This window comes from Carassius auratus, chromosome 24 (genome assembly GCF_003368295.1).
Source record: "Carassius auratus strain Wakin chromosome 24, ASM336829v1, whole genome shotgun sequence".
NCBI lineage: Eukaryota > Metazoa > Chordata > Actinopteri > Cypriniformes > Cyprinidae > Carassius > Carassius auratus.
In genome coordinates, this window is record NC_039266.1 from 6353500 (window position 1) to 6425588 (window position 72089).

The 72089-nt window shown below is 37.9% G+C and overlaps 1 protein-coding gene across 3 annotated transcripts; it reads right to left on the reverse strand.

The window, feature by feature from the left end:
• Positions 1-30408: 30408 nt before the first annotated feature.
• tfap2a (transcription factor AP-2 alpha) lies at positions 30409-41853 on the reverse strand. Of its 3 annotated transcripts, none has more exons than XM_026200819.1 (7): positions 41709-41853; positions 37424-37843; positions 36412-36463; positions 34760-34988; positions 33953-34071; positions 32462-32603; positions 30409-31951 (listed from the first exon to the last, which is right to left on the reverse strand). In XM_026200819.1, the coding sequence occupies exons 1-7, from the start codon at positions 41769-41771 to the stop codon at positions 31663-31665; spliced, it is 1314 nt and encodes a 437-aa protein (XP_026056604.1). In that variant the 5' UTR covers positions 41772-41853; the 3' UTR covers positions 30409-31662. The 3 variants fall into 3 exon arrangements, with proteins under 3 accessions (XP_026056604.1, XP_026056605.1, XP_026056606.1); XM_026200820.1 differs by lacking the exon at positions 41709-41853 and adding an exon at positions 39976-40122; XM_026200821.1 differs by lacking the exon at positions 41709-41853 and adding an exon at positions 38392-38942.
• Positions 41854-72089: the final 30236 nt, after the last annotated feature.

Here is a 72089-nt window from a genome sequence, read left to right on the forward strand (position 1 = left end):
GAACATCTTGCGTGCATCACCCTTGTTACATAAAAGTCTTCCTTATTTTAATCAGAAACATGGCAGCATTTTGATTGAGAGTAATTTTTGTCTACTGTTTTCTGGTGTTCATTTCCTGAGATGCACAGGAAACATTTAGATGCTGATAGATGGATGTAGAGAGCTAGACTCAAGGAAGAAAGAGTTTGTGTAGTTTAGGCGGAGAATGCACTGAAACTGATGTTGTGCGGAAGTGTGCGTGAGTGTGTGTGTGTGTACATTTACATTAATTTGCATGAGTGTGGTGCAAAACACAATTATCAATATGAGAGCATCAGTTTCCTGTGTCGTGGCTATACACTGATACTTACTTTTTGCACATTGTCTTCCTGTTCTACACTTGAGATAAATTAAAGCTGGTTCCTGTCATCAGAGAGCTTTCAGACCAAACTGCAGCAGGTCACTGTGAACAAGGGTCATGGCGTTAATGAAGTCAGTTCTCCGGCATGGTGCACTTTTGTGCTGTAGCTCTTCAATAACCTTCTCTAACCTGAGGCCATGCTGTCACATCAATTATATATACATATATATATATATATATATATATATATATATATATATATATATATATATATATATATATATATATACATACATACATACAGACACACACACACACACACACACACACCCACACCCACACATAATACACTACATATATATAGTATGTAGTGTATGTAGTGTTAATGTGCTTTCTTCACCTGTTTGGGGTATTCTATTTTCCTGTGGGATTAGGATGATGTTTTCCAGTGTGGATTAATACCTGAGCAGAGGGAATGCAAAAGGTTAAAAATGTCTTTGAAGTGCGGCCGTGTCAATAACACCTGGGGCCAGACACAGATGAGCAGTGCTGCTTTTGTTATTCACAGTCATGGGCCCTTAATTGCAGCCTGACAAAAAGGCAAGGGCTGAGGTAACATTTAAACATTTACAAAAGACTAAAGACAGGAGGGAGGGGTAACCTCTCTTTTTAACATAATGGACAGAGATACTCCACCACAGTCTTCAGAAAAAGTATTTATTTTCATTCAACCCTCCACCTCAATAGAGGAAGATAAACTTCATTAAAAAATTGTTTGATATATTAGAAAAGAGTATGTGGAACCAATTACAGTTTGCTCGAATTAATATTTAGAGATTATAAATATTATAATTTGAAATAATTTGAAAATATTTATTTTTACAGTTAGCTTCCTGCTTGCCATAAGTGTCATAGGGATGGGGTCACTTTACGGGACATGGACTGAAAATGTAGTTTGTCAAAAAATTAAACAAAGTGTAAAATAACACACGTCCCTCTCGCAATATATTGCTTTACAGATCAGAAATATTCACACGATCATGCAGCACGTATCAGAGGATCTGCACTCCGAGCTGTTAACTCTCACACTCACTGATCTATATATATAGCTGAGCCGCGCTCTTGCCCACCTCTTCCAACTGAGCCAGGTATTTCTAAACGGAACAATCACACTAGCGAAACGGACCAGGCTTTGGGGGTCAAACATGCTCCGAAACGGTTAAGAGTAATTATTCTCCCGCATCCCGCACACACGAGTCTCTGCCCTCCCATCAAGTGTTGTCCTGCGCCGCACTCTGCTCTGATGGGTCCCGCAATCTTGCAGGTCTAATAGGAAGGTGCCTGTTATAATATTATGATCAAAGCTCTGGACTCTGAGCATAACTAGTTTTTCTATAACAAACTATAAAATATTTTCTATAGAAACGTTACTGTACTGGCAGTGAAAAATGGCTTGTTTTATATTTAATTTAATTACACTGTTATAAGTTGAGATATATGCTACAATAGATATTTTAACTGGTACTATGTAAAAGGAACAACTGTAAAATGCACATTATTTTTTTAAAGTGTTTGCAAACGTAATGTTATTACACTTTTGTTCATATAGCAGTAGGCCTATATATGGGGAAGGGAGGAGTGTCTATATCTCTATATATATAAGCTATCTCGTATATCCTATATGCTATCCCTTATATCGATAAATTATTCATCCCATAGATAGATAGATGGATGTATAGATAGATCGATAGATAGATAGATAGATAGATAGATAGATAGATAGATAGATAGATAGATAGATAGATAGATAGATAGATAGATAGATAGATAGATAGATAGATAGATAGATAGATAGACGGACAACAGAAAACATAGCTAGGCAAACGAGTATTAACTCCATCATCGAATCACACACACACACACAAACATGCATTAGATTAATCTTCAAAGAAAACTTTCTTTAAAAACCTGAAAACTAATGATGCAATGGCTATATTATGTTTGAATGTGTTTGTGGAATAAATGTGAGCTGAGAACAGAGAAAGGTGAGTATTGTGTGTCATTAGTATCATTATTTTTCAGTCAAAATTGAGTTTTAGTTACCCATAAGGAGTAACCATAAGGAGGTGAAACAGTGAAGATCGGATAGCAGGGGTTTCCCACATCAGATCACTTACAGATTCAGACCCTAGGGACACACACACACACACAGAGATGGTGAGAGACAGAGAGACAGAGATAGAGAGAGCTGTGTTAGAGTGTAAACCATCAGAAGTGTTTTGTTTTGTTTATGAATTTTGTCAGAAAGGTAGGAAACTGAAGTAAGGGTGTTACAAGAGCCATTCACATTGACAAAATCATCAGTTTTGTCATGTAGGTTTGACAAGTCTTCATGGCTTCTGACAATGAAAAGAAACATTGTTTTGTATATACAGTTATCAGTGGGTGGGTGTGCATAAGCACAACATCACAACACAATACTGAATTTCTTTTTTTTTTTTTTTTTTTACTTTGTTTACAATGTCTTTTCTGCACAAATTAACAAAATTACATTCACAAATTGTATTTTTGACCACTCAAATATTTAGAAATAAATAGGAATGACTCTCTTGACCTTTGAACTTGTATCTATAAACTACTAAAATAGTTTTTCATGAACTACTAATAAATAGTAACTTTGTCAAGTAATTAATGAAAGAGCAGCAATTTAAGCCACTACAGCACATGGTTAGTTGTCATTCATCATAATTTTATTGTCCCTAACACAGTACTTTAATTCCAGTTAACCTCTCTACAGCAGGAGCCTCACTCAAGGGCACTAGAGTGTTTAGGACTTTTTTTAATGTCTCTGACTCGTTTTTGCCTTGTGTGCTGCTAACACAGAGATTTGACTACTACAAGAATACATAGCACTCTAAATTACATCTAGACATATTTGACTTTGATTTTATGAGTGTTTATACCAACTCTGCAGTATTCCATAGAGGTCATTGTCACTCTGTGGGTTTTATGTGTAAGACATAATATTCCACTTATCCTATTTTAGGAGCCGTTTACACGACAACGTTTTCAGACAAAAAAAAAAAAAAAACGTTTGAGTGTTTGTTTACATGAAAACAGCGTTTTGAGGACTGAATATGGGAATCTTTGAAAACAGTGACATCATGCATGTGCATAGTACGTGTAGGTATGTAGACGTGCAATACGTATAAATTTCAAAGGCAAGCACGATCAAACATACACAACAATGGCTGAGTATATGGTACTGTTGTTGCTGATCAAGAGTTTGCTAACGCTTCTTCAGCAAAGTGTGGATTTGCATCAATATTACAACCAACAGTGGAGACACATCATACAATCAAATAATTGTCACTTCCCTACAGGTAGTGTAGTGGCAAACTTAATACAGTGTTTCTGACCATTTTCGCAGAATCATTTTGAAAATGTATACGTGACATTTTTTGAAATGCAAGGGAAAAACATTTCCATTTATTACATTGTCATGTAACTGTAGCCTTAATCTCTAGTGTTACCCTCAATGAAACTCCCGCCAACCTGTTCACTCCATTCCATCTCTTTAAGAGGGTAACTCTTCGAAGGAGTTCATCTTAGACTACGTTCACGCTGTCAGTTTTTGGGATTGACAACAGCATTTTCTTTACAGGTGTGAGTCTCGAAATGTCTCGTTCACAGAGCATTTTACAGTTGTGTTTAGAATACTGTCTGTATGAACATTCAATGGGAGCCAAGCATGTAGGCCCATTCCTTACTAGTAGCGACAGTGACCAAAGTAAAATTAAAGACGTCCATAAAACTGAAAGCCTTATCATATTTCGACACAACAAAAGTCCTATCGTGCCGTAAGTTCTTCCATCAAATCTTCATTAACCGACAGCTGCCTTTAAATTTGGGTGGAGAGTGCAGTATATGAGTATGACGGGAGCTGCTCCGGTAGAAAACTAATGGGATCTGAAAGTTTCAGATGACAGACACAAAGCTCACTTTTCCATCACTGTAACTTACTGAAAACACATACGAAAACACGTAACACGTGGTAGACGTGTGTTTGTGCTGCAAAGCAGCTCCCTCTCGCACTGTATGATGTGACAAACAACTAGTTGTCCAGTCCTGCTGTGTTCATACAGGGCGTGTGTTCTGAGAATGTGTTTGTACTGTACTGTGTGTGAACATAACCATATTAAGGACTCAAATACAGGACTGACAACCATATTCTGCTGCTGTGTGTGAAAGTGGCTTTATAAAACATGTCAAGAACATGCCCAAGTCATATTCACCACCAAAATCAAGAAATATGATTTTGCTTTAATAAAATGGTGTTTAATTTTAAATGCACAATAAGTAAGTTTTTTTTTCTTTATTAAAATATCTAAGATGCACTAGAAAAGTGCTATATATTTTGCTTACTTGTGTACTTACATTATCTTAAATGTACCGAAGAATGTTTAAATCCAGAGAAATAAGCAAATTTAATTTAACTAGTGACATGGACCATGTCCATATTGTCATTGTGTCGCCTTGCCAGTGACATCATACACCGTCGATTTCCGGCTTTGTTTTGTAGGAAACATGGAAACACCAAAGACACTTTAATATATTATGCACTTTATTAGACGAGTGACGACCGCACAGAGTAGCATTAAAATAGAACTTTCGAATGTATCTAGTATGATAAAACAGCACTGTCACAAAGCTGTCACTTACTTCAGTTTATCACAATCTCACGATTTTGTGATATGAAGCTCTCAGAACTGCAAATAATATCTTATTTACATTGTGTCTATGTGTGGCGTTTAACATTCAGTGAATTCTGACTGTGTCACCCTGTATCTATTTATATATTTCTAAATTAATATCTCAATACAGTATATTATTATATCTTATATTAACTATTTGCACACATATGCAATAGCCAGTGTTCCGCTCCTCCCGACCATAGATGCAGGTTTACAAGCCACTTTTTTTTTTTTGCATTTTTCAGTCAATTTCTTGACTTTCCCCCCCACCTTTATGAACAACCCATTTTCGTACACAATAAAAGCTCTTTGTGGTTTCTTGGTTTAGCCGATTCGAGCATCCATAAACAATGCAAAGCACAGGCATTTGAGTTTCTGCTAGTGTTTTATGGAGAAAAATCACTTCAGCCCTCCAGCTGCATTTCACGCGTCATCAGAATCATGTGATTGCAAACAGCCTATCGCAGTTTTCTTCCACATGCACGAGTGTTATGAGCCAGAGCGCATTCACTCTTTTTCTACACATGATATATGAAGGCAAATAGACATGATTATGATGATATATTTTTTGTATGTGTTTTGTATGCAGCTCATGGTATTTTTTTTTTTTTTTACAATAGAGGATGTTTATGACAAATATTAGCAGTGTGTGTGTCTTCTTAAAATCAACTATAGATCACAACAGGAAGTTATTACAAACACTCAATGATGGTTTAAAGTATGTAAATAATTACATACAATTTCAGTTTTAGCTTGATGCTACTTCTAATTATATTTTAGGATGTAGTCTATTCTTGTAAGCATTATAGATTGTTTATGGTGTAGAACCTTGTTTATCTTAAATGAATGCTGTATATTGATCAGCGTATGATGTTAAAACCATTTACGATATGCATATCTAAGGAAAAATGCATTGTTGGTCTGTGCCACCTAGCTTGCAGGTCTGAATTAGCAGAAGGCGAATAGTTGTTTCGCGCTTGGTGTGAAAGCACCGTTTGTCAGCGATTCGCATCACGCTCAGTGTGGAAAGGCCTTAACATTTGTTTTTTTGGTTGATTTCTTTTTTGTGTATGTATATATATATATATATATATATATATATATATATATATATATATATATATATATATATATATATATATATATATATATATATATATATTTTTTTTTATGAGCTAATTATCATTAAAGGGCAATGGATTTTACACAGCTGTGGAGTTTTACAAATACACCATTTACATATGCTATACAATTACATGCACAAACGATTCTACCTAAAGCAGGTGTACATTAATAGTATGCTAAATAAACAAGCAAAAGCAGGTGCAGTCAGTGGTAAACCAAGACTTTTTCCAGTTAAGACCAAATATGAGCAATAGTGAACTATTGAATCTTTCTCTGTCTGTGTGATGCTGGACAGATACAGATATTATGAAATTGCCTGCACAATGATTTAAACAGATCACCATCCATGCATGACCTCACCTCATTTCATACACACACACTCAAACTATTCACCTTAATATCATATTCCATACATTTCCAGCAGATTGCAGCTCTCCTATTGGCTGCAGAAAGAAGTATGGTCCATGATGTCAGGGTGCTGTCTGGTCATAAGTTAAGAGCCTTGACTATTGTCTCTGCGAAGGTGTAACCTGAGAGAATCTTTGAATGGGCAAATATGATCTACTCTTTGAATGGGCAAATATGATCTACTCTTGCATTAACTCTTTATTCAGTGAATCTTTTCTCAAAAACATGTCTTTGATCTGTATGCAGAAATAGAGAGAAAAAAAACTTGAAATAAAATAGGGAATGTTTTTGTTTAAAATCTTAGCAGAAAATGGATGTAGTTGTTTAAATTTCAAACATGCTGTTTGTTAATAAAGATATGAAGATAGCACCTATTTGAAAATTTGCTTTGACATTTTCGAAGATGTGAGCTCCAGGGCATCAGCGCTCATTCAGTGCTCACAAACCCACCGAGATAAACCTTACCTTGACCAGTTATTCTGTAACTGCCTCTGATGTCTCAGTGGTTAAACATGAGCTATAATTCATCGTTAACATATCTAACAGGCAGTCTTTGGTTTTATGAATCTATTATTTGTTCTGGAGCAAACAGTTTTGGCTGAGGGGCAAAGTTTCATTATTTGAGATTTTTACATAACTTTAATGTTTCATCAGAGCACTGCCTTTATATTCTTAACTGAATCGCAACTTTTATAGTGGTTGTTTCTGTTTATTAAATATTATTTCTCACTAAATAATATTTTATATAAATAATAGTAGAATGTCACACTCATATCCATGCCATGCAATATTGCTCCACATAAAATTTATAAATAAACATAAAAATTTAGCAGATGTTTAAATGAAAATGGTTAAAATGTTAAAACAATTCACAAACAATTAATTGAAAATATAATCTTGCACCACATTCTCTTATCGAATAAATAATGTGAATCAATTCATGATTGTATACATTCTGTCATTAGAAACTGGAGTGATGGAGATTCCTAAAATGACCCATATATCAAATTACCAATTTTTTTGCCGATAGTATCCCTTCACCATGGTAGTACTACAGTACTTTTTGCATAAGATAGAGAGGTGGATGCATTGTAGTCTGGATAAATGCCAAACTGCAGATTAATATGTAGATGCTGATGATTGTGCAAAGGGTTGGGTCAGTTCTGACTGTTGTGCTTATTGGCTTTACCTGTCTGATAGCATCAGATGCTCTGGTCTGCACGCTCACACCCTCAGGCTTCACACTGTTTATTTAAACTTAATCGTTTCAAAGCATCTTTGCTTTCACCGGTACTGAAAGATAGAGCCAGTGAAGAGAAGAAAGGACTGATGCAAATCTCCTCTTTTCTCTGACAGCCTGCTTTCATGGCCTTTTTGTCTTACTGTTTGGAGCCGTAGTGTTTGTCTCCAGTAGAATGCTTTTCATTAATCTCTACCCGAGGGCTTTTATAGCTCCTGATGCTTCGCAAGCCATTAAATTTGTCAATGCAGATTCAGCAATGATTTCAGCATGATTATGTGGCCAGGTATTTATGGGCCTCTCCACATCAGGTGTCTCCAGAGTTAGGTCAAAGTTCAAGAGTTAGTGGTGCCATTGTTGTCCTTAGAGTTAAAAGTCAAGGTCCATGCATATTAAATCCATGAATAGTTTGTGATGCAAATAATTCTGTATTCTAAAGTAAGAAAAAAAAATGTTGTAAAAAGTTTCAAAACAGTACAGTGCTGTCAGACATTTTCTGGCTTGCCAGATTTTTGGATGTAGATTTACAACTACAGAAAGAAAAACCTGTAAGCTGAAAACAGTGAAGCCTTTGCCTGAGGGGGGAAAGAGCGATATGCTGTTCACATTGACAAACCCCTCTACATCCCATATCCACACACACACACACAGTGTGTATAATTTAAATGTAGATTGCTATGCTCCAGCACTTTGGTTCATACCTGTCCCCAGAGCATCTGCTTTCTGCTGTAAAATCTGTCACGTCATGCTGGAAGAATTTATTTTAACAGCATGATTCTTATGAGCATAGATGTCAACATGGGGCATTATTTGTGTGATAAAGCCACTTTGGTTACAGGACAATTGAACTTGAAGTACATTTCTTATAGAAACATGAACTGTGCATGAGTTTGTTTTAATGGCTTAGTAAGAACTGTACATTGGCAAAAAGTGTTTATATACTAGCTGTGTTCAATGGAACTTTAGTGCAAAACACTTCAAAAGATAACGTCAGTGAAAAGTGTAAACCAGTCATATTAATTATAAAACTTTAAAGGACAGACGTCAGAACGCTTTTTATTTAGGTATGGTATCTGCTATAACGGGAATCCATTATAAAGGCCACCAAATGCAGAAAGGATACTTTGCAAAAATCTATTGCTTTTATTTTGTGCACTGAATGAGATTTACACACAAACTGGGAATGAAAGCTTTGTCAGAGAGTGCACCAGTCATGTCTGTGGGCCGAAGGTGATTTGGTGACTATGGACTCAGTCAGTGCTGACCCATCAGTAATAAGTGTTAAGCATCGGATCGATCAGTGGCCGCGCATGACAGCCGCGACTTATAACTGCTTGCGTGGGCTCGGCTCCTTGCTGACCAGCCAGCCCTTGAGGCACTTGAGGGCTCCAGGGGTTCAGAACTTTTAATTATCAGCAGCTCCTCCATTGGAGTGATCAATTACCATCACCTGACCATCAAAACATGCATGATAAAGGAACACAATGAGAAGAGTGTGTATGTGCTGCGGACATCAGTGATGGGGCCCTTTTGAAGAACAGGGGAAGTTTACAGTCACATTCACACAAACACCCAAAATTACTGTATGAAATTCAGCTGCTGTTATAGGTCCGGAATCGCCTATATCTTTACATAGAACATGTTATATTATCCCAACAATACAGCTGTGCTTATATCAAACTTTTTTCCTAACTAACATATTGAACTTACACTTTGTTTTGATGGTCTTTGAACAGACATTCTACTGATTATAAGTAACTATGCAAGTACGTCAAATTATTCTACTATTGTTAACCTAACAGTAACACTAATATTCTAAAGAAAGTTACTTAATGTGTAGTTGTGAAGTTAGTTATAGCCAACATAATGTCAACAGAAAAGGGTCCATCAAAATAAAGTGTAACAATATATATATATTTATTTTGATTATATTTATTTTAATATGCATAATGTATTTTCAGCTTCTCTACATTACACACTAAATAGATAACGATTTAGTATCCTGTTGATTATATGAGTAGCAGGACATGGGCACACATAAAGCCCAATAGTAGTAGCGGAATAAAGAATGATCCCTCTTACTCACAATGGACAAACTCCTGGAACTAATTGCAAGCTGTGTGTCTTGCAATGATAAACTACACCCTGCAGTTTAATGACATATTTTACATTCAAGTCTACAAAGCACAAACACTACATCTATTATAGAAACTCCTCAGAAATGTGTGACATTTAATATAGCTTATATGTTTTCTACCTGTCTTAAAAGTTCAGACTTTTCTATTAATATATTTGACTAAATCTATCAGTCCATTGGTGACCACGCCAATTACGCTGCCCAAAAGATGGCACTGCACAAACATTAACATTTGCACAATGCTGTTTGGGGTTTGTTTACCATTTATTATACAAAGCTTGTTGACTTTAGTACAAACTCATATATATATATTTTTTTTTTCAAATTATTCATATTACTATTTATTTATTTGTATTGTTTTGCTTATTTATTTATTTATTTATTATCCTGCGACTTAGGCAAAATCTGGAAGAGCCCAGTACCCAACTGCAGACTTGTTATTTTTGTCAGAAACCACTTTTTAGGCCCAGACCAGCACATTGCTGCTGTGCAACACTTATTTTGGGGGATTTCTTTTCCTGTTTTAGCAGGAGTAACATGATTTAATTAGGAAGACAAGATCTCCATCTATCTATATTATCTAAAACTTACTTTCTATTTATAGTATATCTGGGACCACCATCAATGACTGTGCTATTTCTCTGTTTTGGCCACCGTTTGTGTGATCCATCACAACTGCTGCAGTGAAAAGTGTGGGAAAGAAACATGTGGATGCCCTGGTTCCCTTCATAAAGAGCCACAAGTATCTATTTGTCTCAGCACAGCATTAGTATTATGTTGGCAGAAGATTCAGTTTATGACCTCCCATGGTGTAGGGTCATAAGAAGGAGTCTTTTATGCTGCAAGGCTTACCCAGGTCCCTCAAGAGTCCAGATCCAGTGAATTAGTCACCACTGCTAACACACTGTGTCCTCAATGTGGCATGTCAGAGTTAGCCTGACAAAAGAAGACCCTGGCTGATGGGAAGGGATAGGTTAGGGCCTGTAACAGGGGTTAACTCAATGCATATGTCACCTTCTGTCCACACAAGAGGTATGTCAAGAGGCAGCACCATCAGGTGGTCTCATTTAGCACAGAGGGTGGCATTTAAGTAGATACTGACCTGACTGAGTGCTCTCATTATTGTCGGACCCCGGTTGGGAGCATCTGAGTAGCCCTTCGCATCATACTGATAACAGGAAGTATAAGATGAAAGAACACTAAGTCAGAGAAGTACTGACAATAATCAGTCAATATTGCAGAATTTAAAATGAAGAGTATGAGGACTAGCTATCCTAATTCCACAATGCATTTACATTGTTATCCTAGCTTGGGTTAAGAGTTGAATCCAATTGTAAAGCTGTTGTGACCCTAATTGACAAAGCACAACTTGTTTCTGGATCAACATCTATGTTGGTCCTGGTACAACATTCCTTTCAACCAATCAGATTTCAGTAATTAGAACAGGTAGGGCTAGGTTTGAATTTAGGGCTGGAGTTGGAATCAACCTATCATTAACTTCTGATCTGAAGATCTGAATCATTAATAATTGTTAATGTTTGGTTTAACATTGTGTACAGATTCTGAAAATTTTGGTCACCAAAATCTTTCATCTCAAAATGCAGTTTTCAGATTTTGGCTTGAATATTGGTACGGAAACCATTACTTTAAAATCCACGCACTGACATCTTACTTGTAATTGTACTGGGGTCAGGGAGTGACAAGACCATGATGAATGAGCTAATCTGCTCAGTTACTCTGGTCAAGTGATAAGACAGCGAGAGGTTAAAACCAGCTCTTATTTGTACCCAAAGTATCAGAGATCCATCATAGCACATTATTCTCTATATAGGTCTGAATTAAATCCATCTCTCTGTTATGTGCTTCTAAAGAAAAGGTTAATGTGCCATCACAATGTGAACATAAGATCTTTTTTAAAGACGTGCTGAACTCAGGATGAACTCTCCACAACCAGACTCAGCTATCTCTTTGTCATGTTGTGCCAGCTAGAAGCTGAGGGAATTCAATTAATATTATTAAATGCTCCTCAACCAAGGGCAGAGCTGGAAAAGTTCAAGGCTGTGGTGAAAGCAGAGTCAAGATAATCCAGATGACTCGTCCCTAATTACAAAGTGTATATGGGTGGAGTTTTGATGGAAATAATGACAGTCCGGAGGTGGGACCAATAGCAGCAGGTGTTTGAGGGATCTCAGTGACAAACATGTGCCTGGACATACTTGACTAAGACACAGGAACAAATTATGTTCAACCACAGCTAAAGATTTTAATGTCTTTGGTCTTGAGTGTTCTCTAGAAAAGGAGTCCATGAAGAGGTTGACCTAGTCTTGCCACACATCTTACCCGAGATCTGAGACAACAAAAGCCTCATTTAAGCCTTTAATATGCCCAGAACCTCAAGACTGAGGACATGCCAATGGACCTGCTGCAAATTAAGAGCCAGCTCACGCAATAACCATAACTGGCTGGTAATATCTCACTGAATGAGCTTTCCAAACAATTTATTCCTTTCATACAGCACATATCCTGTTTACTTTCTCCCTCCCTTCCAACTAAACACAGACAAACTGCTTTAGGCTTGTAATGTGCAGTGTGTGCTTCTCTAATTTCTCTGTAAGCATCTCTCATGTTTGCCTCTCTTTTTCTCATCTGTTCATCTATTACTGTCAACTGGCCACATAAGTCACCAATGATAGGAACCCTACTGGCCCTGACCATCTTATCCTAGTGCAAAGGACAGACAATACATAAAGGCTTCTCTGGGGGGACTCTCAGGCCCCTATTCAGGATGGTGACGCCCAGCTGCTTAGCTGCGTCCTGCAGACTGTAGTCCATTGTGTGGCTTTTGTCACATCTTTGCCCAATGGACTCCCCCTGATGATCTATAACTAGGCAGCAGTGCCGACCCAGACCGGCTCCATGGATCTTGCTGGGTGTCTCACTTCTGGGGTTGACGGATCGCCTGTCAGTTATTGTTTTCTACAACATGGTCTTAAATGAGTGAGTCATCTGTCAATATAGTAAATCTCTTCCACCAGAGGGTCCCTATCTGAAAATCAGTTTATTTGCTCATATGTTAAAGACAGTAATGTTTGGAAATTGTTTACCTAGACTTAAGATAGCATTTAGCAAAGGCACAATGAGTATTTTCCAAGTTTTTGATTTCAAATTACTGAATCAACATTTGTAATGTCTGCATGGTTTCAGTCAATTTCATGTAAAGCAATTGCATAACAAGACGGGCAAGACAGGAGATGTGTCCAGTTAGCCAGAGTCATAAAGGGTATATTAATGGTTTATGTACCTCACTTGCGGATTGTTAATAGCAAATGACATTTACTGTGTGATGCAGTCCAGGCCATTCTGAACGCTTTATGGTTGATCTATGTCAAGCACTCAATAAAAAAAAAAAAGAAAAAGGTAGTATCAAACAAGACTCAACACAAAGACTTTAGACCCAAGAGCTAGATATAAAGTTCCTCACTGTTCTACACAACACATTTAGAAGTTTAATTGCTTAAAATTTCCAGGCATGAGTCAAACTTACTTGTATTTAGTTTGTGTTAATGTAAAATCTCCCAGTTTGTGTGTCACTCCCACCATTAACTTAAAAGGCATACGTTTATCATAAGATGTGCGCAGTTCCTGTTTGTTTGTTTTTTTGTTTGTTTTTTTCTTATTCTTCTCAGAAAAATGCTACTACCTTTTTTGCCCTTTTCATTTTATTGCTTTTTACCGTTTGCAGTTTTCTTTTACTGTTTGTTAGGCATAATAATAATGATTATAACTTAGAGAACCTAATGATGTTGTTTCACGGATTTGTGTTGTCTGCACTATGACAAGCAATAAACAAAGGGGAAGAGTGAGGAAATGGTCTCCTTTTAAAAAGCATGACACTTGATTGAAGTGTAAGGTTTGGGTTAAATGCTGCCAGAGATTCAGCCCAGGAACAGATGCCACACTCGTGCATCAATAAATGCTTATAAGTTACTTATTTAGTGCTGCCTGCCATGACGGGAAATGACACAACTTTAAGCACAAGTGCCCCAGGGGCAATCCCCCCTCTCTTTGTCATGTCATTTCATATCTTTGGATCTACTCTAAAATACACAGCCGTAGACAACAGGGCATACAGCAAAAAACAAATGTTCATGCTTTACAGGCATGTTATTCCTTCTGTTTAGATGCCTCACATCAAAAACCTTCCTGACTGGCAGATTTCTCATTGTGGAGTGGATGGTATTTGGTGGGCTTGATGATTGATTAACACACAAAAAAAACATCCACACATTTTTCACATTTTTTGTTTATTACTGTTTGAGAACCAGTGATTAAAATACAATATTATTTTAGAATATACTTGGAATTCAGTCTATTTCAATATTTCTGACACGTGTTATTGTTATTGTTCTAATTATAGAAAGCACACAGTGAATGTTGATTTTAAGAGATTGAGGTACTACTACTGAATATTACTGAAATAGAATAGAACTACTGAATATTACTTTTTTTCAGGTTATTTTCCTTCTTTACAGCTAAATACTGTCTCGCTTGACAGATATGTGAGTTGTTTCTTTAAAACCAAACTGTCAGATAATTTGTATGACACTTTGCCAGAATTATCATGATATATTTTCTCTCTCTTTGTCCCTGTCTGTCTCACAAACACATATGTTCAAGCTGCTATTGAAATGTTGCAGATCTGGTTAATCAACCTCTATTTGCATATTTGAGCACAAGCTGGTCTCAGCAGCTCTCACAGTGACAGAACAAGGATCTGAGGTCAAGGTAAATAAAACTTCAAAGGAAGATAATGTTTGTTTGTGGCTAGGACCAGGCATATTGTTACTGCACAAATGCACTGAGCTCCAGTAAATATAATTTTATCTTTTTCAAAGGATAGACATTAAACACAGTTATAATATTATATGTACAATCTGTAAGGAATATACTCAGAGTTATTTTACTAGCTCATCCATAGGTGTACATTTGACCCATTTCCTAAAATTCTGTGTATATTTTTATTTCCGGGAGCTGTAAATATTCCATTGCACATTATGAGTACTGATAGCAATCGTTTTGTTTTGATTATATTATAAAATAAACACCACAGCTACAGCTGACTTTTCATTCATGCATATTTTGGGCATAATGAGTGTCAGTTAATAAAGTACACCATAATCAGACACTGATTTGGTTGCTTCTTGTGTGTGAAAATGTTTAGTAGTCATTTGAGAAAAATGTGGAAAGTGGAGAAGATAATTAAAAGATCAAGAATTACTCAAACCTGAGTAGTGTGTAGCTTGAGTTTGGTTCAGCCCTGGCCATGATGGTCCAGCAGCTCTGGCCATCTTGTCATTGCAAAATACAGCACAGATCAGACCACTACAACACAGCTCAGCAGCACAGCCAACTTTTTCCATGACTTCATTCATCAGGCATTAACCCTGTTAGCTGGTTCTCATTTGCAGCTTTCTCTCCTTCTTCCTCTTGCTCTCCCTCTTCATGTGCATCTCACCTTGCCCTCCCTTTGTTTTGTTGTGGGTTTATGTGTGTAGTGCCTTTGTGCCAGAGATATACTTGTGCATTTCATGTACAGGCTCATTTCTGCCATGTTTAAATGGTGAATGAGCACTGTAGCCATCCACTGCTCTGTGATCATATATGTGTGCATTTGTGTATGTGTATGAGGACCCTGTGCAGTTAAAGGTCAGAGAGTGGCAGAGTTAGAGCAGGAGTCAGTGAGTCATTCTTTCTGCTATGCTAACTCTTTCATAGCCTCTGCTGTTACCCAAACACTCACACGTCACAAAACCTCTTACAAACAAACACACACACACACACACCATTTACTGTATGTATGTAAATGCTGTTTTCTCAGTTTAGTATTGTTTAAGGGTATTGCATGTGATTTAAGTCATTTTGCTAACTTAAACGCCTGTGAATTTGTGTGTGTTCACGTGTCCAGATAGCCTGTAATCTGCAGTTGTGTGTTAGAAAAAAATCAGCAACAATGCATAATTCTGTAAAAGTTCTGTTTAAAAACTCACACTATCGCAGGAGAGAACCCGTCCATCAGTCTCAAGTAACGCTAAGACATCAGTTCCAAGTGCAGGCTGATTGTGTTCATTCTGTGAAGCCAGGAACTCACCCCTGTCAGGCCGATTATGAATGTGATTTGGTCTCAGAATGTCATTGGGTTTTCGGTGTTTTTCAAGTCGTGTATTGTGTGGTGTCTAAAGAATTTAAGACCAGCTGTTGCCAGTCGCTTAATAATGCATAAGTAAATGCTGAAATTAACACCAAACTAAGATTAATAAATGCTGTGGAAATATTGTTAATTATTATTTATGTTATTTATATATGTTAGCTACTGTAATTAACTAATGTTAACTAATAAACATAGTTGAAGAATGACCGCAGATGAGGCATTAAGTGCATGTCACTGCGACCAACTTAACATTTTACAGAGTTTAATGTAGCAATGTGGTCAAGATCAGTTTTAATCATGTAATTCTTAATAGATTTGAAGAAGGAAATAAAGTGTTACTACACACAGGCTGTATTGATTGCAAAAACCAAAATAAGACGAGTAAAGAAAAGGCGTTACTAAAATACTCCCCCTTTACTTAAATATATGAACACAGAAAACTGCTGTTAACAGGTTAATATAACATTTCCCATTCTATGACTAGTAAAATAATGGCAGCTTACTCTGATGAACACAGCTCTCCTCAGAGTAGACTTCTTCTTGTTTGAGGATGTCAGCTTTTAAGGCACAATACTGCCACATTGGCGCTCAACCAGGTACTGGCACTGGAGTATTTAAATGTGGTGTTATGATAAGAGAACTGTTCATTTTAAATATTGCGGTTATCATAAATACTGGTATATCATCACACACTAAATTAACATGATATTGATAATAGTTGCTTTGAATATCACGGTTATCATCAATACTGGTATATCGCGACATCCCTAATGGAGAACACAGAGGAGACTGTTGACAAAGACGAAGTTGAATAAAGTCGATATTTTGGGTGTTTTTTTCCCACAAAAAAAGTGTTCCCATCTCTTCATATAACCATATTGCATGTCTGATGGCAGATGGAGTATTCTGACGATGACATTCATGCCTTTTATGGACCTTGACACTGTTATTTACTTGGCAGTTAATGGGGAAGTCAGAAGGGTCCTGGTTTTCATCTAAAATATCTTAAATTCTTTTCCGATGACAAAATAAAGTTTTTACAGGTTCGAAACAACATGGGGATAAGTAATTAATGACAAATTTAAAATTTTGGGGTGGAGTATCCCTATAACTTAAACTTCATAAAATTAGGAAAAAAGACTACCAATGGGAACATGAATATGTATAAATAAGTAATTTATTCTTTAGAAAAAAACATAAAAATAATTTTGCTTTATGTATTTTAAGATATCTTAAATGTATTTTACTATCTTAAAATATTTTAAAGGTCCCGTTTTACGCACTTTTTTGAAGCTTTGATTGTGTTTACAATGTGCAATATAACGTGTTCATGTTTCGCGTGTAAAAAAAACACAGTATTTTTCACACAATTCACCTATCTGTATACTGCTGTTTGCACTGTCATAAAAACGTGCTGATGACTTCCTTGTTCTATGAAGCCTCTCCTTCAGAAATACGTAACGGGTTCTGATTGGGCCAGCGGTACCTGTGTTGTGATTCGACAGCAGCTGAGAGCAGCCTGCCCTCCTGGTAAAGTGATTGGGCTAGAATTAAACTGATTGAGATTGAGAAAGTTGTCCTCAGCAAGCTGTCCTCAGCAAAATGAGCTGCACATAGTTTTACATGTGGATTATAATTTTCGGGAACCGAGTTAAACATAAATTGTAACCATTAATCTCATAGTTCAGCATCCCTGGGAAGCCCAAACAAAGATGATTGGACTCCAAGATAAAAAAAACAGCGTTTCAACGACATGGCGACAAAAACAAACATCTCTTCCTTCTTCTCCGTCGGAGCGCAACAAGACCACGCCCCCCTTTTTGTGACTTCATGTGGGCGGTGGTTAGTCAAAAAAAACTGTTTTAGTGACGTCATTACTACAGGAACTAGAGGGATGTAGTCCAAACGGGTTGTTTTTTGTAGGCAAATTCTGTTAAATCAGATATCTCGCTTGGCATTGAACTTTGAGCTTTAGAATTTTACAGATATTATTTATACTCTAACAACAACATTACACACTAACTAACACTAACACTTATGACACTAACATTACACACTACTTTAAACATGGGATCACGAAGAAGGGGACCTTTAATAATGCATTTAAAAAATATTCTTACTACAGATGGTAAGATGTCTTACAGTTAACAGGTTTTAATATTTACATTCTTCATCCATTGACTTTACTATTCAGGTATGTAGATGGGGAAACAATGCAGTCACTGCAGAGTGCCTGATAACTGAAACAATGTAGAATGTTCATGTTCTGAAATTTAAGGGCACGAGCACAAGGCAAAGACTTTATCTGGTTCTGGCTAATACAGTAGGCTATCTGGTGTCAACAAATCTCATGCTGTATCAAATTTTTTATTCTTTTCTGATCTCATTTCTTTCACCTTTTTTCTTTTTTTTTACTTTCCTTCCTTTTCCTTCTTTTCTTCTTCCTTTCCCTTGAAATTGATTTCTTCTTGTTTGTCTTGGCAGTAATGAGATCAGCTGTGGGATTACATTTCAATGGCATAGCACCTTCAACCCCAGGCAAATGATTTGTCCAAACTTAATAATAAAACACTTACAATGTATTGTCAGAGGTAAACAGTAGTTGTAATAAAACGTTGCCTGGGGTACAGACTTCTTTTAACTTGTAAAACCCTATTTGGGTTGGCCTAGACACCTACTGTAGCTGCACCAATATGACAAAATGAACTACATTTAGACGAACGAGGAGTCCAAATTTAAGAAATCTACAGGGTGAGGCAAATTTAGATATCTGACCTAATGAAAAAAAAAAAAAAAATACAAAAAAATAAAACCTTCAAGCATTCATCAAGATTTAACACAAGCATAAAAAATGCTGGGTCTGTGTGTTGAAACTATCTTTCCTGACCTGTGAGAAGAACATTTTCTCTGCATACACTTGTAGAATGTTAGTTAACATTAGCATTTCATTGCGAGAGAAATTAACTACAGTTAAGCTATATTGAGGAAATGTATTTTCTAATGATCTTTTCTATTCTGAATATTTAACTTCGATGTAAATGGTCTGGCACAAAACACAAAATGTTTTGCAGGCTTTTTTTTCTTCTTTTTTTTCATAAATAAATATAACCTGTTGTTCTTTAGTTGTATTATTATTATTATTATTATTATTATTATTATTATTATTATTATTATTATAATTAGGTAGTCTTGCAAAATTTCATTAAATAAAATGATCTAATTCAGTCTTCCCCAATCTTATTTCTCAATCTGATGCATTTTGACTGATCAATGACTCATTGTGACACAGCATAAGAAAAAACACAATTTGCACTAAAGTACCCCTTTTTTTGCCTTACACTACCATTAACACTTTATTTTATGTCCTTGTCACACATATTACATGTACTTACTATTATAAGAGCAATAAATTATATATGATTGCATGCAAGTAACCCTTAACCAAAGCCTCATCCTAAACCTATCCATATAGTAAGTACATGTAGTTATTAATATTACTCAGTATTTAAATGTATAATAACACTGTAACAATGACACCAAGTGCAACCAAAATTAATTATCAAGTACCATGATATAAGCCGAAGAACCAGTGTATTACTATAACTGTACTGTTATGTGAAGGTGGGCATTATGGATCAATTGAAAAGCATACTGTATGTGTGTGTGGGCATGTTTTTTTGTGACATATCAGGACACAACTTTGTATAATGACATGGGTATGACACAGGTATTACAAGGAGAGGGTTACTTATGAGGACATAAACCATGTCCCCATTTTTCAAAACGCATATAAACAATACAGAAGGTTTTTTTTTTTTTTTTTTTTTTTTTTTTTTTTGAGAAGGTCTGTGTGTGTGTGTTTAATAAGCTTGTGTACATGTGCTGTTAGCACTAAAGTGCGGAAGGAAGTGTTCCTATATGGAGGTTTCAGAGTAAATTGGTTAAACACCTGTTTGCAGTGAAGGAAAACAGCAACTGTTAATAGCCTGTCATAAATCGCTCACTCTGTTCTGCTGTCACCAACTTGCGACCACATTTTTAGTGGCTTGGACTTTAAGTTCAACACAACAGTTTTGATTAAGATCACTAGGCCAAAGTATGTTTCAAAGACAGCAGATTTACTACACAAGTAAGCTAAATTCAACAGAACCACATTTGACCTTTAATTTAGAGGTAAAAATTATAAATAAACTCAATTTATATATATATATATATATATATATATATATATATATATATATATATATATATATATATATATATATATATATATATATATATATATATATATATATACACAAGTCCTGAATGGGACTTTCACCTTTTACTGCTCTGGGGCTTAAATTTGACTGATTATATTATTTGACTGGTTATATTTTCTTGTCAAGCACATGATCTAGCTTGAAATGTTGAAATGAAATGTATATCTTTTTATTTTTTTTATTTTTTTACCATGCAGAATAACATAATTTGACAACATGAACATTGCCAGTGTGCAGCACTAGATATTTCCAAATCACTTTTATCAAAATGAATGCTTTGACTTAAGAGATGCTGAGCATCAGATTAGAGGAAATGAAGTCAGACAATCGTAGTAAAAGAGCAATTTGAAACAGACGGCCCTCTCCATGTGGTTAACACATAAACACAAAATTGAGCAGCATGCTCTCTCTTTTTTTCTGTTTCAAGTCTCACTACAGATAGCAAGCAGGAGGGAAAGGAAAAGTGTAAAAGCAAGACTAGATATGGGATCAGTTGTCTCAAAAAAAATAAAAATAACTCACATTTTGGGCCAAGTCCATTTAAAGCTGACACAAGAGAAAGCGAATAAGAGGGAGTAGTGAAGGACGACAGGACACAGGGGCTGTACAGACTCTACCGCTGTCTCTGTCTGGTTAATGCGGGTAGGCTGTAATAAAAAGCCACCATGTGCCAATTGAGCTTCCACAATTAACAGATTAGGGTGATAAAGAGGTGCATGACTGCGAGGCAGGGCTGCCCCCCTAGGCCTCAGGGCATCATGGGTAGGGAGTGGGCTGCTCTCCTGATGAGGGGGCCAGATAATCTCCTACTCTTTCGCTTTACATCCATTCTTAACCTCTCTCCCCCTCACAACCTTGTGCCCCGAAGCACCTCTGCAAATACCTGCTCAATATTCAAGCAAAAAGTGTGTTCAGGGCAAGTGGCATGTCTGCAAAGGAGAGATACAAAAGCCGGGCGGAAACAAAAACCGTGACATCTGCTAAAATGATTGCGAGTAAATATGTTTGACAATTATTGTTTACAGTGGCAGTGGTAACAGTTCACGAGATCCAACCACATTTCTGTTTGCATTGAGGCAGATGGGCCTACAGCGATTCATTAGCAGCCTGTCAAAAGCTTCATTCCCAACTTACTTTTATTGTACGGATCTGTTCAACAGTGGGAGGAAGGCACTTATTTGGCATAATGATTGCGATGAATTTACCTAGTATAAATCACTTGCTTTTCTGTCATTCTTTTTGCTGTCCTTTTTCAGTCTTTACATTTTCTCTTTTCCCTCCCCCTCTTTCAAGTCTACCACTGTAAATATTTACTCTTCAGTGATGGTTCCTTGATTTTGTGTCTCTGGGCTGTAAATTAGAATTTGTTACTGAAGGATGACTTTAACCTTCGAGAATACTTGGAGAGGGAAACAGTCATGATAATGTCCCGAGGGAAGCAACAGAATCTTTCGACAGTCAGACGAATTTTCCAGAATTGTCAGTAATCAGGCGAAGTTCTGGCTTCCATAGGGATGGTTAGATGCTTTCAGGGTCAAACCTCCTATTCTTCAAAAATCTCATAATCTGTGACTTAAGTCATTTCTTACTTCAAACAGAATTGTTATGTTGGCATGTGTTTATTTTCTTGGCTATATCCAATTATGCTATAGATAGTCCACAGAGGCAGGTGCGTGCAGTTATGGACATGCAAAGCACATGGTTTGAATGTGGCACGCAAATGCGCCTAGTGTGATCTGACACAAAAAGCATGGATAGTCCCACACAGAAGATATTTAACCGTCTTTAACACTGTGAAACAAGGACACAAATAGAGACTAATAAATGAATCCCTCGCCCCTTGAGTCCCCATCGCTGCTGATCTGATCCACTCAATCAAATGTGTTAAGTCATAATTAACCCCAGCTCCCGTTGCTCTAATTGAAGACTATTAGACAGTGCGTGATGTTGACACATTCAGAGGAGAAGACCAACAGCCATTGAACTGGTAGGGAAAGTATAGCGACACCTCACACAGTAAGCAACCAACACTTAATTATCAATGAGCTTTTCACAGCTCTCTTCCCTTCTTTATCTCACTGTTGCTCTCTTTTCTCTCTCTCCTGCTGCTCTCGGGCCTCAGGCTCTACAAGTAATGGAGTACTTTAATGAAACTTGTTTTAAACACGGTCAAGGATGAGATATTTATTGTGCATTTGATAACAAACATCACTGAAGTATTTTGTAGTGTTTACATGACTATCAACACTTGTTTGTTGCTGTGGTTGTTATATATATACCTTTGAAAGTACATATATGGCTATTTCTTCACACAGTTATATTCAAAAAGCTGATAAAATGACAATCTCAACTTTAAAGGGAAGTCGTGGCCTAATGGTTAGAGAGTCAGACTCCCAATCGAAGGGTTGTGAGTTCGAGTCTTGAGCCGGCAGGAATTGTGGGTGGGGGGAGTGCATGTACAGTGCTCTCTCCACCTTCAATACCATGACTTAGGTGCCCTTGAGCAAGGCATCGAACCCCCAACCGCTCCACGGGTGCCGCAGCATAAATGGCTGCCCACTGCTCCGGGTGTGTGTTCACAGTGTGTGTGTGTGTGTGTGTGTTCACTGCTCTGTGTGTGTGCACTTCAGATGGGTTAAATGCAGAGCACGAATTCTGAGTATGGGTCACCATACTTGGCTGAATGTCACGTCACTTAACAAGTGGCATACTGTATGTTGAATCATATCCTTGCAAGCATTCACCTACTATCTTTCTGATGAAATAGTGCCTCAGTAACAATACACAAATCAATCTGATAATAAAATTAATCCAAAAAGGCTAAACCCTAACATGCCTGAATTTACAGTAAGATTAAGGTGACAGCAAATCCCGAGATGTTTGCATTTCTTTCAGTAATGATATGCTGAACAGTTTCAGTGTTTCATGCAGATGAAATGATGCAATAGATGAGATGTGGGTTAGATGGGAACTGCTGGGAAACACCTTCACTGACTCAGAATCGTTCCTTATGAGCGTCTTCTGTTCATGCCCTAAAAGATTTCTGGAAAAATAAGCTGACAGATAAAATGTATTTCAAATTGCATTGTATGTATGTGTGTGTGTGTGTTGGCTGAAAGTGATATGCTGCACTTAAAGACGACTTAAATAATTTCAACCACACTTATATGTAGGCTAAATCCTAACCCTAATGTTTGGAAATTAAAGAAAAGACATGGAAATTATGTCTGTAAGGGGCTGTAAACTCTCTTTAAATTGATTTTTACTGCAAAGAGAGGGAAAAAACTGTGAGACTTATGACTTTCAATCCATTTAACAATTTAAACGGGACAATATAGTTCTACCCACTGTGTTGACTTTTTTTTTTTTTAGATGTCTCTGCCTTGGAAGTGGATTGGAAGACTTCTCTAAACATTGCAAAAAGTAATTAGATGTTTGATACAACACTCTTTGTTTCAGCATATTCTGAGAAGGTTTACAGTTTGATCATGACCTCTAATTTAATTATTCACAGCTTAATTTGCATTCTTATAAAACCAGAATTATATATTTAAAAAAGCAATTTCCAAGGGGATTTCATTCACAGCCAACACAGATTGTTTATTTTGATTTGAGGGTACATAAAAAGGAGCTATTTTAGCATGGTGTCCGTTTCTGGCCGTGGAACAGGACTACGCTAACTACAGGTATAAACAGGCTCAAGCGAGATTAATAATAATAATAATAATAAATAATAATAATCCAAACACTGGTTTATAAGTGTCAACTATAGCATTGCCTCTCCAGTTTAAATGCTCATTTGGGATGACGTGACAAACGCATGGAAAAGCCTGCTATGAATCAGATTGGAAGCTTTAGGGGCTTGATCTAGTCTTAAATATGGTGAAATAAGGAGCTGATACTTATATAAAACAACAACAGCAACAAACAAGTGTGGATAGCCATGTAAACACTGCAAAAATACTTTATTTTCATGCATAATAAGATATTTGGTTTAATGTGCCTGATGTTTTATTTTTGCTAGTCTGTCTGAGTTTTATCTTATCAGTCTTAGCTAACTAACTAACGAACAAATAATACATACAAACAAAATATATGGCACCGATTAATGTAAACCACATTCTTGCTATCTTATTGGAATTATCCTACTAGGCATTTAGCTACAAACACATTATAAATAAGGTAGCCTACTGAAATCCATGCATGCTGAATAGAAATGTAAGATTTCTTATGTCATCTAATGTTTGTTAAAAATCATATTTTTACCAAATGCATTCTAGTTTAAACAAATTCGCGTTTGTCCTGTACCATCTGTCATGTTTAAATAAATATTTCTGGTAAACGTACAAAGAGCCAAACTGAAAAAAAGGAAACAAAAAATACATATTATTTGTATTGTTTACAAAAAAAAAAAATGAACAGAGCAACAAAAGTGATCTGGCTAGCCTCTGTGTGTGTTTAAGTCGTTTATCAGGGTCGGGCACCGGCACTGCCTGCAGCTATGAGTCGCCTGGAGGAAGATTCAGACCATCATCATCAAACTTCATCATAACAGCACAGCTGCGCTCTGATGGAACAGATAGAGCCACATGAAATAGTGTTCTTCTTTAGTGTGAAATTATCACGTCTATTAATTCTCTCTCTCTCTCTCTCTCTCTCTCTCCCTCTCTCTCTCACACACACTATCCCCTCTCCGTGAGAACATGCGATTCCCAAGCAAATGGGGCGACTAATTTTTCCATCACTCTTTCACAGAAAAAAATAAATAAAAACAAGACAATAATATACAGTGTTCAACAGGTATAAAAAAATTAAAATAAAAAAGGAACTTGAATATGTATGAAGCGTACCAGTAATAATAATAATAATAATAATAATAATAATAAAAATAATAATATATGTACCAACTGTATTAACTGTAAAAAGATACATAGTAAATAGTAATACTGATAAATAGGACAACTTTCTGGCCAAAAGCCTCATTCACATAACAAAATGTTTTATAATAGCTAGCCCTACATGACATTTTGTCATATATTATTATTTTGTTATTTTGTCATTATGTTTTTTTTTATTTTTTTGCCATGCAAATTGTATATATATATATATATATATATATATATATATATATATATATATATATATATATATATATATATATATATATATATATATTATTATTATTATTATTATTATTATTATTATTATTATTATTTTAATTTATTTATTTATTTATTTATTTATTTATTTATTGTATTAGCTAGTATTTTTCAGACCGTACAGTGATTTGGTTGTTCGCTGTAAAATATTCAGGTTTATCTATCTAAATATGTTGCTATATCTAAATAGTTTTATATCTATACTCTTGGCTATACTATCATTTAAGTGTCAAGTGGAAATATGAACAAGTAGAAATAACCAATAAACAATGCACGGAGAGTGTTGGCATTTATTAAATATTACTAAATGTGGCTTTTGATAACTTCACAGTGACCAACGCAAAGAATCATCACTTTGAGACGGCTTAAAAATTAAGAAAAACAACATAGTCTAAATATAACTCCAAACAACAAGGATAACACAAAACAAACACAGAGACTACAGGTCCCTTCGTACGCAATGTACATGCTTTTGTTGAAGCGTGAAGCGGTTTGTTAAATGTTCACATCACTGGCGAGGTTCTGAGGTTTGATAAAAAGAGACAGCCCTCAAAAGCAGTTGATTGAAATGGCGTGTGCCTGGCTGACGGGAGCCAGAGCGGGACAAAGCCCTGCGAAAGCACGGCCACTCCAGCAATTATTCCTGCACGCTGAATTTGGATTAGTGCAATGGAAAGAAGCATATGTTTGGCCCGCGGCGACACTCCCCCCGGCTGGCTTCAGAGAATGAGAGGAGAGAGAAGGAGGCAGAAACTAGAATATCAACTATTTGGAGGAAAAGGGCGAAACATAACAGTTGTGGACGCCTTATTTTGGGGTGCACACGAATGTGTGAAGAACTAGGATGTAGGAGGTCAGGACGTGGAGTTCGGTTAAGATTTTAATGACCGAAAACTTGAAAAGTAAATCGAATTAACATTGAATTGATGAGTTCCTAAAATACACGGTTAGCAATATCAAATTAATGAAACCTTGTTTCGATGTTAGGTCTGTTAGTTTGACTCTCCGTTCGTTCTTTTATTTCTCCCTTTATTACACTTAAATAGCTTTTATTTTATTCACTCTTAAAATTGTATAATTATAACCTAAATACGTACACGTGTATAAGTATAATAAACTAATAGGCAGATTTGAAGTGTAGTGGAACATCAAGTAAAAACAACCATACAGTCAACTCTGTAAAATCAACGTAGCCTATATTTTTAGAGAAATTATTATTATTGTTGTTGTTGCTGTTGTTGTTATTGTTGTTGTTTCCCTTAAGTACTGTACACCCTTTGGCATCGTTTAAATGCTAACAAGCGCTGAATGAGAGAGAGAGAGAGAGAGAGAGAGAGAGAGAGATTCATTTTTATCCAGCAAAATTTCTGGACTATAGAAGTGTCCACTTATTTGGTATAATTTGTTTATTTAAAGGCACGTAATGTTATCTAATCGATTACCTTATGTCTCAAGTAATCATGGATGATTTGATGAAGCTTCTGACCTCTTTTGACATTAAGGGGGCCCACTCAATTTAGTTGGGAGGGGTCAGTTGAGGGGGTGATGAAGTTAAGAGTCCAACACAATTAACCATTTTGCACTCTATTGAAAACATCATTGAAATAGAATCACTTTATTCGATTGGGGACATGTGTCATTTGTCCCGAACCTTGCGGATTTCCTTCCTAACACATTCCTAATCTTCAATGTTTAGATGAGCAGTCATTCGGCGTGAGTAGGCTTTATATTGTAAACCCAATCAAATAAACGTTTTCCTTGTTTAAATCATAGCACTCTTTGTTTCCAACTGTTTCATTAGTGTTTTGCTCATCCAAAAATTATTTATCGCTTTGAAACCTGCATTCAATGTATTTTTATTTTATCAACGAAAGTGACAAATATTGTTATGGCACATTGAGTTTATTATTCCTACAAATAAATAAATAAATAAATAATAACTATAGTGCGATGTATCTCAGTTCAATTAAGTTTGCTCACAATAACAGACCATATCATATGATATTTAATAACTGCCGGGTTTTCCGATTATGGTTCAAGTCATCTTCTTAAGATCATCCTAAATTACTGCGAACGTTATTTTACGGAGTAGCAGAGTAGCAAACTAGTCTGTAGATTGCTCAGTATTACGCAAACCTTCGTTATGGGAGCTGTCAAGTACAAAGGTACTGAAAAAAGCAAGGCCAAAAGCATCATCAAAACCTATCAATATGTTTTTTTTTGTTTTGTTTTTTTTTTACCCCCAGTAGCCTACTGCCAAACAAAATGAACATTGTCGTCGCGCTAAAGGTTATCAACAAATATGGCAAAATAAGCAGGCCTAATCAGGGCTTTCGGTAATTTATAAATAAACAACTATATGCATATTTAGTTCAAGGTGAACTCATGTAACATTTCATGCTATGTGTATCACAAGGGGCTTGTCAAATAACATACAATCTAACCAATAGCTGTGACTCCCTTACAATTAAAAGATAGCTTGAAAGATTAAATTTAAAATATATAAAGAGGCACTTGTGTAAATTATCCAGTTTAACGTCTAAAACACACTACAGTAAATGTCTGAAGTAAAATGTCTACTAATGTGCAAAATGCCATTAACTACCATGCTATAATAAGGGTAGAGGTAGGCTACATGTGTAAAATTGTGCCAGCCAACAAGGAAGAGAGAACGATGCATACAACACGCTTTATATATTATTACTCTGTTTAATATGCTTTTATTTAATTGATGAAAGTTTTGTTGTTGTTGTTGCTGATAATGATGTTTTTTTTTTTTTTATTAGCCTACACCTAAAAGTTAGGCTCTATGGTTTTTCAAGTAGAGTGTCGTCGCGCTATTGTCTTTTTATGATGAGTATATTTATACTGGGAGCGTGCGCATGTTTACAGTAAAACAAATAATAATAATAAAATGCTGTTAATACTATCTATTTCACACCAATAAAACAAATATGATAGGATGCCCAACAAAAGTTTTAGGTTATTAGTCCGATGAATTCGTTCCTGCTGAGATAAGTTAACGCAAGTTCAAAAATAAAACAATGGTTACAAGTACGAAGCAAATCCAAACGCGCTTGCGTAAATGTCTCTCATACCCAATCCCTCCTCTTTAGACACACTGTGTGCACACAGGCATAACAGCGTGTGTGTGTGTGTGTGTATGTGTGTGTGTGAAAGAGAGAGAGAGAGAGGCTAGTGTATATATATATACACATATATATAACTAATTATGTGATTGATATTATGTATTATATAGCTGAAGCGGAAGGTTATGTAGGCTAGTTATATGACCAAAATCAGTAGGGTATTCCCGTGAATTTTAAGTCTATTCTGAGTTTTATATATTTTCATTTTGCTGCATATTATTATTCTGTTGAACTAGTTAAACTTAAAAGAAATGGGGGAAAAACTAAAATATAAATATCTCCATTTCCACAGATATCTATTTGGTTTATGTAGCCTATATAATGGGCCTGTATAAGCGACATAACTCTTGTGCTTGTTTTGTATATATGCATATATATATATATAAATGCTTTCACTGCGTTAAAAAATCGTCCGGCCTCTAATACGTTTAATCAATGACATTAGCGTTAATGACACACGCACGTGAAATAATTCCTAATTCCGATGAATACGATTTAACATGATTGTGATTTCCCTTAAAATGACTATTCATGCGCATTTTTTCTGCGCCTGAACAGGAGGAGCAGCCGGGTATCCTTTCTGAGAAAGCTATTGTGCCCGAGGTTAGAATCCCACACACAATCTGAGAAGCAGCCAACAAAAACAGTCTTGACAGACAATGCCTCGCTTCACCTGCTGCTGCACTGTGCATTGCAATTATGCCAAGGACATGTACAGTTAGGCTCCGTTCATGTTATTTGAAAACAACTGCATCTGAGTCGAACAGACTGTCTGAGCACAGAGAAAGAAAAAAAATTAAACGAATAACCACTACTGTGAAATATTGTGCAGGCAGTTCTTTTCTCAGTGCCATGGCAGAAGTCTGCTGTACATGAACAGAACACAGCAAGCAAATCCAGCAAGCTCGAACGGAGATTGATTTCCCTGCTTCTGCTATCAATAAGCAATCAAACTCTAGTTGAAACTGAATTATGCAATGCACAAAATAAGCATACGTGTTCTGGCATGTCATCTGCAAGTGTACCCAATGACTAAACTAATTGGAAAAGTAAAATTACGACATGGATGCTGCTTTTCGTTTTTAACGCTTAATTGCCATGCCCTCAATTTTGTTCAAACGAACTGTAAAATGATTTCAACGAACTATAGATCTGCATTTTAATGACATAAATATTTAGCATAGTGACACTGTTTTAGGAGAAGTAAGGTGGCGTCTACAAATAAATACATGAAAAAAGGCAAATGCGCTAACCTTCAACTGGATTCTACATCTGACTGATTTAAAGAACGCTCTTGCTCAAGGGCTAAAACTACACACAAATCGCTTCTAACACGAAAGAGAATTCATTGTTTCCCGTGTCATTTGGCTTGGCAAAAAGCTCCCTGCCATATTTGAATGATCCTGTACTCTGACTTAGGAGCTGAAAGTAAGAGTATTTTTTTTTTTTTTTTTTTTGTACTTGAGGGAAACAATGGGTTCAACTGCTTATTGCATGGAGCAATCGTCAAGGGAGAGTTAAACTCAATTACAGTAACTGTGCTGAATAGAAAAGAGAGCGAGCGAGAGAGGAATACATCGCAGCAAGCAGTGAATAAAAAAAGTAATGAATAAAAATCGACATGAAGCGTATCAAATATTTATTTATTATTATTTTTTTTTTATTTCTGGGCAACAAAGAACTATAATACATTGACAGGCATGGGAGCTATTGCCAGCACAGGTTTATACAATACAGATAAAACCGCCTCCAATTTAGACAGTGGACACACAAGATATCAGATAGTCCCAAATGTTAAATTTATTATTTAAAAAAAAAAATGAAGGAAGGAAGAAAAAGAAGAAGAATTCGTAAGACAATATCCATTTATTGCTCTTGTGGTGCTTTGAGGGAAGAACAAGAGGTGATTGGCACAACACATAAAAAGCTTGTATAAAAACAAGAAGATACACAAAACTAGCATCGTCGGGGTCTCTGCAATGACCTTTTTCGATCTAAAACTGAATGGCATAAGAATAATATATAGAGAAATTGATGTTTATTTCTTTTAAATTTGTTCACTTGCTTCAGTGTCGCCTCAACATGCTACAAGAGGGCTGAATTGAAATATCCCAGAGAAGAATACCCCAAACTTCTGTTTTCTAAGAACCATAAAACCACATGAAGAACTAAGCGAATATTCAAACCCACTAAAACAGGAGGCACCAGATAAATAAAAAAGAAGTTTGAACAGACGTACCTTATTTACAATTCCCATTAAATTACACATAAATAAATATATACATACATGAACACAGATTCCCTCATATAACCGTGAATCGTGTTGAAATTCAAAGTTCAAGTTGGTCGCTTGGTCGAGTGAAAAGTCAGTTCTTGAAGTCATGGCGTGGAGCTGTAGATTTTTTTTTTTTTTTTTTTTTTTTTTCAAGTTTATTCACAATACTGATTAAAAAAAATCTTCCTCCTTTAGCTTCTTGTTGTCACATGGCTACAATCTTAAATGGGGATACTGAGGGGAAATCGCTGAATTTCAGTCCATTGAACTCATACAAAGGGAGTTCATGAAAAGTCCTGTTGTGGCAGATCTATACTCCTTTCATTGGCACACTGCTTTATTTTGATTTAAAGAAATGCTTTGTCCACGAATCCCAAAATGAACTGTTTTATTATTATTATTATTTTATTTTTATTTAATTATTTATTTATTATTATTATTTTATTTTTATTTTATTTATTTTTATTATTTTTTTATTTTTTTATTTTTGTTTTGTTTCAAAATGTCAAGATCGGGAGGTGGTGCGTTCAGTGTTTCATCTTGATCACTAGTGTTTGTTATATATGCATTTTGTCATACATCAATTGGGATGTGTTGGCTGGACATCACTTTCTGTGCTTCTCGTCTTTGTCACCCCCCTTTGACCCCGTCTCATTGTGGCTATTAGGATTGTTGTTCAGGTACATTTTGTCCATGGCTTTAATGGCCTCCGTCAAATAGTTCTGCAGAGCCGTGAGGGCCGCGCACATGGCCGGAGTCCCGAATCCATGAGAAATAAGACTGAAGTGGGTCAAACAGCTCTGAATCCCGGGCTCAAGAATTGGCTGTGGACGTGAATTCCCCAAGGGCGAGCGGTCTTGCGAGAGCAGGTCCGTGAACTCTTTGCAGATTTGTCTAGAAGGAGACACAATGCAGGATGCGTGTCATGATGAAGCTATTTACAGCTGAACGTACACGTTGAGCTGTGTCCATCAGACCAATGGACGACTCCAGCTCAGTTTGAAAAGAAAGGCGCATATACGTCAGTTGGCATAATACGTCAAATGGAAACGTAAGAATTGTATTATCCTTCACATTAAAGTTAGGCTCTATGACATCTAAAGTAGAGTGTCGTGGCGCTGTTGGTTTTTTATGATTAGTACATTATTTTGCAAAATCAAAAAATAAATAAATAAATAAATAAAAATAACAAAAAAAGTTTCGTTACAGGTTGCAATGCAAACGTTATTTTACGAAACCATTTGGTTCCAAAATGCAGACATATTTATTAAAAGCTATCCTGCATAGTCTATATTGGCACCTGTGTATCTAACGGAAAGCAATTTCAATATGGTGTAAAATACAAAAAAAAAAAAACTTTCAAAACATGCGTATAGGGATCTAAACAGTTAGAAGAGCACTCACTTCGTTGCCAATAACATGTTTTTTCTTTGGACTTGTTCGTTTGGGTCGGAATGTTGTCGGTTCACGTATTCAGCAACCGCCTTGGCTGGAAACTCAGTCTCGCACACATAACCAAAATCTCTGGCCAGATGCACCGCTTCACCTAGAAGAAAATAATAGTCAGTATGTGTGTAACTGCAATTAAATGTTGACTAATTAACATATCTTATAATTGTAATCTAATTAACGTCCTAAACCACTGAGCAGGTCATCGTTGTTTTTTATCAAATCTGACATTGTTAATGCACATTTATTTTCTATTAAGCTACCTAATAAATAATTAAATTCTGTCAAATGTGTGCGTCAAAATGTGCCCTCCTTGCGAGATTAAACGAACATAAGATAGGCTACTGAACATAAGATTTTGATTCCTGATCCTATTATCAAATATTAGAATGTTGCTCTATATAAAATAGCAAAAACCTCCGATACTTCGACTAGGTCTGTGTGTTGGGCTATTTTTTCCCCTTTGGTTTTAATTTCCTGAAACAGTTAGATTTTTACTGCGAGCCTTCCTGTCATAAGCCTAGAATCCGGAAGAACGCATGCGCCAATTAGCATCAAAGCTAAACTCTACTAAACTGCTTTCCATAAAATGGAGCAGATCATAAACAATAACAGCACTTCAGAAATCCAGTGTCCTCCGACTAAATCAGCGTCTGCTTGCGTGTCCACTACAACCACCCCCCAACCCGCCCTCGCCCTTATCTCGAAGGAATCATACATTTCTTCAGGCTCATTACCATACAAGACTAAATTTCAATGAAGCACGATGAATATTACATTCAGTCTTCAGCAGCAATGATTAACAGGAACCAATGAACCGTCTCCAGCTTTCACCTTTAAAACCCATGGCACACCAAATACCACTGCACGGAATAATCACCTCCAACTTTGCAAGCAAAATGGATTTATTCAACAGCAATGGCATCTTCGCAGTGCAACATAATTAACTCATTTATATTTTATAATAGACTTTCAACCTACAGGTCAACTGTATCAAGCAGACGAGGATATAGTCCACACATAATAATAATAATAATAATAATAATAATAATAATAATAATAATATTGAAAATTATAATACGTGTCATAGTGATTTAGGCTGTGGTGCAATATATCCAGCAACTGCATAAAACAGCATTGCAAATATGACACAAAGTAGACCCTGCAAAGACAACAACCGAATTCACACCATGCTCAAATTTTAAGACAAGTGGTGCTGTTAAATGTATAAAGTAGAGAGAGAGAGAGAGAGAGAGAGAATCCCACAAAATTGTTTTCAAAATTAAATCTCTGGAATCCATTCTCTCTTTCTATCCTTCAGCTTTGTTGTTTGCAAAACATACATACTCTTTTCCACGGATGAATGTAAATGCTGATTTAGAATGGCTCTCATGTAGCAGCATTAAACAACTGCTTTATTAAAATATATGTTTATCAGGAACTTACCTTCCACCAGTGACGTCAAGAGAGTAACATTGGCAGCTTTGCGTCTCCCTGCTGGTAGATTTAATCCGATTTTATCTAGCTTTTCTCTTAAAGATCTTCCACCATTCTTAGATTTGGCCCTTTGAATGAAATGACAAAAAAAAAAAAAAAAAAAAAAAAAGTGATTAAATGTCATAGTTTTGTAATTATGTTAGAATTATTTATTTCACTTCTAATAATTATATATGCTATATACATTATACATGCTATAGATTTACATATCATGTATCTTAAAATTTCTAATATTTATAATAGCCCGGAGCACGCATAACCTTGAATTACTAATAAATAAATAAATCAGTCGAGTGTCCCCCAAGAGACCGGTTTAGTTTAGATAACATCTCTTCAATAATGTTTTTAAGCTAAAAGAAAGACATGTTCATTTAGAGGATGCCATGAAATGTTTCAAAAGTAAAATCGAAATAAAATGTACATAAACAAATAAAACATTTATTTTATTTCTCACTGCCAACACGTGAGATATAATTGGGATTATACGTGTCTATCAACTCCTGTTGAATTAAGATATTACAGCTTGTGCTCATTGCACTACAAGTAGCTTTTATATATATATATATATATATATATATATATATATATATATATATATATATATATATATATATATATAAAATAATAATCCAGGTTCAGAATTTTGCCAGTGTTGGGGTATGATTTTTAATAGGCTGCCATTTCCGTGGGTTGTGGCGACGGAAAGCGCTTGATTAATAAATAGTTATTGATGTATGAGATGTTTGTCCAGCTCACCTCCTCAAGACCCCCCCAAGCAGGGATGCGTTCAGGCACTCAGGCGGAGAAAGTCGTCTCTGCACCTCCGCTACTGTGACTTTGTACTTTGATGTTGAGCTAAGAAGAGACAGACGACCCGGAACCGAACAGAACACTTCGTTTGGGTTTACCACACCTCCAAAAAGCCCGTCTTTATTTATCGGTATAGCAGAGACATTGCTGTTGTTCTTGGATATGGAAACAGGACCTTGAAAAAAAAGAACATGATTAGGCCCCCCGTTTCAGTCTACAGCACCAACAAAATGGAAAAAGATGAATTGCTATGCAGCAGGCAGCTTTTGAGTAAGATTAGACATGCGTTTATATGCACATCATCTCGCACGCCTATGTGGAATCAAAGGCAATATGGTCTTATCAGAGAGGAAGGAAAATAGATACCACAGCAATAGCTTTTCATTCAGCTTATGAATGTAACTGCTGCAATATGCCCCAAGTAATGAAGTGGCCCAGCCATCAAAATATTTCATATTATCGCAATGGTGACTTCACACCAAGCTTGGAGAAAATCACAGTTCAGCAAGCATGGCATAGCCTCAAATTTTAACTGCTAAATGTAGCTGTTAATTTGTTGAACATCATAAAACAGAAAGTGATGAAAAAAAAGAGGAAAAAAGTGGCATAATCCACGTAAATGTTGAATAAACGTATAGGCTATGTATTATTATTATTATTATTATTATTATTATTATTATTATTATTATTATTATTATTATTATTTAAATAATAACACTAACAACAATAATACATTTTAATCCAATACTTCCTACAAATAAAAATGTGTATTATTTTTCATAATTTTTGTAATCTCTAAACTGTTGGTAACCGTGCCACATAAACACATCGAATGGCATACACAAATCCGAAATACACACACGAGCGCTTACAAATAAGTGTTCAGGCCTAAATCCTGCTGCAGCGCCCGTTGTTTCTTTATGTGCTAACCGGAAACAAAAGCACAAGCACTGCTGGATAGATCACTAGTGACATTAATAGCTCAGGGGAGACTAATATAGACAAGAGGAGTTAAACGAACTCGTTAGATCGCAATTATTACGTGTATGAGCAGTGAGCATTTTTTGTGGATTTATACAAATTTAACTTTTCAAAGCTTTTATAATGTTAAAAAAAAGAAAATGCAATCTAGCCACAGCGCACGTATAAGAAAACAATTCGATATCAACACACTACTTCTCCTGCAGCCCTCTTTGACCATCTTCGATGCGAACGAAACAAAGAGGCACGTAATTGCAAAATAATGACAAACTGAAATTTACACAGAAGGCATTTGTTTAATTCACTACAAATGTGTTTCACAGTAAAACTAAGTCTCTATGCGCGCTTTTAATGTCATATTTGAATGAGACATTCAGCAAATTTCATTCAAGAGTACCATTTTAAATTTAGTCACAGACTGTGACAAGCACCAACATATTAGCTACACGAATAGTGCCCGCTATGGAACACTTGGTTAAAATGATTGGTGCCTTTTCGTCAAGCTATCTCAAGGCCTACAAATTAACCCGATCTGTCTCAAAGCAAGCACGGCTAGACTTTACGAGCGGAGAGCTACCAGTGGAAGCACGTACGGTATTTGAGAGGAAATTGCTTACCTTTCTTGATTACAGTTTGGTCTGGGATGTGAATTCCTTGATCTTCAACATGCTGCAAAGATCAAAAAGCATACCTATTAATAATGATCGAAAGCTCAAAAACATCGTACTTTTCGTAAACGAATTAAATGCAATCCAAAGAGAAAATGCACAAACGCTTCACATAGTAGCCTAGTATTTATACGCATAGTCTATTATAAGCAACATCTTTATAGAAGCACATATTTTTTAGCCATCTTAATTACGTCTATATGTAGCCTAAGTATTTCATTGAAATTGTAAAAACTTGAATTATATTATTTCATATCATAAAATATAATAATGCTAAATATATTTATTTAACCAGAGAATAAACGTAAGGAACATATTAAGCATGCTCTGTTGGTGGAACAGTGTATTTTGTCCTGACTCAATTCGTCAGATCTCTTCAGCAGGCACATTGCAATTAAATTACTGATGAAAAGGGGGGCAGCCAAAAATCCTTCCAAAAATGACAGACAATATTAATCAAAAAGCTCAGTACACCACTCACACTGTGTTACTGGGATGAGCAACAGCGAAAAAAAAAAAATACAATAATTAATTCATGGAGAAAATGTGTTTTTCGCGCTACCGTTTAAAATATAACTTTACATAAAATTACTTTCTTTATAAATGGTTTTCCTCATAAAACATACAACGTTTACCATTGGCCATCAAGGCAAAAATGTCGAACATAATTGACTACCACCAGCAATTATACATTTAAATAGTACCTACATTTATATTAATACAACAATTTATCTTTTTTATTTCTTTTTTTTACCAACTTCACCAATTTATTCTGACAAGAACCGATCTTTTGTGCATTAGGCCTTTCGTAATTCAATAAAACAACTTAAATAAGAGCATTTTAAATATGTGACCCGATATTTGTCTGTGCGAGGTTATACAGAAAATGGCACCAGCAGCAAATCCAAATAATGAAGCTGGATTATGGAGGTTACATTATAAGAATTAATTTTCTCCTTACCTGAACATCTTCTAAAGAGTGAGGTATTCCATGGATAGGGATTGAATCCGTGAGTCCAGTCTCAATGCCGTGACCCGAGGGAAGAAGCACTTCTCTGCGGTACTCTCTGCACAGCTGATGCGGTAACCCGCGGTGCTGGTGCAGCAGGCTGCTCTCCTGACTCTGGCGCTGGCCGGGCCAGCCCGGGTGCTGTGGCTGAGGCTGGGCGTGCAGAGAGTTGATGGAGTACGGGTCATTAACGTGAGAGTAAGGGTCCTGAGACTGCGGGTAGATGGGCTGGTAGGGTGGCGGAAAGTACGGCGGCTGGAAGTCTGAATTGGGCGTGTGAGAGAGCGGAGGAGCGCTGGTGTACGGAGACTGGCCCACACTGCCCAGTTGGGGTAACCGGGCTGTGCCATTGCTGGTCCCGTCGTGGCGATCCTTAGGGAAGAAATATATAGTGCTCTTTTAGTACTGTTTATATATATATATATATATATATATATATATATATATATATATATATATATATATATATATATATATATATATAATTTTAAGGGGGAAAGATAAACAGGAGTGATTTGTTATCGTACGTAGTAATTGATATTTAAACAGAAAACCGAACATGCCTTTAATCTGGTCAAAAACAAAAATATCAAAACAACAACACTACATTATAATTAGAATAATATCCATATATAATAATATGTTCTTCTACATTAAAATGTACATCGATAGTTTGTTGTTTATTCAGAAATTTAAGATCTTACAGAGAGGCAAATAAAAATAATCAGAGCTCACATAAAGTATTTAGTCTTTGTAATAGCATTTTATGCTGCCAATTACAGCTTACAAGGATGGAAGAGACAAAACGAAAGGATCGAAATAATTATACATAAATAACTAAATACCAAAAAAAAAAAAAAAAAAAAAAAGAGTAAATTCTGATCGCAGTCTTCAGATTTTTACTCCAGACGGTCACTCACCATCGCGGAAAAACTGTGCACTAACATCAGCGAAGATTTCCGAGGACTTCAAAAGACAAGAATTTCAGAGGAACAAAACGAAAATTGCAAACGTGCAAATTAAATCAAGCCAACGATAATTGTAGGGCGAGGTGGCGGTGGCCAGCGTTCAAATAAAGCAATAATCCATCAGAATCTGGGTAAATTCCCACTTTTCTTCTTCTGCTGTTTAGATGCAATGCTTTTCTCTAAAGTTTCTTAGATCCCCTTGGCGTCTCCCGGCTCTGTCAGTGAACTGTTCCCTCGCTTGAGCTCATGTTAGCACAGATCTGCCTCTTCTTCTGCACTCCTAATGGTAGATATTCATGACTATTAATATTACACGAATACTTAATAAGAGAAGAATGGTCGGAAATCGAGCGTGAAGCGAGGAAGCAACTCAAGGCAGACTGCACTAAATGACGTCCATTGAATGGGGAATCAGTATATCTAATCAGAGATGAGGAGAGAGAGAGAGTGAGTGGGAGAGAGAGGGAGAGAGAGACAAAAGAGGGACATTCTCCTGCGTCTGACGAATCAGAGAAGGGGGGAACATTTTAAAAGGTTCGAAGGCAAGCAAAAGTGAAAGAAAGACAGAACGAGGGGGGAAGAACACAAGCAAGGAAACAATGTGTACCTCTGATTATGGTGAAAATCCAGCAAACGCTGAGGGCATCTGGGGTGGTACATTTTACTGTTCACTGGATGCTCGTCTACCTCATTGTTTTTCACATAAGTCTTCGTCGTCTGTTCGTGCTCCATGACCCACTAAAATCCCTCACCACGAATTTAACAACGACCAAGACATCAACACACGCCGATGCAACTTAACTCATAGTCAGGGCAAATATTCAACCAACTTAACGCATGTATAATCATCCTACACGCTTCCTTCTAAGCTTTCGTGTCATACGCGATAACTATGAAACAGAAAGTAAATACTTATTACAATTAATGCGAGTCTGTGCGTCGAGAGAAAGAAACCCATAAGGACGCGCGGAGTGCAGATATTATTTCCCTGATCTTGGTGTATGTGATTCTCCAGAAACGAGCGAAAACATGTTTTACTGGCCTCACCATTCCGAAAACGACTACCATATATTAGCCTACTGCATTCACCAAACAAATCATATCACATACTAGAAGGGAACACAAGCAATAACTAACTAAAAAAGATAAAAAAGATACAAATACAAAGACAAATACATTTATTTAAAACGAAACATTTCGATACTACGCTTTAATTATTATGCTGTTGTTGTTGTTGTTTGTACTACATAACTTCTACAGGTATTTACATGTGTGATACGTGAATGTATGTGTGTATATTTATTATTTTTGTTATTATTATTTTTAATATTAATTTATGTTGGAAAATTACTGTTTCCTGATCATGATATATTGCAGTATGTTATTTATCACTTGTTCTTGTGTTGAATTAAATTGTACACACAGAAAGAAAAAAAAATCTATAATAAAAGCTTAATTATTTAAAAGTTAAACCGTTCAGAATTATGGTAAATATCATGCAGTATTTGGTATTAAAAGCCTGGTTAAGCTGCTTACCTCAAAGTCTTCATATTTAATATTATCAGTTAATTTCCAAAGCATTTTCATTGGTTGTGGATAGAGTGAAGTGCGCCTTCGCTTGAGTTTGACACAGTGCACAAGACTCGAGCTGCGCGCTCAGATCTCCCTCTAATGGTGGAAGAGAGAGACTCGAGCGCTACTGTAATAACCCTCATTAGCATATCAAGAGACCAAAGCCAATGAATATACACAGGTAGAAAAATACCTTTACCGAGTTCTATTTGTATTTCAAAAGGGAACTGTAAATGCAGGGGTTAATATCAGTGGTGAATGATGACTTCACCATTTCTTTGGAATTAATTATCCAATTGGATTAATTCAAAGCGGAGTTATAGGCCATGTGTAACTCGAACCGTTAAAAATATTTTTCTTTCTTCCTTCTTTTTTTAATCATAGGCCATGCGCTTTGCATACATCCGTTCTTCAAGAAATTCTAGGTTTTCGAATCTACAACCCAAGAGCAACCTGTAAAATTGAGCAACCTATATATTGAACAATGCTAAACTGCTGCAGCATGCACGTGATTTAGTGGGCAAAACCACACTGATTCCAGACTGACAACTGCAAACTGTTAGTCCTATAGTGATCCTGGACCTGAAAATAGTTTTATTAAAATAAAATAAAATCTTCTTCAGTAGATATACACCTATTTAGAGCGTGTAACGGCGTAATTTGTTAAATGTAAATAATTAACACAACAACATGGCTTGTTTAATGTGAATTAGGTCAGGAGACAGGTCGCCGAGTCTAAGGCGTTGTCTCTCCCTTATCTCCATTACCATTTTTGGTGGGGTGAGTCCAGTTGTCATTAATGAGAGGCCGAAAGAAACTAAGACACAATGACGATTAAGGGAGGCAAAGAAAACGCGCAATAGAAATAGGTGTGCTGCTTTGTTGCTGTTTAATGATTGGGGGTCCGCATCATTGAAACCAATCACACAAAAGAAAAGCAAAACTAGTCTTCATTCTTCTTCTCTATTTGCTAATCTTCAATGTGGGAAAATTGCCCATTCACAATATTCGTATCTAAATGGACACAGTCTGTCAGTTAGCCTATTTATGGTATTATATTTACAAAATAAATGACTGATTCACGTTTTTTTTTTTTTTTTTTTGTTTACTTTCTTTTGTTTTTTACAATGTCATAATGGGTCACATCACCACACACACACAATAATAACAAAAAGTACACTGACTTATAATTGCAGGAACAAAAATGTCTATAGAGAAGAAACTAAATAAATAAATACATTTTCGTTCACGCTACTATAGTAAACTGCGTTATGTAGGCCTCCACAAAAGGACCAAATTGCAATAATATCGGAAACGAGTCAAACGAAAACATTTAACCAGTGTGCAAAATGAAATAAACAGCGCAAATATATAACAACAAATTAGGACTCTCTCACCAACCACCCTGAGAGTGATTTAGTGCTTTATTTTATATAAATCTGATCAAGCGATTATTTTTCACCGCTGTCTCGCCTTTGCCATCACCCTATCTTTCACCGTCTCAAACGCAAACCTACCTGCGTGAACTATACAGATTTTGTGTGTAGCATTTTATTTACATTGGCTAATGACTAAAACTGTCTGGAAAATCTTTCTGAAAAGGAACCGTGTAAGACTTAATTTTAACTTATATAGAAAAGTAAAACGTGCTCCTTCATCACCCTCGTATAGCCTACCTCATAAGAAAGAGAACGTACCTGCCAGTCTCCCATTTTGCCCATTAATGACATTCTTGTGTCTTCTTTCTGAATGTGGTACATCACACAGCGTTATCTCATTGGGTCCTGTGTCCTTAAGCAAAATTCCACTTTACCTGAACAAAATCTACTCACCTGGCAATAAAACAGAGGACCACCTCACGGCGCATGCGCTACGACGGGCACGTGTAAGGCAACAACACCTAGAAAAGGTAAAAGCAGTGTTGAGTTTCCTACTGCACATTAGCGCGAAGTGCTTTTAAAACTTTATATTGTTCAGTCAGCATGCATACAAAGGATCAGTGTGATTTAAGATTATATAGGCCTATTGTACATACATACACGCATCGATTTTTTTTCAGATGACGCACAATATTTACATTTGTTGCCCATGAAATAAACGGTGTCTATTCCTTTAAAATTGAATCAAATATATTTTTTACTAATCTAAGGTAGCACAGGTAATTTTTTCACAGCATTGTTTACATACTACTACTATGAATGAACAAAGGGGGGGGGGGGTGTAATCTTAAGAAAATACAAAATGTAGGCTAATAAAACAAATATCACTCATACAACAAACAACACATAACCTTTAGAGAGGGACAACAGGTACACAGTCGTGTCTATATAGGCTACCTATAGGCCTATATCAGAAGGACATCTGTTTAAAGAAGGAATTTCAAAATAAAAATCAAATTTAAGTGAACATTAAAATTAAATTCAACTGTAAATTAGACTCAATTTCAAATGAGAGATTTTAAAAGGCGCTAGACCTTTAAGCAAGAATGAAGTGAAGAGTGTGGTCAGAGATGTCAGGGATCAAAAAAATAAATGTGTGTTTATATGTTAATAACCTACATATAATGAATGATAGCCTATAGCCTACAAACTGACATTTTATTATGACAGATAGAACATGGAATTTTACGTTGATGTTGTTGGCGACTGTGATGTATAGTTACGTTTTATTTTTTTTATTTATATATATTTTTTTTCCTTAAAGAACTAAATGTCTCCAAAACAATCCATCAAAATGCAGGGCCTTCAAAAACAGCTCCAAGATTTGCTCAATCAAGACATCAGTTAGTTCTTGATCAATATTGACAAGACTTCTGACAATTCCTTTAAAATAATTGGTTAAACTTTTGTGCCAAGCATGAAATGTGAGCTATATTTTCTAGGCTAGTGAATATTGTCACGTAAACTGTCTCCCTAAATCATCTGAAGTTCTCCGGCGCCCTCTTTTGGACAAGAGTAGACATCCTTTTGTATTTAAGTCAGCTGGCATTAGACCTGTCTATTTAACGTTTTAAGCTGTCCACTTGTTGCCGAGAAAGCCTCAAAATTTCTAGCTTTAATTGGCTAGAAATTATATTTATGAGCATACTTTTAATGGGAGTCTAAAGGTATTGCAATCCAATTAAACATTAAACTTCACGTCTATGTTTCTCATTTTGGTCATCTGGCGCTATCTAACGGTGTTTTTTAAAACTGCAGCAACATTCCAATTTACTTCATTACAGTTTTTCTGAATTGCTAAAACACTAAACCCCAATATTTGAACCAAATTTCCACTAGCTTAAATCAATTTGTTGAATAAAACACTCATTCTGCTAAACCTTAAACACATTCAGGCAGTTAGGCTCTATTTGCAAATCTCATCCACTCTTTTTGCAAAACTCTAAACACGTTCTCATTCACTTAAACAGTTATCACAGTGTAATGCATTTGTGCTGCAAAATGTTAAACACAAGAGGCAAAAGTTAAACGCAACTAAAGCACAGTTGTCATTTACCCACAACGATTCAAAATTGTTCACACTTGTTTCTAATGATGTGATCTAACTAACTGTACAAAATACAAGCCAGTTTAGATTGCACAAGTGGCACAGGTGACTGAATTATGATATGAACAATAGATGGAAACAGTCTGACAAAGGAGAGGAGCAAATGTACAAATAGGAATTGGATGATGAGGAGAGAAAGAGTAAAGCTTTGAGAGTGTAAGGCTGGATCTGACCAGTTTTTTATTTTTTCACTGTCTAGCAAAAAACTCAACATTACTTCTGATGTGACTCTTCCATCAAAATCAAACAATCACTGCAAAACCATTTCACTTGCACTCAAAATCTGTTTTTGCCCATTGCTTACACACTAAAACTGAATGCTTAGACCAAAGCCTCAATACCTAAACTTCTTGTAGCATATCTTAAACCATAAGCTTGTAACCATAGCTTAAACACATTTTCAACTTTGCACTTTGTTTGCAATTCTGTAACACACTTTTTTTCCTAACACTACACACGTTTTTTTTACATTAGACACTTTGTTCAAAAACAAAATCAGGATTTATCTTGTCAGGAGCCCAAACATTTTCATTAAAAATTTAAGCTAGGGCGGCCACCACCGTTACACCTGTTTTCATTTGTAAAACACTCTGTTCAAAATGAAAAACTCATCTGGCAATTGTAGGCACTTACATGAAAACGCTTGGACATAAAACAGAACACCAATCGGTCTGAGCCTTAGCACTACAAATAGGCCTCAGGTAAGCCATTTTGTGAACTTTGCAAGCATGGAGGCAATAAGAGTCAGAGTAAGAGGAGGACAAAGAGAGAGAGGAGTCGGGTGTGGAAGAGGAAAAGGAAGAGGACGAGGACAAAGATGAAGTCCAGTGCAGAGACATGTATGAAATGGCATCAAGACTACTCTCATGGACCATGTGATAAATCATGGCCTGTCCATGAGAGAGGCTGGGCAAAAAGTCCACCCTTACTTCAATAGCTACACAGTAGCATCGACAATAAGGACATTCCAAGTGGAGAACAGGTATATCTTCAAGTACCTACTCCAGATTGTACCTACTGTATGTGTCAAATGATTCTGTATCATATTACAGTATTACTGTACTATACTATACAAAAATGGGTAGTGCTGTAAAGAAGATGTAAAGGAATAAACTGTGTACAGTTTGAAAGTACAGTATATGAAAAATAACTTGTGGTGAGATTTTCTACAGAATGGTTAGAAGACATCCTTAAGGTGGAAAGAAACGGCTCTTCACTATACAACAAGAGCTTGGCATCACTGAAATTGTGCAAGAAAATAATGCAATCCGACTTTGTGAGTTGCAACAACGCACAATTGCAAATAGAAACGTATTCAACAATGTCAACAGGGTCACCATTTCTACACTAAGTTGCATCTTACAGAAACATAACTTCAGAATGAAGCAGCTGTACAGGGTGTCATTTGAGAGGAACAGTTTCAGGGTCAAGGTTCTGCACCAAGACTATGTGTTACTTTACATTTGCATACTATATATTGTGATGTGGGAATGATGTTTATGCTGCCACCTGCCCAGCCTGCAGCTTTTAGTTTTTGTCTATACTGACCAAACTCAGCCCCTACTTGTGTGAAAATATAGACATTGTAGTTACTGTATGTGTTTTTAGTAACATTACTTAATATTTTCTGTTACAGACAGTTCTGGATTTTGATGCCACGGAACTGCCACATGAGTTTATCTACGTGGATGAGGCAGGCTTCAATCCGGTCAAAACCAGGCATCGGGGCCATAACGTAGTTGGACAAAGGGCTGTTGTAAATATCCCTGGGCATATTTCAGTGTGGCAGTGAAAAGTATATGATTGGCAACCACACGCCCGCATGACTCTTCTGCAAGCAATGGAAGTGAGACATTGAGGTGGGATCAATCCAACAGTGAATTCGGCACACAAGGCAATATTTTCCCCGATGCCTAGCCGACGAGGATATCGCCTGTGATGTTGATGAGGTCTTGTGGCCAGATCCGAACAGAAGGTGGGATCCATAAGCCCCACAGCCCCACAGCCCACACACGCACACACAAAACAAGTATGTTATTTTTTTTCCCAATAGTTATTTATCCAGTAATTATTTTGTCTTTTACTTTTGTTTTGTTGCTTTTGATTTGTGATTATATTTTTCTTTATTTCTGTAAGAATTATATATATTTTTTTGTAAAAGTTTGATTACTGCAGAGTTTCTACTTTTGAGTTTTACAGAAGACTGAGTCTGAAAAAATAACAATAAATATAGAAGCACAGACTGCAGTTTTTTATATAAAGCCTATCAGTGTGTTGCTGGTGATACAGTACTAAAGACAAATTCAAATAGTGCTTGCATGTATGGTTTTGTTGCAATTATGATTTTTTTTTAGAAAGGAGTGTTAAGTTTTGATTGTGGTGTTTCATTTTGGCATATATATGAGTTGTTAATCTCCAAGTGCTATGTCTGATTGGCTTGTGTGTAGAGTTTTGACATAATGAGCCAAATTCTGCAAAAAGTGTAAGCAAAAGGCAAAAACTGTAAACGCTACAGGGCATTCATTAGACACTACAGAACACCGCATTCTGAACATTACAGAAAAAAAGTATATTGTATAGGCTAAACAATTTTGCAATTCTGTAAAAAATTACTGTAATTGCAACTAAGGTGAATATATTGTACAGGCATACTGCATGTACCGCAAGAATATTGTGCTGAATATTGAATGTTTACATATATTCAGCAATTGGATACTGCAAAAACCAACTGCAAAGACCAAAAATGTAAAATAAAATTCTAAAATGAATAGTATGGAAGTACTTTAAGATGTGTAATGTAAAATCAGGGTCAGTGAGAGATTAATTTTGTCTCAGCATCATGCCTTTGTGCTTGAGGACTTTGTCCAAGTCGCAAGTAACAGTCTTTTTTGCTGTAGACAAGGAGAAAAAAACTTTCTGGTCTGACAGATTTAACCCTTGATAACTCTCTAAACATTACTCTTTCTCTCCTCATCCTTCACTTGTTACATGAACTCTCTCCCTCCTATCCTATCAAATTGTTTCCATCTATTCTTCATATAATTATTCAGTCACCTGTGCCAATTAAATTGGCTCATAGTTTGTTGGTTTGATCACATCATTAGAAACAAGTGTAAACAATTTTGAACTGTTGTGTGTAAAAGATGACAACTGTGCTTTAGTTGTGTTTTACTTTTGCCATTTGTGTTTAGCATTTTGCAGCACAAATGCATCACAGTGTGATAAGTGTTTAAGGGAATAAGAATGTGCTTAGAGTTTGGCAAAAAGAGTGGATGAGATTTGTAATTATAGCCTAAATGCCTGAACGTGTTTAAGGTTTAGCAGAAAGAGTGTTTTTTTTTCAACAAATTGGTTTAAGCTATAGCGAGAATTTGGTTCAAAGATTGGGGTTTGGTGTTTTAGCAATTCAGAAAAACTGTAATATAATTTTATTGTATTTTTTTTTTCACTGCAAAATGGTTTATTCAATACAATATACTTTTTTTCTGTAATGTTCTGAATGCTGTGTTTTCCTGGACCCATGGCAGAGACTGGGGCCTAAAGAAAGCTGTGACAGACGACACAGCAGTGCATTCCTGATCTCACCCACATGGAAAAAAACCTATATAAACATTTATGTTTCGATATAGGTTTTTAATATATGTGACATATATAAAATTGGCAGTTTTCCTAAATTATATGTACATATATGTACATATATATATGTAAATATATATGAACATATATATATATCGGGGGCGTTTGTAAAGCTGCTCATGCTGAAAATAACAACAACATTTTGTCAGATTTAGCTTCAAACAATGTTTAAAAAACTGGTATGAATTTTTGACGGTCACATTTAGGACATTTACAACAATATTTGTTAACTTAGAGATATTTTAAATAGTTAAATATAAATATTAAATGTTACACCTAAATGTTAAATGTTAAATCTAAATGCTAAATCTAAATCTGAATGTTAAATCTAAATCTAAATCTAAATGTTAAATCTAAATCTAAAAGTAAATATAAAATCTAAATGTTAAATCTAAAATTAAATGTTAAATATAAATTTAAATCTAAATGTTAAATCTAAATGTTAAATATAAATCTAAATCTAAATGTTAAATCTAAATGTTAAATATAAATGTTAAATATAAATCTAAATATAAATCTAAATATAAATCTAAATGTAAAATCTAAATGTTAAATATAAATCTAAATGTAAAATATAAATCTAAATCTAAATGTAAAATATAAATATAAATCTAAATGTTGAATCTAAATGTTTCGGTTGAAACTAAATATTTAGCTAATATGCAAATTCAAAATGCCGGAAGTGCCAAAATAAAAGCTCTATAAGGTCAGTGTGTGTTTATAGCATTGTATTAAATAAGGAACGAATAAAAATCACCTCATCCGAGGATATTGACTCTTGGACATGGATTATCGTGATAATGACTACCTAAAATAATAAACACGTTTGGAGAAACTGTATTTGAAGAGTACGCTAGTGTATGTAGATATTAATGTTAGGGAACAATGTGAGTGATGTGTACATTTAGTAGGAAAACATAGTGGCTGCGTCCGAAATCGCATACTTCTCTACTATATAGTATGGAGAAAGCAATATGCGACAAATTAGTATGTTTGAATCTTTTGCGTCCATAAAAGAGTAGGCGAGAATTGCAATAATTCTCGCGAGATTCAGTTATACGTATACTTAATTTGAGTTCTAATATGCCTACTCACCTAATATATAGTAGGGAAAAAGAGTATGTGAAGAAAGAATTAAGAATTAGATACTTTTCAATCCCAGGATGCCACTCAGAAAGGATAAATCGTCATCGAACGTGAAGGAGAGCAGCAACGACGGTGTTTTCTAAGGTGAGTATTATAAAACAAAACACGGTTCCCATGTGTTAAAATATATATATTGAGCTACTGTAGAGCAAACTGTTGATTTGTTAAGGTGTAAAGACGCTAGCCAGTAACATAACAGTATATTTGTAAAAAGCAAACAGCGGATCTCCTGTAAGCACATGTACGTCTCCAAAGTGGATTTGTATGAACCATATACATCTTCAAGACGATTAAATTAAAACAGAGAAATGTTCTAAGAGAATTGCAAAAGAGCAAATCACATGAACAGACGTTTGAGTGAGAGATGTGTGTTATTATGTAGAATCCACTGTCTACATTGCTTTAGATGAATGTAAGTAATGTAAATAAATCTACATTAAGTAAACATAAGTTATCTATTTCATTTGACCATTGATGCAGATCTTTTGTGGCTGAGGTGACGGCGGCATCTGTGCAAAAAACCTGAAACCAAAATATAAAGTAAGATCATTATGTTACTTCTAATACAGAAATGAAGTGACACTGTGCTGTTAAAATGACTGCTTTGACTTTGCAGGATCTGAAATGTCTGCAGACTGCTTTGTGCACTGAGGATGGAAAAGATGGAGTGCCATGGATGAAATGCTCCATCACTGCATCTCCTCTTTTTTTCCCATCAGGACCAGATGTTGCTGTCGTCTCTTCATCTTCAGTGACCCCAGAGCCAGTGAGAACATCTAGAGAAAGACCAAAAGACACTGAGGATGTGATATTGGTCAAGTTTGTTCCGTTGGTTACTGTTCATACAACATCAGTCAATAAAACCTGAGTTTCAGAAGCTTCTAAAGTATCATCAAATAATGTCACAAAGAATCTGAAAGTCTATGGAAGCATATGGGTAGCATTATTCAATTTGGGATGTAATATGCAAAATGACAATGCAATATGTAAAATGGCAATGCATTTCTGTATTTACATTTACATTTTCCAATACATTTGTGCAACGTTTGGTGCAAAATGAAAATGAAAATTAAATTACATAATTTTCATTTGCCATTTACTACACCAGTTTTAATATGTAAAATTAATATTAATTTTAACGCTTTATAAGTTGCAAAATTAAAATGAACATGTATTACAGAAATTATTAGATATGTCTAACATGTTAAAGCAAAAACTGTGGCAAAATGATCATTTAAATGCTATTTTTCTTAATTGCATTAACACTCACAGTCAAGACACTTACGATTGCATTTTCATTCGGTGTCCCGCAATGAATGTAGCAAAATTCAATGTGCACATTGAAAATGCATTCCGAGCCGATCACGTGTCCCCGCCCTCGCGCCACATCAATCATTGTGTGAACAAGGCGGGGCTTACAGAAGGTCAGAAACTCAAATCTCAAGGACCGGATTCAAGTGAGACAAGATGGACAAGACAGTTGGTCCGTGTATGTTTTGATCATTTCGGTTTATGGCTTCAATATTTCATTCGCACTTGTGGGCGGAGCTGAAACGCTGCTTTCATCTGATTGGTGTAATCGCTCCACCTTCAGCTGGGTCTTGTCATTCTTTCAGACAGAATAAGAGTCAGTGCGAGTGAAGCACTATAATGTCTGAAACTACACTCACTGTAAATTAGCATAATATTTGAATCAGATGTATCTGGGCACATAATTCGTGCTGCTGAGACCTGCAAATTATTTCTAGGTCGTAGTATTGTATGAATATTGTCCCACTGATAAAAACAGTGCAAATAGTTCTGTCCCTTTGGATAACAGTGAAGTGGAAATAAATATAGTTAAATATATGAAATAAAATTAAATAGGATTTTTTGGGAAGGTAAGTCTGGCCAGTTATACAAGCAACACTAGTCAGACGAGTCTGAAGATCTGAGCTGAATTGGGTGAAACATTAAAGTTCTAGTCTGTGTCAATTACTCTCATAATAAATAATAATAATAATGTTACCTGTATTTTTCGGTATAAGTTACATCAGTCCAAAAATACGTCATGACGAGGAAAAAAACATATATAAATCTCACTGGACTGTAAATCGCATTTATTCAGGACCAAGAGAAAACATTACCGTCTACAGCCGCGAGAGGGCGCTCTGGGGTAGGCTACAGGAGCACTGAGCAGCATAGAGCTAATTTTACTATTTTTATTTAGAAATGTAACTATATTCATTTTTACAATTATTTATTAATGTCACACACACACACACACACACACACACACACACACACACACACACATACCTAGTGCCTTATGACTTAAAAGATGAGAGTGGTAAATGTTACAGACATGGAACTGTTCAGTCTATTGTTGATTTTTATTTCCACTTCACTATTATCCAAAAGGACAGAACTATTTGCACTGTTTGGACAATATTCATACAATACTACAACCTAGAAAATAATTTGCAGGTCTCAGCAGCACGAATTATGTGCCCAGCTACATCTGATTCAAATATTATGCTAATTAACAGTGAGCGGTGGTTTCAGACATTACAGTGCTTCACTCGCACTGACTCTTATTCTGTCTGAAAGAATGGAAAGACAGAGCTGAAGGCTGTCAGATGAAAACCGATCCGATTCGACCAATCAGATGAAAGCAGCGTTTCAGCTCCGCCCACAAGTGCGAATGAAATATTGAAGCCATAAACCGAAATGATCAAAACATACACGGACCAACTGTCTTGTCCATCTTGTCTCACTTGAATCCGGTCCTTGAGATTTGAGTCTCTGACCTTCTGTAAGCCCCGCCTTGTTCACACAATGATTGACGTGGCGCGAGGGCGGGGACACGTGATCGGCTCGGAATGCATTTTCAATGTGCACATTGAATTTTGCTACATTCATTGCGGGACACCGAATGAAAATGCAATCGTTAAGTGTCTTGACTGTGAGTGTTAATGCATTTAAGAAAAATAGCATTTAAATGATCATTTTGCCACAGTTTTTGCCTTAACATGTTAGACATATCTAATCATTTCTGTAATACATTTTCATTTTAATTTTGCAACTTATAAAGCGTTAAAATTAATATTAATTTTACATATTAAAACTGGTGTAGTAAATGGCAAATGAAAATTATGTAATTTAATTTTCATTTTCATTTTGCACCAAACGTTGCACAAATGTATTGGAAAATGTAAATGTAAATACAGAAATGCATTGCCATTTTACATATTGCATTGTCATTTTGCATATTACATCCCAAATTGAATAATGCTACCCATATGCTTCCATAAAAGTCAGGCTCCATTGACTGATACTGTATGAACACAAACCAGCAGGAGAAACTTGACCAAAATCACCTTTTGTGTTTGGACAAAGGATTGAACAGAATGAGGCAAGTCATTAATGACTGAATTTATATGTTTAGATGAACTGACCCTTTAAATCCCAAAACAGAGACTGTATTAAATGTATGCATGCATTAATATTATAGTAGCACCTTGGAGAAAAAGCCTTTAAGAAATAAGCAGCTTTATTGAGCATTTGTGCCCAAGACACAAAAAAGCATTCACAAAATTCACATTTACATGTATTAATTTGCCAGACACTTTTATCTGAAGTGACTTACAGTGCTGTTATTACAGGGACCTCAATCCCTCTGGAGTCACCTGGAGTAAAAACACACCGGTGGAGATTGATCCAGCAACCTTCTGCTGACCAGTCCAGTTCACTACACCACATAAATAATGAAGCTATATCAAATTAACATGCAATTGTAAAAAATATGAAATTAAATTCAGCAATAAATAGAATGCTGACAATATGACAAAGTGTTTTACTCTGTGTAAGTGTTTTCCAGGTCATGGTGCTCATGGTGAGCAGACACCGATGTTTGGAGCAGACACAGCAGCACATGTTCTCTGGCTCATGTTCAGGGTTGTGTGGTTCAGGGTCTTCATCATGGTCTTCTTCATCCTCTCTGTGCACTCAGAAAAAGGACTCGATTTCCCTCTCTCATCTAGATCAGATTCAGTCTGACTGCAGCAGTGAGGGACCTGATGGACGGCTCTGGGTTCACCATCTGAAAACATTCAAAAACAGAACAATGTCTGAATAAATCTTTGTTTCATCAGTTGTTGACTTGTGTTTATTTATTGTGATGGTTACGTTTATTATTTTACTTGTTTATTCATGTCTTCTGTTGTTGTCAGTAAATAAAATTATAGCCTAATTGTAGCCTGCGAGCTTTTCCTCCTGTCTGTACGGTAACTTCTCTACTGTGCGACAGTCGAGTGGTTATGACGCAGTCGTTAGCCTATTTTTACAAAAACTGTTTCTACGGGGCCATAATGTAACATAGAAGGTAATTGAGCCCTTTATACATTGTCGTGTATCTTTAGAAATAAATAATGGACAAATGGAGTCTTTAAACGCCTCCGATGTAAAGTTATTCGATGTCAAAGTGACTCCAAAATGAATGCAAAGTCAATGGGATGCTAACGCAAGTGAAGTTCTGCTACAAGATGGGAGCTTGCGGCCGACTTCAACTTCCGGTCGACTTCCTTGCCGTCTGATTCATACTCAACGAGATTTGGCTGTAGAGTACGTACTCTGTTAGCGCTCGTTAAGTAAGTACTTATTTAAATTAAATACGTACTCATTAAGTATGCGATTTCGGACGCAGCCACCCAGCCAGTATCTGATCCACACTCCGGAACAGAAGAGGGTGGTATTGCACCAATAAGCTGGATTCCAACCGCCGTTAAACTGGAAAGAAGACGAATATCTCTCTCCCCCCTCTCTCTCTCACCCTGTCCCTCTCCCTAGGTCCGGCGGGACTGACCAAGTCCACTTTGCGAGTCCAAGGGCCCTGCCTTCCGTTTCTCCGCTCTCTCTGCGCCAGTTCTCCAATCCACTCCCTGCCACCGGGGCAGCGGGTAGGTCTGGGCTGGCCTGTTGGCATTGCGGGGACCCGGAGCATTTCGTGGACAGGTGTCCAGTGATGGAGGTGGGGACGATGATCCGGGTCCGGGATGTCCCACAGGTCACCCCCGGTCAGGCTGGCGAGTACCAAATACCAGTGACTATCAAGGGGGGTACATATCCGGCCTTGGTGGATTCAGGATGTAACCAAACCTCAATCCATCAAAGCCTGATTCAACCAGGGGCAATTGGATACAAGCCGCATGGTTAAGGTGCGGTGCGTACACGGGGATGTGGTGGAGTACCCATTTGTCCCAATTATGATTCAATTCTGGGGACAATGGTTGGGGAAACTGAGCCAGGACCGCTGGGTTCTGCTTCAGGGGAACCGAACGAAATCGGGAGACTGATTCTCTTGGAGCGTGATGACTTTCTTCTGGAGCAGTCTCAGGATGAGACACTAAAACATGCGTTTCAACAGGTCCGAGCCATCGATGGCCAGTCTCTCCAACCTGCCCTCCCGCTCTCCTATCCGTATTTTGCCATTTTAAAAGACCGGTTGTATCGAGTGACCCAAAACGCTCGGACAAAAGTGAATACAACCCAATTGTTAATTCCAAAGGGCCGCAGGGAAATGCTTTTCCATGCGGCTCATTCTAATCCTATGGCAGGCAGTAACACTAAATCGCCTCATGGCCCGTTTTTTTTTGGCCGGGCATTCATGACAACGTGCGCAGGTGGTGCGCGTCTTGTCCGGTATGTCAGTTGGTTAACCCACCGGCCGCCCCAAAAGCGCCTTTGCGCCCTCTTCCCTTAATGCAGGTCCCCTTCGAGAGAATTTGTATGGACCTCATCGGGCCATTAGAGCGATCGGCGCGAGGACATCGCTTTGCATTAGTCATAGTTGATAATGCTACACGATATCCTGAAGCAGTGGCCCTCCGCAAGATTTCCGCTAAAAGTGTTGCGGATGCCCTGTTTCGTCTTATCTCCCGGGTGGGGGTTCCAAAAGAAATCCTCACCGATCAGGGCACGGCGTTTATGTCACATACGCTACGCGAACTGTACGGATTGTTGGGCATTAAATCGATTCGAACTAGCGTCTATCACCCACAAACCGACGGCCTGGTCGAACGATTTAATCGCACACTTAAATCCATGATCCGTAAGTTCATTCACGAAGATGCCAAAAATTGGGATAGGTGGCTAGAGCCCTTGTTATTCGCTGTGCGAGAGGTCCCGCAAGCCTCCACGGGGTTTTCCCCTTTCGAGCTTCTCTATGGACACCAGCCCCGGGGGGTGCTCGACGTACTGAGAGAAACTTGGGAGGAGGGACCATCTCAGGGCAAAAACGAAATTCAGTATGTGCTGGACTTGAGAACAAAATTCCACACATTGGGGCGGCTATCAATGGAGAATTTGTTGCCAGCTGTATAACAGGGGAACTAGGTTACGCACATTTGCACCGGGAGAGAAAGTACTTGTATTACTCCCAACGTCGAGCTCTAAATTAATGGCTAAGTGGCAGGGACCATTTGAGGTCGCACGACAGGTTGGAGATCTCGATTATGAGGTAATACGGTCCGATAGGAATGGGTCCCGTCAGATCTACCACTTCATTAGAAAGATGGCGCCGATGTGTGAGGCTTGCCGTCTGCCGCTCCATGTACTGTTTGTTTGTTTGTTTATTTTAATTAGTTTTATCTGTCAGCCGCTGCTTGCCTCACTGATACTGACTTACGATCGGTCATTCCTTTTAAATCTGCAAGTTTCTGCAAACACGTTGCCATATCTACTACGGAATGGCTCGTACTATACTCCTCCTCCACTTCTATCAAACATACCTGGATATCTACGCCGCTGGCCATGTTCCTTACCAGCCTGGAGGCGGAGGCGACGCCGGGGAAAAAACGGAGTGGCACAGCTGTTAAGCTGAGGCTTGCGCTTTTAAAACACAGAGAGCATCTCTGTTCTGATGGAGTTTTCATAAGTCGTGTTGTTCGACGCCGCTACCTGGATCCGATTCGGGAGTGGTTAATCCTCCTGGTTCCGACTGTGACAATCCCACCCTCCGGTTCATATTCTCCTGTTTTCTCTCCACGTTTTTATAGCGGAGGAGTGTGTTTGCAACATCTTCGTCCTCTGCCACGGTCAAAGCAATGCAAGGTATCTACCTTAAATCCTCTGTCTTTAAGGATGGCTTTGATCAACACCAGATCTGTGATTAACAAGACTTTCATTTTAAATGACTTGTTCTCTACCGGAAACTTGGATTTTTTTATTTCTTACTGAAACCTGGCTCTGTCCAGGTGATCTGAGTCCTTTTTCTGAACTTTTGCCATCTAAATGTTTGTTTTTTAATTCTCCGCGCACAACTGGTAGGGGTGGCGGACTTGTATCTATTTATAAAGATCATTTTACCTGTCGCTCAGTGGCGAGTAATGTTAACTGCTGCAGCTTTGAACTTCAACTGTTTGTTTTTGAACTTGGTGATCCGCTTCTCATAGCGGTAATCTATCGACCACCAAAATCGAATACGAACTTTCTAACAGAGTTTGCTGAGTTCCTGAGTGATGTGACTCCGAAATACGACAAGCTTCTTATACTCTGTGATTTTAACGTTCATATTTGCGGCATGAATGATCATTTAGCCAAGGGGTTTACCCATTTGCTGAACGCCTTTGACTTTTCTATTGGGGTTAATGGTCCCACTCATAAGGATGGCCATACACTTGACTTAGTGCTTTTGCATGGACTTAGTATTTCTGATTTAGAAGTCTGTGAAAATGGGTTTTCCGATCATAAGTCTGTTTTGTTTACTGTACCATGCTTTCTGCTGCACCTATAGTCCCATCTCGTGGCCGCCTTTCTCGACGTATTACTCATACTACCAAAGACTCTTTTTCATAATTTTTTCATGAAGTGATGTCTTCTATTGCTGACTTTTCCTGTGATGTTAGCGTTGAGGAACTTCTCTCCAGATTTAACTCCACCTGTTCTAATGTTTTAAATGTTGTGGCTCCTTTAAGGACTTTTCAGTCTAAAGCCCGTTCTGAACCCTGGATTGATGATTCTATTCGTTCTCTCAGACGTTGTTGTAGAAGAGCAGAACGAAAGTGGAAAAAGGACAGGCTTCATGTTTCCTTTGAGATTTTAAAGGACTCTCTTTTTAAATATCAGAAAGCAGTGAAAAAAGCAAAATGTCGACATTTGTCAGATATTATTAACAAAAACTGTTCTAGACCAAAGACTCTTTTTAACATTATTAATGCTACTCTTAATCCGTCGGCCTGACGTTTTTCTGGGGATTCTTCTCTTTCATGTGAAGAATTTTTATTATTTTTCGATGGTAAAATTAGGGATCTCCGGCTGGGGATAACTCCCTCGTTTTGTAATACATCTAATTCCTCCATCGCAAACACATTTTTAGTCAGTTTAAACTAATCTCTCTTCCAGATTTGCTGGGAATAGTTGAGCACCTAAAGCCCTCGGGCTCGTCCTTGGATATTATTCCTCCTTTTTTAGTTAAGCAAGTTTTTATTGACATCGCTCCATATCTTTTGTTAATCGTTAATCGCAGTTTAGAATCTGGCATTATGCCTGACTGTTTAAAGCATGCAGTTGTTTACCCACTGCTTAAAAAAATGAATCTGGATTCATCAGTTTTAACAAACTTTAGGCCCATTTCTAATCTGCCTTTTATCTCAAAGATTCTGGAAAAAATTGTGTTTTCACAGTTACAAATTTTTTTATCTGACAATTCAATGTTTGAAACATTTCAGTCAGGTTTTCGTAAATGCCATTCTACCAAGACTGCACTCTTGAGGGTTCTTAATGATATTTTGATATCATGTGATTCGGGTGATTTTGCAGTCCTGGTGCTCTTGGATTTGACGGCTGCTTTCGATACAGTCGATCATGCTATTCTCATTGACCGTTTAGAACATTGTGTTGGTCTAAGAGGTGTTGCTCTAGAATGGTTTAAATCATATTTTGCAAATTGGACTTTTTCAGTCAAGATGGGTGAACATTACTCGAGTAACGCTTTTTTGCCCTGTGGGGTTCCTCAGGGTTCTATTTTGGCTCCTTTGCTTTTTTCCCCTCTATATGCTCCCACTAGGCTCAATTTTTAGAAAACATGGTTTGTCATTTCACTGTTATGCGGATGACACTCAGGTTTATCTATATGTCAAACGAAACTCTGTGGGTCTTGAGTCTCTTATGACATGTTTGGCAGATGTAAAGACTTGGCTTTCCTTAATTTTTTAAATTTTTAATGAAAAGAAAACTGAAATAATATTTTTTGGTCCATCTGAATTTTTAAATTTCCCAAAAATTGATTTGGGAGGGATGACTCTGTGTTTAAAATCATCGGTAAAAAACCTTGGCTTCATTTTTGATGATGGCTTAAAGTTTGACCGACAAATAAATTCAGTTGTCAAATCTTGCTTTTTTCAGCTGCGCCAGCTTTCTAAAGCTAATCCTTTTCTTTCTTTTAAAGATTTTGAAAAAGTAATTCACGTTTTTATTTCATCAAGGCTGGGCTACTGTAACTCACTTTAGTTTGGGATTAGCCAGACAGCTTTATCCCGCTTGCAGCTTGTTCAGAATGCTGCGGCTAGACTCTTGTGTGGCGTCAAAAGGAGGGAGCATATCACTCCTATTTTATGCTCACTACATTGGCTGCCTGTTTGTTTTAGAATTGATTTTAAGATGTTGCTCCTCATCTTTAAATCCCTGAATGGTTTGGCTCCACTTTATCTCACGGAGTTGCTGGCCGAGTATAAACCCACTAGATCCCTTCGGTCTTCCAACCAGGATCTATTGTTTACTCCAAAGTCGAGGCTTAAGTGCAGGGGAGACCGTGCTTTCTGTATTGCTGCCCCCAGGCTTTGGAACGCCTTGCCACTGTCCATTAGACAAGCCTCTTCTCTTAATATTTTTAAGTCCAGGCTAAAGACAATTTTATTTTCAAAAGCGTTTGGCTGATGAGATATCTGTACAATTTTATATATATTTTTTTATTTTTATTTTTTTGTTTGTTCGTTGTGTGTTTTTCCTCTGTTTTTAATGACCTAATGGAAAGCACATTGGTTGTAGTGTAGCACACGGAAGTTGTAGTTAATTGTGCTATATAAATAAATTGTCATTGTCATTGTCAATTGTCATTGTCAACCTCCTTAAAAAATGGAATGAGGCGGAATCAGTGATGTTGGCAACGGTGATTGGCGGAGAGGATGATCTCGGGCCAGAGGCGAATATCAAACCACAATCCCTCGCACTGGCTCCAGGTGGAGATCACCTCTCGCCCTCCCAACTCACTGATTTAACGAAATTGCAGGCAGAATTTGCCGACGTCTTCTCGCCCCTACCGGGCCGTACTAACCTGATTCAGCACCATAGCGAGACCGAGCCGGGCATGGTAGTTCGCAGCCGGCCGTATCGTTTACCTGAGCACAAGAAAAAAGTAGTTCAGGCTGAATTAGGTGCTATGCTTGACATGGGGGTAATAGAAGAATCTAATAGTAACTGGGCGAGCCCGATAGTTTTACTTCTGAAAACAGACGTCTCAGTCCGGTTCTGTGTAGATTACCACAAGGTGAATGCTGTGTCGAAATTCGACGCGTATCCAATGTCGCGGGTTGACGAGTTGCTTGATCGGCTGGGCACGGCTCATTTTTATTCGACATTGGACTTAACAAAGGGCTATTGGCAGATCCCCTTGTCTCCATTGTGCTGTACATTAGCCGGAAGCTATCAAAGAGAGAGGCTAAGTACAGCACCATCGAGAAAGAGTGTCTTGCCATCAGATGGGCCGTCCTCACCCTCCGCTATTATCTCCTGGGATGGGTGTTCACCCTCTGTTCGGACCACGCCCAGCTGCAGTGGCTCCACCGCATGAAGGATACCAACACATCCGGAAATGGTCCAGAGATATGGATGAGATGCTCCATCACTCCAGCTCTCACCAGATGCTGCTGTTGTGCTCTCTTCCTCATCGGTGGCCCAAGCAGCGAGAGCATCTAGAGAAAGACCAAACGACACTGAGGATTTGATTTTGGTAAAGTTTGTTCTGCTGGTTTCTGTTTATACAATGAAGTCTGACTATCAGAAGCTTCAAAAGCATCATCAAAAAATGTGAAGGAGCTTTTATCTGAAGTCATTGACAGTGCTCTTATTACAGGGGCCTACAATCCTCTGATCCACCTGGAGAAAAGAGCCATGCACACAGACATATTGCTGGTTTTGAACCAGTTCAGTGGTTTAGCCCACTACAAAAATAATAAATGAATGCATGTACTTGTAAACTATGTAAAGGTAGTGGTGCTCATGGAGAGCAGGCACACAATTGTTTTGTAGCACAGCGCAGCAGCAGAATTGGCACAGCTGTGTTGAGATGATAGTAAGATGTGGGGTTCAACATCTGTAAATACATGATTGTTAGAACAGTAAGTTTGAATGAAGCTTTGTTTCATGTGTTGTTGACTTGTACATGTATGCATTTATTGTGATGCTAACATTTAGACATTATTTTAATCATTTAAACATGTTTCTTGTTGTCAGTAAATAAAATATTAATTGCTTGACTAAAAACTGATGCATTCACATCAACTGCATTAGTATATATTCATGTATAGCTATGCCAGGACAGAAAATACATTTTGTTTCTTTTACTAAAATGTAATTTTAAGGAAAAAAATTGGTTGGCATTTATCATTATAATTGCATGTAATTATTGTCATTTTTGAGTAGTAATACTTACATTTTTAGAGTATAAAATTGAAGGAGTGGATGCCGAGTTGCCATATCCTTCATACTGATATTAATTAAATTATTACATGATTTCTTGTTTGACTATTAATCAAGTTATGGCAAGAGTGGAATGTGTAGCCTTATGTGCGCTTATGAGATATTAAAGAATCCTGTTCTACCCTGTATTTCTTTTCCTCAAGATTAATGTCCACATATTATGTGTGTGTATCCAACCGTAATGATAAGACACTCGCCAGTGCTAGAAAGCCTTGAATTTTAGATAAGTTCTCTGTGTATGTGTGTTAGTATATGTCTGTACAGGGAGACACTCAGACAGTCCCAGGACAAACGATCAACTGCCAGTGTCCAGCGTATCAGATATACGCCTTTAGAGAGTTTATCTAGGTTTTGGAACCAATCAGAATTTTGTTGACTTATGTATTGACGCAATTAGTATCCTCTGTCACGGTATAACTGTGGTTGATTTTGAGTTGTACGAGGGGCGGCCTACGAACTCCGTCGAGAGTATTGAAGCTGACTTCTGCTGATGAAATTGCAAACTATTTTCTTCAAGTAAAATTATTATTATTAATTGAACTCATCTCTGACTCCTGGTCTTCATTGCCAAATATCTGGTCCTTGGGTTTTAACTGTAAATTCCCCTACAAAATCATAAGTCTTCTCCAAAGGTGAGATCTTCGAGCAGCTGTTCGACGTGTGCAGACATTGTAGAGTCGCTGAGAGAAACTGTACTGGACTGTGGAGTTAGTGATGCTGTGAAGTGGTAGTGCACCTGTACCTCTTTTTGTTATTATTGCCTTATTATTAACTTATAACATTAAAGATCAGGGTAAGACGGCTGTATTTAACAATAACAATCATAATGCCATAAAACAGTACATAAAAATGTAACCTGTTCATCATATGAGATCCTATACAAGAAAAATAAAATAATTGAAAAAATATTATAGAGAAAACAATTTTGAGTTTTCTAATTCTATAAAAAAAAAAAAAAAAAAAAAAAAAAAAAAAAAAATCACATTAGTAGAGTTAAAAAATATAAAAACTACAGGAGCATTGAGCAGCATAGAGCGCCCTCTCGTGGCTGTAGACGGTCATGTTTTCTCTTGGTTCATGTCAAATTAATTTTTATGATTAAGTGGCAGGACCAGCCAAACTATGAAAAAAGTGTGACTTATAGTCCGGAAAATACGGTAGTCATTATCACGATAATCCATGTACAAGAGTCAATTTCCTCGGATGAAAAGATTTTTATTCGTTCCTTATTTAACACAATGCTATAAACACACAGTGACCTCATCGAGCTTTTATTTTGGCACTTCCGGCATTTTGAATTTGCATATTAGCTAAATATTTAGTTTCATCCGAAACATTTAGATTCAAGATTTAGATTTAGATTTAACATTTAGATTTAACATTTAGGTTTAACATTTATATTTAATATTTAGATTTAACATTTATATTTAGATTTAACATTTATATTTAACATTTATATTTAACATTTATATTTATATTTAACATTTAGATTTTATATTTATATTTATATTTAGATTTAACATTTAGATTTAGATTTAGATTTAGATTTAACATTTACATTTAGCATTTAGATTTAACATTTAACATTTAACATTTAACATTTAGGTTTAACTTTTACTATTTATATTTAACTATTTAAAATATCTCTAAGTTGACAAATATTGTTGTAAATGTGCTAAAAAGTGACCGTCAAAAAATTCATACCGTATTTTTTACATTGTTTGAAGCTAAATGTGACAAAATGTTGCTGCTATTTTCAGCATGAGCAGCTTTACAAACGGCGCCCCATATATATGTACATATCTGCACACATATATTTACACATGTATGTACATATATGCATGCATATATTTACACATATATGTACATATATATATATTTGTGCATACATATACCTATTAGGGGTGTAACGATACGCGTATTCGTATTGAACCGTTCGGTACGACGCTTTCGGTTCGGTACGCGGTACGCATTATGTATACCGAACGGTTCGTTGGAGTAATTAATTATATTTGGAAAAAAAAAAAAAGAGAGAGAGATAGAAATATAATGATATGCGTTCAACAAGGTAGCCCAATAAACCAAACAACGTAACAGGCAACGCCCCTGACACTCCCGAAGAAGAAAAAAACACCATCTTATATGTTTATGTTAGGCTACTCAGCAGGCGCTCGCTCACTCAGTACGCGCTGAAGGCTCGTTGCAAAATAGCCAATGCGTTTAACAGACTAGAAATGAGAAGATCCCCCAATAACCAACAGGTCTGGTGTTTGGGTGCACTTTGGATTCCCTTTAAGCTATAATGGTGATGGCAAGAGAGTGGTGGATAAAAAAACAACGGTATGTCGCATCTGCAACATGACAGGGTACACCAGCAGGAATAAAAAAAAAAAAAAAAAAAAATTAATATCTGGGATTATATGCGTCAGTACTATCTGGGAAAAGACGAAAAAAAGGAGAAACATGCACGCAGCAAACTATCCCTGCAGCATTTAGACACTATAGCTTACAGGGAATCCAACCCAAACACCAGACCTGTTGGTTATTTTAGGATCTTATATTTCTGGTCTGTTAAATGCATTAGACATTTTGCAACGAGCCTTCAGCGCGTGCTGAGTGAGCGAGCGCCTTAGGGGCCGTTCACATATCGCTCCTAAAAACGCGTGGAAAACGCTAAGCGCGTCTTTCTCCTCCTTTCCAAAGCGCTCGGGCAGAAGCGCTCATGAGGCGTCTGTCTTTGCTAAGCAACAATGACGTGCTCTCTCCATGAGACGCGGAAATTTCAGCGAAGGATAAATGGATTTGCAGCTCTAAAAATCGCTTGCAGTAGCTCTGCTACTAAATTTATTTCAAAATTGCAATCCATATACAACTATGATCAGCTGTTCCTTCATCTTGGCTGAGCTCTCAACCTTGTTACGGGAAAGGATGAAGCTGATTGGTTGGTTCTTGTCACATGACCCGCGGTGCGCTTGCGGCATTCTGAAAAGTTGAGATGTTTTTACATTTTGCTGTATCTAAAACGTATCGAACCGAACCGAACCGAACCGTGACATCAGTGTATCGTATCGAACCGAACCGTGAATTTTGTGAACCGTTACACCCCTAATACCTATATAGGTACATATATGCACGTATACATGTACCTATATGTTCACCTATAATAGTACAATTAAAATCCATAGCTGCTAGGCAACATAAATAAAAGTCAAAATGTAGAAATGTACATTATTTATTAACTCAAGATCAATCAAATAGCACAAAACTAAAAATATAGTACAAGAACAAAAATAAGACAAAAAACCTGCTAGGCAACATAAATAAAAGTCCAAAATATAGAAATGTACATTATGCATTTACAAGAACAATCAAATAGTACAAGAACAAAAATAAGACAAAAAACCTGCTAGGCAACATAAATAAAAGTCAAAAATATAGAAATGTACATTATGTATTTACAAGAACAATCAAATAGTACAAGAACAAAAATAAGACAAAAAACTGAAATAAAAAACAATTTTTTTAGCGGATAGGCGTTTTTGTCCACACAGATCTGGTGTTTTGGAAGAGTGAAACCGATGTTTTGAAACCGGGTCCCAGAGTGGATATATTTGAAAACGACGCATTTGCGTTTCATCTCGACGGCGAATCTGTACATTTTCTGAAAATATGGCCACATCAGCCCACGTCTCGCCCCTAGTCAAACGCCACTACATCACGTAACAGCAACAAAAACATGAACAAACACTGAACCCTTACATTAACACGGATTAATAAATGTATTGTTCCATGTACGCTTATGTACCACGCGCAGCAAATCCATGTCTTCTCCGTTTTAAGTGTATCTCTGTGGCAGAATTACAGCGCCACATGCTTGTCTGGCATGTATACTACATCGGTTTCGTGTGGACGCGGATATTTCTTCAGACGAGGGAAAAAAAGATTGGGGGTCCGTCTCCGTGTGGACGGGGCCGAAGAAGTAACGGGTACTTACGGTTATGGATAGAAATGTAGCGGAGTAAAGAGTACAATATTTTCCTCTCAAATGTAGTTGAGTAAAGTCATGAGTACACCCCAAAAATGATACTCGAGTAAAGTACAGATCCCTCAAAATTGTACTTAAGTACTGTCCTCAAGTAAATATACTCCATTACTGTCCGGCTCTGTATATCATGTTAATATATTGCCATAGTTAAATTCCATAACATGCCAATTATGTGTGATACCAATTTCACATGGCCGCACATACATAAGTTCTTGCACAATTTTTTTTCGTTAATTCTTAGTATTTGCCTTGATAATAGAAAATATGAGCTAGGCATCATGTATGACAGTCAAAAATGGGATATGAGCTACAAAATGACCAGATCCTGCCATTATCTATATAGAAGACATATCTTGTATGTATAGGGCTTATATGTGGATATGAAGAAGCAATACAGGAGACCTATTTTTCCTGTATATGCACATATATGCACTTCAATTTTGCCTATATGTGGCATATATACGCATATATGCAGCATATATGCAGTATATATATATGCATATATGCAGTATATATGGCATATATGCAGCATATATGCAGTATATATATATGCATATATGCAGTATATATGGCATATATGCAGCATATATGCAGTATATATATATGCATATATGCAGTATATATGGCATATATGCAGCATATATATATATATATATATATATATATATATATATATATATATATATATATGCAGAATATATGCGCATATATGCAGCATATATTATCATATATGTGCATATATACAGCATATATGTGCATATACACTGCATATATGTTTCATATATGCACATATATCCACATATAGGTTCTTTCCATGTGGGCAGGGACCGAGGCAGGAAACACAGAGAGAGGAAGGAAAAATACACTAGAATAGAAGGTAAGGAGGGTAAACACTGGCAGCTGTGCAGGGGAAAATACGCAAGCAGGTGATTGGATTGGAAGGGAAATAAAAAGAGTTGGAGTTTAGGGGAAGGATTGGGGAAGACGCAGGAGGAAGGATCGGTGATGATGGAGGAAGGAGAGAAGAAGGATCGGTGAAGACACGGGAAGAGGAGAGAAAGGATCAGTGGAGACGCAGTAGTGACACAGCGAGGAATGAACTGGAGGTGGATGTTTGGAAGTGACACAGTAGTGAGAGTCCTGTTTTGTATCAGCTATCAGTTCATTGGTTGAGACAATGGTCATATGGGCCAGCACTCTGCCTTAAGGATCTGAGGTTTGTGTATGCTGTGCTGAGTTTGAATTATCACATGTGAATTGAGTATGTTGTAGTGTATACACAAGTGTGGGATGTTGCAGAGTTTATGGGTGACCAACCTATAATCCCTTGACAAAGCTGTGAACGAAGAACCCGCTAAAGCAGTGAAGTGTATTTACTTACCTCTTTTCTCTCTGCCTGAGCCCTGAATGAAGAACTGGCTGAAGCTGTGAAAGGAGAAACTGCAAAGTGGTGAAGTATAGTTTACCTCTTTTCTCTCTGTCTGAGCCCAGTGAAGAACCTGCTAAAGCTGTGAATGAAGAATCGGCTAAAGCTGTGAATGAAGAACCTGCTAAAGCAGTGAAGTATATTTGACCTCTTTTCTCTCTGTCTGAGCCCAGTGAAGAATCGATTAAAGCTGTGAATGAAGAATCGGCTAAAGCGGAGAAGTATATTTACCTCTCTTCTCTCTGTCTGAGCCTTGAATGAAGAACTGGCTAAAGCTGTGAATGAAGAACCCGCTAAAGCTGTGAATGAAGAACCTGTTAAAGTTATGAAGTATATTTACCTTCCTTCTCTCGGTTTGAGTTTAGTGAAAAGCCTCACGGAGTTAATGAAGTGAGTTATCCGCTGTTGTCAGTCTGCTGTCATTGTAGGACCCTGTGACGTAAAGAACTGAGCCAAGGAAAGGAGTCAGCTGCTGATGTTATCCAGTCTGTGGACTCGAAGACCGGAGTTATCACCAAGCCTTTGCCATCTGAACTCACCTTACTGTCTTTTGTATTGGAGTAGGGGAGAACTAGATCACACACACAGTCACTCCACCTTGAGGGAGGTATGTCATACCATTTTTAGAGACATTTATTTTAAATAGATCAATAAATGTGGTGACTTTTGAATTCTTGTTGTCCGCCTCATATATCCTCAAGCAGGTGTGGTGGTTTGGGGGGGGGGGCACTGTTTGTAAATGTATTAAATGTTAAAGCTAATCAGGAGAAAGGTGTGAAGGATTATGAGCGGAAATTCAATTAAATTCAATGGAAACGGAGGAATAAAAGAGGAAGTGGAAGGAAAAGCGAAAAAAAGAGACGATGACGTGTTGAGTTGCAGTGAGAGGGCAGGCAGGCTGCCGACTTGCGGGCTGTTTAAATTATCATGTACACGCCAATTTTTGCAAAAGGTACCACAGCACTGAAAGCGGAATGGTTTACCTGCTGAACTTGTTTTATCCTGTGTGTCTGATGCCGACAGTAGAGAGTTACCTGAAACGTACGACAGAGAGTTGCTGGTTCTTTTTCTAACTTCGCTCGGTGTTTCACTATGGGAATCGCTTTGGGCGTGACCAACTACGGAAGCTCCTATGCCACCACATCTGTCTTTGACAGACAGGTCGACCTGAGATCAGGCTCCGCCCCCACCTATATTACGAAATCAGTGAAAAGGTCGAACGTGCTGAGAGAGCTTGTAGTCCCTCACGGGAAGAAAGTGAGAATGACCCCTACGAAGTCATTCTCACTTTCTTCCCGTGAGGGACTACAAGCTCTCTCAGCACGTTCGACCTTTTCGCTGATTTCGCTTAACTGTTCAACAGGCGGGCCGTCATTGGAGTACGCTACCGAACGCGACATCAGTGGATTGGATTGGGACTGTGTTGAGTGTCACACCGAATAGTGTCCGCGTCAAGGCGAGCTATTCTGTTCGGAATATCGCATGTTATCACGACGATAGGATTTTCAGTGGTGTCAAGCCACCGTAGGCTTTACGCGTAAGGGCGAGCCGCGAAAAGGGCTAACTACCCTGTGAACCATCAATCGGACTAACGTGTTGTGATGAGTCTTCGAATCACTCCTTCTCTCTCCAGCCGTCATGTCGACAGTCATTACCCCCGCCAAAGGGAATGAGTCGTAGAAGGAACCCGCACCCCGCCCGTGTCCATCATCATGTGGAGCAACCGTCTCGGGCAGGGATCCCCATTCCATGTGTATTGTGTGCATGGGTGCCAAGCACGCTCAAACGTCGCTTGCGGACCCACAAATGTGCGTTCACTGTGCGTCATTGCCGGTAAAAATTTTGGAGAGATGGCTGAGAATGGCGGTGGCTAGCCAGCAGGACCCATGTCTGGCCAGAGCCATTGTGAAAACTAAGGCTAACGATCATCAGCGAGCTACCACGACGAGCTGGGCTGAGATGATGGAAGCCGAATCCCCGGATATGCCTCCTCTGTTCGATGGCCTTCTCGCACACGAGGAGGAGGAGCCGGGAGACGAGGACGCAGAGGGCGATGCTAACTCTGACCTCCTCGACTTGGACATGGACGAAGAGGAGGAGGAAGACAACTCCCTCTTCCCTGTCCAGCAGTCTAGACCTCCTAGTGCGACTGACACTGGCTCTCAGGCAGACAGTAACCTGCACAAGGTATGCAAGCGAACCGCGGCAAAACTGGGCCTAGCATGGCCCGCAGCCCAGGATTCAGAAGGAGCAGAGAGGGACCTTTATGACGGGAAAAGGCTACCGCCTGCTCAAACCACAACGAGACAACTCCTACCCGCCGTGCCGGCGTGCATGAAGGAGATGTCCCGCCATTGGAGTAGCCCCTTTAAGAGTAAGCTCCCGACCAAGGGATTCTCTAAACTTGAGATCCAAGGAATGGGAGAGCTGGGGCTGGCCGGACCCCCAGCGATAGAGTCTTCAGTGGCCTATCACCTCCATCCATATCGCCGATCTATTTCTGCCTCTTCCCAAATTTCGCTGCTGAACAAGATGGAGCGCCTGACCGCGTCCATCTATCAGAGGATGTACAAGTATGCGGCGCAGTCAGTGTGCTCGCTGAACACAGTGACTTTACTGTCAGCGTACCAGGTGGAGATTTTGGAGGAGATGGGGCAACAACTAGATACGGGTGTGCCGAACCCAGCTCTCTGGGACGAGATATGTGTGGTAAACGACCTAATTCTCCACTCTTCTCGTGGCGCGGTTCAGGGCTGTGGCTGTGTTATGGGCTTGGCCGTTTCAGGTGAGAGAGCGTTATGGCTGAACCTGTCTGGTTTAGGCGACGCTCAAAAAGCTGAGGTGATGGACGCTGCGTTTGACCCAACTAAGGGCCTTTTCGGACCAGCTCTCGAGAAAATGAGAGAAACCAGCACCCTCAGGAAACAGGAGGACGAGGCTTTTAACCTCTGTTTACCGCGCAAGCAAACACCGCGACCACCCTCTCAGCCAGCACAGCAAGGTTTTGCAGCAGCCGCTGCGGTGAGAGGAAAACAGACGGGAGTTAGGAGTGTGAGACCGCTTCCCAGCGGACAGCAATCGGGCTATCGTCCGAGATCTGATGGCTCCGGACCCGGGGAGAAACCGCCCACCGCACCCCGAGAATCGGAAGAAAAAGCGTGCAACCTGACATGTGAATGTTCCCCGTCACTTCTCTCTCCGCCCGCAAAGAGAAAGAGGGGGTCCAGCCCTGTTGTTCTCAGTTCAGTAAGGGCTCCAGCTATAAGCAATTAAGTTCAAAACGTTCTCAGGTGTCACCAAGCACTTACACGGGGTTTTCAAACGCCCATCAGTTCAGGGGAATGTTTAATAAAAAATGCATTATCGCATCCAGGCCACAGGCTGAGGGCGACGTGCTCCCTCAACTCATTAAACACAATAAATGTTTCACTATCGCAGCCAGGCAGACAGCCGAGGGCGATACATTGCAAAAAAATTCAAACATTGAGATGTGTATCACTAGCCTCTCCGCCGGAGGGAGCGCGCGCACCTCCAGAAGGGGTCAGCGTGGAGACGGTAATGACGTCATCAAAGCGCGCCTGCGTTGAGGTTAGTATACAGGGGACCTCTCTCGGCTCACATACTCAGTTGGTGCACTTGCGATACTCATCCGTGGGTTGTAAACACGATTTCTTGGGGATACAGGCTTCAATTTGCCATGAAACCACCCAGATTCAATGGTATAATAGCCTCAGTGGCCGAGGGAGAATCAGCTCGCATCCTGACGGCCAAGATAGACACTCTTTTAGAAAAACGAGCCATCAGAGTAGTGCCAAAGGAAGTGAGCTGTCAGGGCTTTTATTCCCGTTACTTTGTGATCCCAAAGAAGGGGAGCATATCTCTGCGTCCAATTCTAGATGTCCGTGTGTGAAACAAGCACCTACGGAAATATTCATTCAAAATGTTGACACACAAAACACTTTGTCGATCCATCCGCCAGAACGACTGGTTTGTGACAATGGATCTGTCAGACGCGTATTTTCACATAGATGTTTACCCGTCTCACAGGAAGTATCTCAGGTTTGCTTTTCAAGGCACTGCTTACGAATTTCAGACAATGCACTTTGGTCTGTGTCTAGCACCAAGAGTATTCAGCAAATGTGTGGAAGCAGCACTTTTCCCATTGAGAAACAAGGGGATAAGAATACTGTCATACATAGACGATTATCTGATATGCGCCTCGTCGAAAGAGCAAGCAATCAAAGATGCAGACATGGTGTTATTGCATCTCGACAGCTTGGGATTCAGAATAAACTTGGAAAAGAGCCGCTTAGAGCCAGCTCAGCATGCAGAATATCTGGGACTCAGTATAAACTCCCTCTCTTATCGAGTCACTCTGACAGAGAGGAGGATCGCGTCATTCACTCAGTGTCTTACCCGTTTTCAGACGGGGAAAATTGTCCCGTTCAGACTGTGCCTGTGAATGCTGGGCTTAATGGCTTCAGTGATATCTGTAGAATGGCTGGGACTACTAATAATGAGAGACTTTCAGCGCTGGGTCGCGCATCTGCGTCTGTGTTCTCGGCGTCATCTCAACCGACAGGTGAGAGTGACTTATGCGTGTGTCAGAGCGCTCAGACATTGGAAAAGCCCAGCGACCCTCAGATCGGGGATTCCCTTGGGGGCAGTGTCATCGAGAGTCACTATGATGACGGACGCATCATTAAAGGGCTGGGGAGCGACTCTGATGGGCAGAGCTGTGAACTGCGTTTGGCCCCCTCAGCTAATTCACAAACACATAAATTACTTGGAATTGTTGGCAGTGTTTCTAGCGCTGAAACATTTTCTGAGCTTCATCAGGGGTCGGCATGTTTTAGTGAAAACAGACAATTCAACAGTGGTTGCTAATATCAACCGACAGGGAGGCACACACTCTCTTCAGCTGCACCAGCTGGCAAAAAAGCTGATTGTGGCTTTTATCCATCAGGGCAACCCATGTTCCAGGGATATTGAACAGGGGGGCAGACTTATTGTCCAGAGAAAATCCCCTGTACGGAGAGTAGAAGCTTCATCCCCAGGTGGTGAAGCAGATATGGCAGAGATACGGCTAGGCGGTCGTAGATCTCTTCGCCTCACAGGAAAAGCCCAATGTCCTCTGTACTTCTCTCTGGCAGACAGAAATGCACCATTGGGTGTGGATGCTTTAGCCCACCCATGGCCAAATGTCCTGCTGTATGCATTTCCCCCTCTGAGCCTGATTTCACCCACTCTAGCCAGGGTGAGGGAAATGGGATTGTCACTGATACTGATAGCACCATGTTGGCCATCCAGACCTTGGGTGGCCGAGATAGTTCAACTGCTGTCGGGTCAGCCGTGGCCCCTCCCTCCCCGGAGGGACCTCCTGTCACAAGCGGGGGGGGGGGGGGGGGGGGAATCTACCATCCTCACCCAGACAGGATAGCTCTCTGGGCCTGGCCCGTGAGAGGTGGAATTTAATTGCAGCAGGTCTGCCCCCATCGGTCATACACACTATACAGAATGCAAGAGCCTCTTCCACTCATTCAATGTATAGTAATAAATGGCGAGTCTTTGAAGAATGGTGTGGACGGATTCATATTGTCCCTTTTCAATGTTCAATGTTATGTTTCCTGCAGGATCTGCTAGATAAAGGGAAAGCTTTTTCTACGATAAAGGTATACTTAGCGGCTATATCTGCTTGTCATGTGGGTTTTGGTGACAAGACAGCAGGTCAGCACCCTTTAATAAGTCGATTTATGAAGGGGCACGACATAAGAGGCCAGGGGCCAGGCGAATGGTCCCATTGTGGGATTTGTCTACAGTCTTAGAGGCCCTTTCTCAACACCCTTTTGAGCCGCTGGAAGCCATAGGGTTAAAGTTTCTCTCGCTTAAGACAGCACTACTGTTAGCGCTGGTGTCAGCTAAGAGGGTGAGTGACTTACAGGCACTGTCGGTCAGCCCGTCTTGTCTGCAGTTTTCTAAAGGGTTTACAAGGGTTTCCTTTCGCCCTAACCCTGCTTTCGTACCTAAAGTAGTGGATTCATCATATAGATGTCAAACTACAGATCTTGCAGCTTTTCACCCTCCTCCGTTCTCTTTTTTTTTTTTTTTATTGATTTCCAGTGGTTAGTGTAACCACCGTTACATAAGTGGCGACCGAACAGGGAACCCCTCAGAGTGTGAATAATTTTGAATGTAAATTTGACTTTGAATTTGGTACTTGAATAATGGTTGTTTTTTGAAAAGTAACTTAAAGGGAGTGTTTAAAATTGAAGTGTGGAAATCCTGTTAATTTTTTTTTTTTTTTTTTTTTTTTTTGTGGTTGCACCACATTTATAGAACCGCATTGAATATCAAATGTTGTAATGTGTGATTTGGGACTAATTATTTTACAATTTGTTGTGCACTTTTGTTTTGATTAGGTCTATGGGACCTTTACTTTACTGCTTTGCATTGATGAAATGTGAATTACATTTGGGCAATTGAAAGGCAATGTACATCGAATATATACACTGACATACACAATATAGGATCACAAAATTTTTTATT

What these genes read in the sequence shown, in the direction of transcription:
- tfap2a (XM_026200819.1), bottom strand. Translation starts at nt 41,771, where the DNA reads ATGTACCACATTCAGAAAGAAGACACAAGAATGTCATTAATGGGCAAA. An exon ending in CTTGGGGGGGTCTTGAGGAG is followed by an intron (nt 34,072 to 34,759) that starts GTGAGCTGGACA and finishes TTTCATTCAAAG; the next exon opens with GGCCAAATCTAAGAATGGTG. An exon ending in AACATGTTATTGGCAACGAA is followed by an intron (nt 31,952 to 32,461) that starts GTGAGTGCTCTT and finishes GTCTCCTTCTAG; the next exon opens with ACAAATCTGCAAAGAGTTCA.